Source organism: Ostrinia furnacalis, unplaced genomic scaffold (genome assembly GCF_004193835.3).
Source record: "Ostrinia furnacalis isolate ACB-3 unplaced genomic scaffold, ASM419383v2 OfSCF1042, whole genome shotgun sequence".
Classification (NCBI taxonomy): Eukaryota; Metazoa; Arthropoda; class Insecta; order Lepidoptera; family Crambidae; genus Ostrinia; species Ostrinia furnacalis.
In genome coordinates this window covers 533,621-605,709 of record NW_021131281.1, presented here as the reverse complement: position 1 = coordinate 605,709, position 72,089 = coordinate 533,621, and the positions used below count along the sequence as shown (strand labels likewise).

Below are 72,089 nucleotides of genomic sequence, written 5' to 3'. Positions count from 1 at the left end.
AGTTATTGGTTGTCTAGGTCATTTTGATTTACATTAGATAGTGACAACATTACTTAACGTCATACGTGACGTCACAATCAAGACTTCGAATATAAAAACTTCAATTTTTAGCCGACTTCAACAATAGGAGGAGGTTCTCAATTCGGTTATTTTTTATGTATGCAATATACAGTCACACCGATTACACCGAGGTTTTGTTGTTACATATTACAATATCTACCTTAGTAGGTATAGGTATCCTTTTTTTTTCGTCAGGATACCCACTGGTCTATGGGGACGGCCAGTGGGTTATTGAGCCTCTCTGGCTTCGAAGGAACCCCCAATCCCCTCCTCCAGTAGTTTTTTATAGAGTTTTTCTCCTCGCGGCCCTGGTATAACAGGACCCCCGGCCCGCCGTAGCGGCTTACGGTCTGCTCTATGCCGCTGCTCGGTCAGCTCTGCTGATCAGAGAAGTACCGAGAGCGGCCCTCCAAAGAATGGGCCCGTGGGGGTGTGTGTTTTTAAAGATGTTCCCTGCATCGTGGCCCGGGCAAATGCCATACCTTATACAAAAATCCTACCATACCTTATTACCTACCTTGGTGAGGAACTTTAGATCATTTTTCACTATGTTTTATACCTTCTAGTATTTAAAAAGTTACCTTATTTAGTACCAATCCAATGGTTTATTATTGTGGTCTAGATAATCTAAATAAAGGGTAAATTAAGTTAGAAGCGTGACTTTTATGATTATAATTGCAATTGGCTGCCCGCTAAAGGGATTAGTGTGGTATGATATTATCTTTTAATATAATTATTTAGTACTGTGTGACATTAAGCTTGACCTTTTTAATGTTAAAGGTCAATTATTTCAACTACCAACTATTGTATTAGATTAAAATCATCAGAATCGAAAAAATATTAAATGTTAAAGGTATTTTGAACCCTCAACTATTATGGTTAATATGTACTTATTTATTAAAAAAAAAGTCACGAAAGTTCACGAAGCGGCTTCAAATTTATTACCAAAAATTCAAAAATATCAAAATTATCAGCAGATTTCAAGATGTACAACCTACCTACTGAACAAGTTTGTTCTCTTAGCTGTCGCTAAGTAACGTAACGTAAACAATCACGTTACGAAAATTTTACATACTTTGAGATAATGCATAATATCGAAGTCGACTACGGTTTTCTATATCTGTAGACGAAACGCCGTAGCATCGTAGCAATGGTAGTTCCGTAGCACAATAATCGGCCGCTGGCTGGTAGTCAGCGATAACGCTTAGCGAAATAGAGCGTAAAAGAGCTGTTGAAAAATCAACTTTATGAATAACTGGAGTTTTCAAAATACTTGTCATCGGTTAATGAAACGTGTATGATCTGAAAGTAGCTTAAGAGTATTCGGCTTAGTACATTACTCAGTGACCGAATGTTTTTGTATACGCTGCCGTTAATGGTAGCAAAACGCTTCATTAACTCCCTTCTTGTATTGTATTTTTTGTTGATATAGAAAATGTGTGCGCTCCTGCTCACGTCTTATCAGTCAAAAATTTCTTTCACAGTAAGAAATACTCGTATAAGGTCTTTAAGGTGTCATAAATAGACTTGAAATATGCCTCTGCTAGTCAAATAAAGGTAGATTTTCTGACAGCAATATGGCTGCCGTACGTAAGAAATAGACCTAAAAGAAACGTATGGCTTTAACAAGGCATAATATGCCATAGTTTCTAATGCTAGTGATAAAAATAGGAAAGTATGCTCGCATGCCAACAATAAATTCACAAGGACTTTACTCATGGGGGCGATAATGCATGGTTCTGTTTGAGTTTATTATCTTTTGACTGTGAAATATGTTATCGTATTCTTATAGAGTATTTACGTCTTTATAATACCCTTTTTTCTACATTTTAGTTGATATTCGTTATAGAGATCCGTTTGACAACTTATAAAATTGTAATGTAGGTATCTTATAAATTTTTCTTCGATAACCTCGAAATTACCTATACAACAAAAGACTGTAAAATATGTACCTACTCGTATTTAGCAAGTAATATGATTGACTCCCTAGATTGGACTTCAAGTAAAATAGTGTAAGATGATTTATGCAAGTAAATTTACAATCGATCTTTAATATTATTGCCATAAAGCAGATTCTCGCTCGAGTAACATCCTTTTCAACATTCCCTTTGATCTTTTACGGTATCATTTATTAACGAAACTCACATTCGCCTAGTAATTGGCTTTACCAGCGAAATCTTCTAAGAAATTGCTCCTTTTATTACGTTGTACTTTCCTTTTTGCCCATTCTGCAGCTAATAATACAGCTTCGAGTAGCTCTATTATGTTATCGAGTTACAAAAGTGTCACTAGATACGGATCTTCGACTAATAAGGCTTGAGTACGCTTAGCTGGTATTACAACTGCTTACTCGCTCGGCCGACGAAGTTTCTTGTAGGACTGACATAATTTATGTGTGAACACACTAACATTGAATGAAATAATGTGGCCCGTAAACCAGAATGTCTATTGGAAATACAATAAACGAGCTCGGTGTCCGAACGGTTGTTGTAGTTTCGTGGTGAAATAAAACATGATGAGTGTTGTAGCGAATTTATGTTGATGTTCCGAAAAACGTCGTACATTCGTACATGTTAGTAAGAATGATTTTTATTATTCTGTTAGAAACAGCTGTCGGAATGGTAATAAAAAAGATGACGTAATTTTTTTTGACAGTCATCGAAAATTAATAAATTAGTAGGTAGGCATTATTACCTACCTATGCCAGTGAATCCGCACCTGAGTGAGTAATAAAACCAGGCGAGCTAGCGGAGTCCGGTCGGACTCTGTCAGCTTATTAGTAATGGATGCATTGTGGTAAGACTTCAACTGGAAGTTGAGCAGTTAATATTAACTGTATTGTTATTTTATAACTAAGTTTTAACTTAATGATATTAGCTTGGAGAAATAATTGTACCTGTAGGATATATTGAAGTGACATGAAAATAAACTAGATTGCTTTTTGCTTAAATAGTGTGGCGCGCAGAACTGTTGCTGCCTATTGGACCGTTTCTTCCAATACCCGAAGCGGAGCGCTAGAGACTGCGGCTGTCAGTTCGCACTCATGCACGCCGCGCCAGTGGAATAAAACCAGGCGAGCTAGCTGAGTCCGATCGGACTCTGGTAGCTTATTAGTAAAGGGAAATACTGTGGCAGGAGTTAAATTATTTATTTACTTAATTATGATCTTTTATCACTAAGGTTTCAAGTATAGTTGGCCAGAAACAATCATATTTCTAGATTTATGTATCTTGGATGCCACACCAGTAGAATAAAACCAGGCGAGTTAGCGGAGTCCGATCGGACTCTGGTAGCTTATCAGTACAGGAGAACATTTCAGTGCAACTTGAGTTTAATAATATTGGCTAAATTATGTTATTTTATTACCAAACCCTAATGATATTGGTGAGGAACAATAATCGTGCTAGATTTATATACCTCTATCTGTAGGATTAGGATACCGACGTGCTTTAAAAAGAAACTCTAGATCACTCTTCTGCTTGAATAGTGTGGAGCGCAGGACGTGTGCTGCCTATTGGATCGTTGCTTCCAATACCCGAGGCGGAGCGCGAGAGACTGCGGCTGTCAATTCGCGCTCCTGCACGCCGCGCCAGAGGAGCAAACCCAGGCGAGCTAGCGGAGTCCGGCCCGCGGAATACCGCGGGCTTGCCCCCACTGCCAGTGCCGATGTGCCGGTTGCGACCACCAAGTAAGCTGCACGCTTACTAGTGTGTAGGCTGGAGCAGGTTTGTACTTTGTGTGGATATTTCAGTGGTTGCCAAATTGACAGTAGAAGCTAAAGTAGTTTGATGTTTTGTCTCGTGAAAGGGGCGGCCCTTTGAGGCAGTGTGACGTCTCCGAAGATTTTTAGCAGGACAAAAAAAAGACCTTATAAAGTCTGAGACACAAAAATAGTACCTACTAAGCTGTTTTAGACAAACTTACAAAAAGCTAATTAAAACGAAAATAATGTTATGAAGACTACAGACATTTTAGTAAAGTCATGCAAAAAACAAAGCTCCTTTCTTAGCTTTGTCATTATCGGACGAATAATTTCTACCTTTTATTAAAAGACTTGGCTTTGTCAAAGTTTCAAAACTAGGTCATCTTGGCTCTTATGGTATGTAAAATATTTTTATCATGTTCTTTCATTCGGACATAATTATGCGAAATATCCACACAAAATATCAGTGTACAAAGCCAGCTCCGGCCTTTGGTTACAGTCGCGTCACGTCACATATCGGTTTTGCTAAACAGCACGCTATCACGATTTGCGTTCCGCACCAGTTTTCTATTATCACACGTATCTCGTTTGAAGTAAAGTCGAATGTTGATTGTAAATTTGCACGCACACCACAATTTTGATGAAACAAATGAAAGGTATCCAAACTTATGGCTCTATTTCGCTAGATGTGAGTATTTTTGGCTAGATCTATTATAATTCACTCACTTTGAGATGTTATCGTAATAGAGGTAACATTCATATTGCAATCACGGTGTAGACCTATCGAAAATGATTGTAAGGATGCAAATAAATATATTATAGATTAGCAGATAGGTCCATTTTCATCAAACCGTCTCTAAGTCTTATAAACTTTCGCACTAAATTTATTTTAGTGTATTGAAAATCTGGAAGATTGGAAGTAGGGATTCACTTTTTATCGACTCCATATTTTCTTATTTTCCATTGTTATTTTTAAATTTTTATGAAGCGATATAGTCAAATTATGTTGTGTCGTGCATATTTAGAATCAGTCGCGACTAACTTCATTTGGGACAAACCAATCTGAACGCTTGCGAAAATGGTGTCGAGTTACATTATTGTCGACTCTACACCGAAATTGCACGCTCGGGTTCTGTAAAAAGGATTTAAATTTGAAATTCGAACACGCGTTTTGTTTTTTTCACATTCACCTTTGCACAGGTACCCAGATATCAAAATTGCCAGTACCCAAAGCACTATCAGTCAGAATTCAACGTATTATTTGTTTGCAAAATTCGTATCCCCAGAGAGAACGTTCGCTATTGCCCGAACAATTTGGAGGTCTTTAGCGTAAACAAATAAAGTAAGCTTACTTTGAGAAAAGATCTTATTTTCTTTACGTATTCAATCGGCTTATAAATAGATTGAATTCGGTCCTTTGTAGACAATATATTAATAATTTAAAAATTTAATCTTTTTCTATTTTTTGACAAATAATTTGCTTGTAATAGGTGCCAGTACGAGTATATTTAGATTAGGCTAGTTGATAGTTCAGTATCATGATTTATAATTATTTGATCATAAAACCAATGTCAGATCTGAGATTTTAATTATAACGACGTGATATAAATTAAAACCAGAATAATAAAATTAAACTCTTCATTTCATGCTAAAGTAAAGTAAAAAAAAAAGTAAAAAAGTATTTATTACTAAAAGATGTCACATTGTACAAATTATTCTGGCGGTCTCTGCACTAAGCAGGAAAGCTTGTATCGCAGCGGCCAATACGAACAATTACCTTAAAAATAATGACATCGGTCTTAATAGGACGGACATGTTTAAACTGGTTTAAACTAGTTAACAAGTTAGGCTTAACATTTATAAAGTCTTAAAATATAGTTTATATATAAAACTGTTCTAAACAAATATTAATGGCATGACATATTAATGCTATTATGAAATAATTATGTTCACGGGTAACGATCATTACAAATTTAATGATGCTTTCAAACGCATTCAAGCACAATCCGATTTGATTTGATAAATACTTCAATTTCAATTAGGATTACGTTCTGTGAATTTCAGAATGATATTTTGTATGAAACAACATTAATTTGTACATTAAATAATAACAACGTTCCATTTTATACATTATCTAATGATTCCATATCGTATTTGAGTAGCTTATATGTAAAGTACATAAATGTAGGTTGAATTGAAAATTTCTTTAAAACCTATTTTGATTTCTCCATTTGATTATCCTTCATCTTTCATACATTTAATGTATTAAGATCAGTCTTATAAAATATGTTTTAATTACAGTCAAAAAGTCAATTTTAATTATCTTCTGGGTCAGAATATCCAACAGCAAGGGCACGGGACTGTAATACTGTTTAAGCAAACGGATATAACAATTTGAGTTCTCTGTGCCAGCTTGATAAGAGCCTTTACTCAGTTATTTCGTAACTAGCTTTTGCCCACGGCTTTATTTGCGTGAATGCTACAGATAAACTATAACACGCGCGTTCCTGTTTCCAAACCTGGAATAAAAGTTATCCTTCAAGCTTACTAAGCTACGAACTAAAAATAAAAAAAAACTTAGCTTTACCAAACATCATAATCGGTTCTGCGGTCTATGCGTGAGGAGGTACTCAACCCGACGTGAGGAGGAACACCGAATCCGACTCGACTTATGTCAAGTTATGAAAAGTCATCTGGTGAAGGTCGCGGGAGGTGCCTGGATTCGAGCGGCACAGGACCGGTCTTTGTGGAAATCCTTGGAGGAGGCCTTTGTCTAGCAGTGGACGTCTGTCGACTGAAAGGAATGAACGATGAAAAGTCATAGTTAAGTATAAGTCGACCGCCTAATTCACTTAAAATAAAGCCACCGAGAGTAAGTCACCGGACTTGGTGTGTGTTCTTAACAGACACACTTTCGCATTTATAATATTAAGTAAGTATGGATATTAACCCGTCTAGTAATCATACTGTACTCGTGATCAAGCATAATGCACGAGAAATTTTGCGATATGTTCGAAATATGTAAAGCGATGACGAGGACACTTCGAAAATTGCGATGTCATGTTATCAGACATGTTCCCTTCACTTCGATCTTAGCTAAAAGGCCGTGAAGACACGCTAAGCGGGATTGAGCGTCACTTTTTACCTGTCATCCATAAAATGTAAAGAGGAGATAGCGCTACACTTTTATACGAGCAATAATTTTTACTTCGCTAAAACATATTATGAGGAGATAAGTCCATACGACAGGTACACTTAAGAGTAGGCGCACACCGTTGATTTTTCGTCGGCCGATAGTTTAGTCGGGCAGTTGATCAGTATGGGCATGTAATACGCCGATTCTTCATACAAATTTAAATCGGGCACAACTATCGGCCAACTAAAAATCAACGGTGTGCGCCTACTCTAAAACGTACCTATTCCTTCATCCTTTGCCTTTTTATGTCAGCCAGTTCGTTTTCCTGATTAAAAACCACAATAAAAACCTAAAAAGTCTTTAAAATATGTTTTTGATTTTCTACACGACAATGCCGACTATGGCATAGCGATGGCCATCTATTTCTTTCGAAGTATCATTGTGAACCTTTTTACTTGCGCAATAAAGTTTAATAATATACCTGTTGAAGCTGCAGCGTATGACTAGGTACCACTAGGTACTGTCTGCTGTCCACTAACACCCGTATTCAAAAACGATGCTTGCCTATGTGGAGCAGCAACGCTATGCGACGTCAAACGCACAGCGTTGAATAGAGCTCTGCGATTGGTTCGTGTGTGTCACTCCACCACTAAGGCCGAGTTGCACCAGCTAACTTTAACGGTAACTATGACAATAACCGGTGTTTTTTGTATGAAGTTTGACAGATTTCTGACGTTTGTCAAGGTTAAAGTAAGATGGTGCAACCCAGGCTAAGTATTGTCTATGAATTGGTTTTTGGAACATTGTGCGTCCAAGCGCACTGTGAAACCTCATCGTAATGTTTGTGAATACGTGTGTAACTTTCTAAACCGGTAGCGCGTCAGCAAAAAACGCCCACACTAGGACATCCTTTACGCCACACCGCCTTGTAAACATGAAACGGTAGGCTTCGTTTAATAATGTACAGCGAGCCTTGCTCCACATTGTACTAATACACGCGACGGTAAAACTTTTAAACACCATGTTTCAAGGGAAACGGTATGTAGTTCAAAGTTGAAAGCATTTTTGTGTCTGGACAACTTCTAAAAAGGCAACTCGAAGCTTTCTTGTTGGTTTAGCTATAAGTGCCTTTTTCCTGTGATGCGGATTTAGGCACTCGTGCGGATCTTGTCTCTTTAATAATCAGCGTGGGATGTCTACCTACAAGGTGGACCGACGACATCGTAAAGGTAGCAAGGAAGCGCTGGACGCAGGCCGCTACCAATCGATCAACGTGGAAAGCAATAGGGGAGGCCTATGTTCAGCAGTGGACGTCCTATGGCTGAAATGATGATGGTGATGATGAATAATCACGCTGCTGGTTGCGTGCGTGTACAAGTATCACTGACCTGTGGGCTGAGTGTGAGTTTACATAAAAGAAAATGTATGAACATTTTAGTTTTTGAACGTTTCCCGCCAGGGGCGCTGTAAAATCTGTCATACATTTAATGCAATTTTTTGACGTACTCACTATTGAGCGCGTTTGATGTAAACTCACACTAGGCCCTCTATATTATTACATACTGGACTGGCTGCTGTCATAATATTTTAGTGCCTATTAGAGTTTCGCCATTTTGGCGCTGTAGGCCATACTGTAGGCAGATACGATTGACCAAAATTAGTGATGTTCTTTCTCGCTTACTTCTATGGTTACTCCATACAATGTACGTCAAAATTAGTTCTCGGGATAATCGCAGTGGCGCTTCACATTGGTACACAAAATTAGCCGTCATTTAAGGACATAGCCTGTCTAGTGTTGTAATACGAGTCAGTGACAAGTATGAAATAATGAAATGCGGGCAGCTCGCATGCGGATCAGATCCGCGCGCGTGCTGAAATCAGCATCACGAGAAAAAAGCACTAAATGTCACAGAGTTGAGTAAGCCTGATTCGATATTGAATTTCAGGCAATAACAAATAAGGTTGTTTTTTTATTAACTGATCATATCGATGATCATGACTCGGCGGCTTTAGCCACCGTGACTTGCACTTTATTTGGCCTAGGCTAGTACTTAACACTAGGTTAGGCTGAATGGTCGAATAGAATTATGGAATTCTAGGCTTTGGAGTTCACTGAATGAGGCAAACATAATTAATGAGCTATGATCTATATTATTTTTAGAGTTTGCTTAAAATAACTTTTCCATAGCTTTTGATACTCGCGAAACAACAAAAAAATGTACAATTAATGACAATTATACTGTAAGTTTCAACCGTTGCCCCATCTAACGTCTTAATTTGATATTAAATCATCAATAATAGATTTCAGCTATGTACAGTAGGTCTTACTGATGTTTATATTGTTTTTATGTATCAGAAACAAAACGTAGTACTTAATAATGTATAATTTTACTAAACATATTTTAATGACATGAAATACTTCTCGATATTTTTATTTACTGTAGATATCCATGTAACAATAATACTATTACAAAGATAATTACGGCATCCCATTCAATCACTGTCATATTATTATAAATTATAGTGTCACTGTATGGGACAGTTATTATTTTCACCCGAAACCTTCAGGGAAGTCTCCCTTCCCGTACTTAAGTAGAGGATCGCGTGCCACTATGACAGTGCTCACATAGTGGGACCATCTTCAAATATTTATCTCGACGTGCGATTGTGAACCTTGGGTGGATGTGATAAGGTTAATTAGACAGTGAATTGGGAAAAGTAAATGTCACAAACATTGCATGACTGTACTAATGACAACAACGTAACACGCGAATATTACCAAAACAAAACTTTGGGCAGCACTTATAATAGTTTGATAAGATGTGGCCTACTCCAGAAAGTAATACAATTTTACGCCCGTATTCACAAACATTAACTATGAGGTCTCACAGTGCGCGTGGACGCACAAGGTGACACGAACCAATCACAGAGCTGCTATTCAAGGCTGTGCGTTCGATTTGTAAATAATAATTATGTTTTAAATTAAAAAAAAAAATTTCAAACATAATGTATGTTACTTTGCTTCATAATTTATTCTAAATATATTTTTAGTTCAGGATTGTGGGACCTAAATAAAGCTGTCCGTTTTAGCATTCAAATAGGGTAAACCTCTGTCCTCGTGAAATACTATACCATTAAGCTTATCAAATAATTAATTAATCAATATCAATTCAAATCCTTTCTCCTTTCCAATAAGTATGAGCAGATGAAAATTCTCACAATGTCAAAGACACCTCGAAATAAAACAAAAATATTGCAAATAATATCATTTCAGAGCTTCAAAAACAAAGTGTTGGATAACAATATGAAATCTAAAAGGACATCGAAGTTTTTAAACCATGCGGGCTGGAGTCTCCCTTGTCTTTTCCCTTGTGCAAAAGTTAATCTAAGTGGGAAGTGGGTAATTTTATTTCGAAGTTGACTTGTAGACAGTACAAAGAGAACAGTTTGTTATTTCCCAAATTATGTGTACCTATGGACTATAACGATTCCTTAGTAGAAGTTTTTATATCCATAGGGTGAATTTCTAATGCTGGAGCAAGACCCTCTTTAATTGACCAGATTAGACGCAGTTTTAGAAGTTTTAGGCCTACACTTCACTCGCTAATCAGTTGGGTTAGGAAAGCCATTTCTTTGTGCATGACAAGGCAGGTATTTGACCACAATCGCACCTGGTGTTAAGTGTGATACAGTCTAGGATGATTGATTGAATTTGACTCTTAGTTCCTTTTTACAACATCCACGGTATTGGTTCAATTACCTAATTGTTGTATTATATTTTTAGAACAGTAAAAATATGAAAACGAATATATGAGAGGACAGTAATTTAGGTCTAAGTTTAGCCATGTAATAAAGCTAAGCTTATGTCAAAGCAACCATTACTCTCAAAACACGCGTGAATGCTCTTGATCAGTGTTCCGCAAACGGTGTACTGCGACACTACCTACTACAACCTACTACACTACGGAAAATAAGATTATCTTATAAATAAGTATATTTTTAGTAAGAAAGGGTAATTTCTCAAAAAAATATTGACCTTTTAATAAATTTCGTTTTCCTAGTACTAGTTTTTCGTGTACCTTGAACACTGCTCTTGATGACTACCTTAAAATGGTTGGTTTACGCCCAAATGTACGAAAACATTGTTGTCGTGAACGTTTGGAGATTATTTAGGGCACAGTATGGCTTACAACTGGATTAGCTGTTCAGGCTCACTTCACAACGGGCTTTGTAATTTCATTATACCTCAGTGAAACTGCCTTTTAGGTTTCGGTGCGTTGGTTATACTTTATGAAATGTTTTATAAATCATTTTGAGATTGGTTATTTAACTTTGAACATGATTATAATCTTATTTGAATATTTTTTGGCTTTGAATAAAATAAAATAAAAGTAATTTTATAGTTAATGTTCAAATTAGATTCATTCGTGTAATTTTTCTTTTAATCCATTAACCTTACAGCTAAGAATGCTAGAGAAAGCTAGATTTTAAAATGTTTATTTATTTTTCAGTGCACAAACGCTACTATCTAACTAGAGGTCAAACACATAACTCAGTTGGAACGAACAAAATGTTTTAACTCAAGTGTTGCGCGATAACAAATTATTATCTCAGCTTAAGTTAGTTCTAAGAAGAATATAAGTTTAAAGATAGCAATATACTTTATCATGTAAGCAAGGAATATAAAGATTAGAGTTTAATTTAGAAAACCTGAATTTATGTCAAAAGTATAGCGCAAGAATTTTTCCAACCTAACTAAGACAATAAGCACAACCATTAGCTTGTGGAATGAAAGTAGGATTAATAAAATAACAATTTCCACAAGTTTTTGCAATGTCATCTCCGCATATTACTGGCCCTATCATTGTATAATTATATATATACGATTTATGTATACTTATTATTGTTTAAACATTTTCAGAATTATGATGGATTTAAACACTTTTATAGCACAGTTCCTTATCATGGAGAACACTTTGCGATTTTACAAAGCCACAATACATGGCACTCGAATCCATGCATCAGCACTGGTTGGGAAAAATTGCTTTGAATACTTGGTGAAACGAAAATGACGGACGTCGAACGTATTTATTCAGTGAAAAATGTCTAATGACTTCTTTTTTCTCTTCCTACAGCACATGCGCTGGTCACACACACATACACAGAGCTTGGAGTGCGAGGAGCGCCTCTTGGCCCGGTGCAACAGGCCTAGGGTCAACTCGGCCATATTCGTGTCAGCAGAACCCACTGGGTTCGCAGCGTTTGATGCTGGGGAGTTCCTGAGGAGGCACGGCTCACAGTCTAAACTGTGTCGTAAGGCCAGGTAAAATAGAATAGAAAAACTTTATTGACACAGTAAGTTCCTACATGTAAAACAAACAATTACTGAGCCTCTGTATCAATAGGCTCCCGCTCAGCAGTTATAACCTTATGATTATATCAAGAAACTGGTCTTCCGCAAACGCCCTTGCTTTTGGCACTGCGCATGCCAGTTCATGTCTATAAGATAGTTCTGCTTATGACGTTTGAGCTTTGCTATTTGTTTTACAGGTCAGCAGACAACATACCTCTTACATCTTTGTGCGATTCATCTGAACGCCTTTGCAAAGCCAAACCTCGAGAGGAGACCATCAATGAAGAAGCCACTAGCAAGTCAGACGACAGCAGTAGCGTAGAGACCGTCAAGCACTTCGGTCTACCCATCCTCTCAGTGTCAGGCCCCTCCCCCCCAGACGAGGACTATGATCAGATAGACGAGTATCTGTAGCATTTCCATACCAGTTTCCAGCTCAAATATGTGCTGGAAAAAATGCGGCCGCCTTGGCCCAGCCCCGCACAAAGTCCGAAATCTGATGACTTTTGAACTTGAACTATTGATCTAGGTTTACTTCTTGTGATACGTATGTCTAAAGTGTGGTTTGTGTGAATTCTGGAGTTACAACGAATTTCGAGACTTTCAACTGAAATTCTTGCTATGTATCCTTGATGCGGGACCATAGTTGTAATTAGCAGTGTGTTTCTTTATCGACCTCTAGTATTAGTGATTTTGTATCTCCTGTGTCTTTTATGAGTGTCTAAATTAATCTTACATTATCAGCGATTAGATTTTTAATACTCACAATTCTAGCATGTAAGGATTGCACAATAACTTTATCGATATTGTTAATAATATTAACAGTGCCACTCTTTATAATGGTTAAGTAAGCGTGAGGAGCGTATTCATAAAACAATCTAATTAATTAAACTGTAAAGTTATAGCTTTGTACAGAATTTGCTAATTTGCAGTGTGTTACTTAGTTTCATATTATGTGCGTGTACTAAACATAATAAATTTATGTACTTTTATATTGCCTAGCCTAATGTAATCACATTTTGACTCATCAGTAAGTGTATTTAGTGTCCTGTCAATAACACGACTTATTTCACGATTAATCTTTTGAACTACATTAAAATCATAAGATTGTGAACTATCTTGTTAATCTTTTGTCTTATCTTATTTTTCTAATAATTTGTAAAAAATATCTTCATTGAAACAAAAGTTAATCAAAATTATCTTAAATATTATCATTTTTAGTTTGTCTTCTTTTCTAGGATTTGAATATAACTTTTCTTGACAGTACCATTATTATTTCGTTTGATGTGAGATAAGTTTAAAACGTGAAATAAATTGTGTTATCCATTAAGGATTGTAGTAATAGATCTATGAACGATTTGAAGGTTGAATTTTGGTCCAATGATAAATGTATGTATGCACATGGCGTATTAGACTGTAAGTAACAGTAAAATGAATTGTTTTAAAACGGCGGAGTTTGTGGGATTTTTTTGAATTTATTAATTGTGGAATATTTTTGTGTAGTTTATAGGTTTTTAATTTTAACACGAGTAGGAGCTTCGTTCTTTTGTTTATATCTTGTGTGATGTATTTTGACTGTCCCATATAACGATGGTTGAATGGAATGTAATAATATCGAATCAATGAATGAATTTGTATTTGGGAAGATTAAACAACATAATGTCAGACTAATTATAAACGATTTTGAAATATCTTTGATATGAGTAAGGACTTAAAATTAATAAGTCTACTTTTATCTTTCATGGAAATATTTCCGTGGCTTGACTACAAGTAGAAACTTTAATGTTATTTTGAGAATTTTTGCGTTGTCTTATTCATTAGCTGTTTAAAATGTCAATTATCCAAAAGCTTGTAGATACTGTATTATCGAGTATTTTTGTAATGACACTAAAATTTAGTATTAGGAAAGTCTAGTAGTATCAAATTTTCTTTCAACTTCATCTTAACTGGTGCTTGGGGACCAGAAGGACAGGACATGTCAATGTAGGCCTTAAATCCAAGTAAAGAAGTATTTCCAAACTAATATGTGTATATTTATATATTGGAATATACAATACTTATTTCAAAGCTAAGACTATTAATTCCCTCCACTATTTATAGATGTATCCTTCAACGGTTTAGATGAATGTGGCACATAGATTAGAACGATTCCCACATCCACTTGCGGTACTAAAGATTAAATTGTATTAAACTCTGGCATACAATTGAAAAGTTCAAAAAACCTCAACACCAAAGATATAAAAATAAAGTTTAATAATTTCAGACATTTACTTACAGCACTCGATCCGCGTCATTAGTACGTTCTGACGACCTGTGTGCCTACCATGAGTTTACGTTAGGAGTGCTTGCTAGCGACTGCGTAAAAAAATGACATTTAAATGTATGACATATTGTGCAGCGCCCCTAGCGGCTACTTTGAAGAAATAAAATCTTCATATAATTTTTAGACGTATTCGCTAGCGAGCTCACATAACGTAAACTCATGGTAGGCACACAGAACTGTGACAGTGACAGAAGAGAACAAAGACAGAAGTAGAGAACTCTTTCTTTCAAATTTCTTCGTCAGAACATCATTCTGCATAGGCGAAAGGTCCTAGTTAATGTCTTTACTTGTATTTTCAAAGTTGTAAGAAGTGGTTTAGTACAATTTAATCACTGGTGACTGAAAATGTAACATAATAAGTGTCACAATCTTTTTAGAAATTATGATTTGGTGTGTGTGTGTATTGTGTTATATTAAAAGACACGTAAAAGCCTAAAAAATAANAAAATTATAAATAACATAATTTTTCTGCTGATAATTAATATAATCAGCCATTGTAAATATTATCGAATTATTACACTGTGTAAGGTTTATTATTAATTAATGAAAATTCTAAATAATGTATCTTATAAATTACACTTGTTGTAACATAATGGTGATGATCGAAGTTATGTTGTACAGTACCTACTTAAATTCAAAGACATTTAGTGGCAAAAAACCTTAGAAAATGTTCTACTTGATGGTGCATCAAAACTAACAATTGCACTGCGTAAGTCACTCTTATGTTTCTTTTGATAAGGACCACTTTTGAGGTCGACATGCTAGGTTTGATGTGCAGATGAGTTTATTGTACAATCAAGTACATAATACTATAAATTTTTTGTTGCAATTAGTTTCATATAATATCTTTAAGACAGATCACTAGGAAATTAATTAACGCAATGAAAAATAAATTGAAAATTAATTGCTTCCTCGAACAAAATTTCGCTAGCTGGGCAACTGCTGTCACAATTAAGCTAGAAGCTACTGAGCCATTGCTTACTCAAATGCAAGCTGTTTTTTTTTAATATTTCAAAAAAAACTGTTTGAACAAAGCAATGACAATTTACAGTCCTATATGTAGATTGTAAATGCATTATTATTTATATTTATAGTAGTACCTAATATAAAATTAAAGATTCAAGCTATATAGAATTATATTAAATAAGTAGTTCAGTCTGTTTCCTCATACTTGAAGCTGTCTTGTGCCAATGTTTTATTGTTGCATAATTTCTTTCTTTCAAAGTTTAAAACAGCTAGTGGTGTGAAAATTTTCATCAGAAAAAATCGACTATCAAGCTTTGTTTTAAAAGTATAGACGAAATAATTTAGCATTTCCAAATATTACACTAACACAAGTTTTGTATTTTAAATAATAATAAAATAGCTTTTACATGATACTATTACGTGTAGAAATTTTAATAATTAGAGGTGTACATATCTAATGAGAAGAACACGATAATTATTATAAATGCTCATAATATTAAATGTAAATTATATAAATCTATTAAGTATATTGTACAATTATTTACATCCTTACGTCTATTTACTATCACGATGAAATAAAAATTAAAGTAAAATGTTTCGTTTCATTCATACTTATGTTTTTATCTATTGGAAAATGGTTATTATTCATTAGTTTTTATGATTGAAAAATCTTTAAAACAGTAGGTAATATCTAGTGAGATATAGCACATAATTGGTCTACCTAAAATGTATTTCAAAACAAGTCTCAAGTCGATTCAATCTCTGGCCCAATAACTATTTCGTCTGACATATTGATTATTCAACTAATCAAAAGCCAACCAATTGAATCAAGTTTAAGCTTCGTTTGTTCATTGAAAACTGTACGTTACGTGTAACCTATAACCACAGCAGGGCTATTCCGAAACGCCGTTTTCGTAGTTTCGGGTCTATCTCTCACTGTCCCTAATATTGGCATGCCACTTTGCGTAAGAGAGATGGCAACATTTGAAACTTCGGAAAACGTTTTTCGGAGTAACCCCGGAGGTAACTATTTTCAGGATCCTTGATACACGTGACGTTTACTGTGTGTTTTACCAAAGGTTCGTTATTGAAACAGGAAGTGTTATTAGGCTAGTGTTATGAAGTATTCAAAGGTCAGTGATAATGTTTTAAGGGCCACCGCACACTGGTAGAGTTTGTAAGAGCTCTAATATTGACTTATTGAGGTTACCGGTGACTTTGTGACAAAAGCGTCCTTAGAGATAACAGTAGGTAGAGTATATTTTAACAAATTATTCTTTTCTGCAATAAGACGGTGTGTTCAGAATGATAATTTTGTATTTCTGCCTAAGTGATATTTACACGTATAAATAACCTACTTCCTTAAATTAAGCTTTGCAAAACAGAAATAACAAAAACACTTTCAACGACATAAGATGACAATAAAATCCCCGTTTCATAAAAGGCCGTGCGATAGCTTTTTTCGGCTCAACTTCTTTGGCTTGGCGCGAAAGAAAAGTTAGGTATTTGGGAGTTGTACTTTTCTTTTCAAATGTGTGTTTACCATAATATTGATGGGGGAAAATGGCATAATAAGTAGAAGTGTTTATGAACATGCATATTGCATTATTTGCATTAGATACAACAGTACAAAATCCATATTTTTTTTCCAGAATTTCACGTAGCTTTGAAAATTAAAATTACATTTTGAAGAATTTATTCAAATATTTGAAATTTAAAAGAAATGAAAAACTTTTTTATAGAACGTTTATAATAAAAGCATAGCTCTCTCAAAGTAAATACACGGACTTACTTCGGTCAGCTATTTACTCGAGTAATTTAGTGCGAGGCTTCGGAGTTTTTTCCGAGCATTATTGGGCGTACCTATGTTTTATTAGTTCGTTAATAGTTGATAGGTATCGATTGTTCCGTTACGAGTGGTTGTCGACAATCGATACAACGTGACTCAGACGAGTAGAAGACAAAAATAAAAAACAAAATAATTAATACGTGGTAGGGTTGTTTGAAGTAGGAATTATTTCTATGTGCTCTATGATAGAGATATGGAAACGTGGAATGGTGAAAAAGGGGGAAAAGAAAATTCAAAATGGAAGTGGCTATTGTTTTAGTTGTTTTAGTTGTTAATTAATAATGTCAAAGTTCTCACGAGGTTTTCGTCATGTGCCTATTTAATTTTAAGCGTGCCAGACACTAACATTAGTAATAATGATAGTGTGATGGTTGGAATGAAAGAACGACGGTTATATAGTGCAAAAAGGCTATTTGTATTTATACATTACTGATGGTAGGATGTGAGGATCTGATAAAGGTAGAAGGAAGGCGTTGGATGCAGGCCGCTATCAACCGTGCGATGTAAAACTCGTTGGGGGAGCCCTACGTTCAGCAGTGACGTGGCTGAAATGATGATGATGATGGTAGGAGTCACAGTAACATTGACAACATTATTACAGAGTATAGTTTCTGGATATCTTTATCCTATAATACTGGACAGTTCATTGCAAAATGTTCAGAAGATACAGCTTTATCTCGATGAGCCGTCGTCATTCCTTAAAGCAAACAAAATAACTAATCGTTTTCTTTTAAATCCTTAAGTATAGGGTACAAAAAACAATTAATCGGTTCTGTCACGAATGCGGTAATCTATCTTTTGTAAGAGTTCTAAATCGCGCTGCATTGCGGTAATTTATAACCGTTTATTATTGAGCTTGGTGCTAGAGACTTCACAGGTTTTTTTAAATAGTAGAGAATCAAACCCAGGAACTCCTATGTGAAAGAAGCTAACTTATTTTCAAGACTACTTTCAAGAAACTAATTTTAGTGTTACATTTACATCAAAGCTGAGTGTTATAGTGGAAATAAGTCACGCCCGTACTCACAAACATTACTAAGTATGAGGTCTCACAGTGCGCGTGGACGCACAGGGTGACACACGAACCAATCACAGAGCTCTATTCAACGATGTGCGTTCGATTTGCTGCTTCATTGAAGCAAGCATCGTTTGTGAATACGGGCGTTAATCTGATTGGTTATTCAAACACATATACTGTTCTCTCCGCTTTGATGGAAACACTTAGTTTCTAAAACGGCTACTAATTGGATACGATAATTTGTCCAAAATAGTGTTTAATCGATCTAATTGAGATTAGCAATTACCTGCTGGTTCATCTGAGACCACAGCCGAAACTAACTGTGTAATTAATTTGTCAAGATTGTAATCTTGGGTACAACTAAAACGATCCCTTGATCTTTGCACGTGGAGGGATCAAACGTAATTTATGGAATTAGTTATTAAGGAACTATGGCTTGGTGATTAACATTTCCTTATTTAATATTTTGCTTTCCTTTTAACGTACTTATTCATGTGACAATAATAACTGATAATAACACAAAGATATAGAAAATACTTCATCATCATCATCATCATCATCATCATCATCATCATCATCATCATCATCATCATCATCATCATCATCATCATTTCAGCTACAAGACGTCCACCGCTGAACACAGGCCTCCTCCAATGATTTTCAGATTGGCCGGTTGGTAGAGTTCTGCACCAAGCGCCTTTCTGCAACTTTTATGAACTCATAATCAGTCCATCTTGTGGGCGGACGTCCCATGATTCTCAGTATTCTTCCGTACAACGCAAAACTAACTTGCCTGAATTTCTAGTAACTTTCGTAATATTTTTATTAGAAACTATTGCCTAAGAAACCCTAAATGATTTTTATGCGCGATGGAAATTCGTCACGCATGTCTGAAGCGTTCCAGGTATTTAAAAATTAAATACAATGCCATCAAGTTAAATCAAACTCTGTAATTACTGGGTCTCAATACACTTACTTATTTACACGAACTTCCCGTCCATTAGCAAATCTTCTTACATCGGAGACACATTAATGCCTAACGAAGATCAGTAAAGTTCTTAAAAACTTATGTCTTAAGACACTCTTCAAGAGTCGATGCGGCTAAGAGGCATTAGGTGACGTGATTCGGGATTTATACTCTTACAAGAGATCACAAACTTACCTAATTAGAGACAGAAATTGGTATTCGAATCACATGGGCACGGACGTGATACTATTAGTTTTATAATCAATGTTAATAAGAACTTTTCCTTCGTTTAGATGTTTCTTAGCAAAGTACGGAAAAAGGATTGTATCTGTTGTTAAAACACAGATTACTAATGAGTGTCAGTTAAAATAGTTTTCCTATGTTGTCACAATTTAAAATGTCAAAAAAATAAAAAAGTTTCTGACTTCATTTTCGAACTTATCTTTGTTTAAATGGATACCTACATGAGTTTTGACAGTATTTAAGGCATTCGCTACTTTATTCGAACTTTAATATTAATTAAATCTTATATTTGCTTAGCCATATAAACTTCTGGCTATAAACCTGTGCCTCTAAATTATTGAATATAAAATAACGTAGCCTCTTCATAAAATAATAAAACCTGTATTCTCCATCTTGCAGCTTCAGTTTACGAGCTATTCGGTTTATGCGTAGACAATTAACTGGTTTGTTTAGTGCTTACATAGCACAAGTAGGTAGAGAAGGCCCAGTTTTCAACCGACTTCAAAAAAGGAGGAGGTTCTCAATTCGACCCGTATATTTTTTTTCTATGTTTGTTACGCGATAACTCCGCCAATTATGAACCGATTTGAACAAATCTTTTTTCGGCGTATAGGTAATACCTCAAGGGTGGTCCCATTTAAATTTAATAATAGAAAAAACAACCCCCAAGGGTGGAAAATTGGGGATGAACTTTTTTATACGCAATATCTCCGCCGATTAATTTTTTTGTGGAATAGGTATTATCAAAATGGTTTCATGCGCATTTGAAGAAAATATTTCATCCCCAAGGGTGGAAAATTGGGGATGAACTTTTTTATTTTTAATTTTTAGTGTTTTTTTGTGTTCACGCATTTGAAGTCGGTTTTATTTTTTTTTAAAGTTAATTATTAATTCAAGTGTGACGTGTCCGTAGGCAATTATGACTTATCGAATTGAAGCGACACACCTTCAAATATAGGTGTAGCTGACGAGACGAAGAAAATCGGCAAGACTTGGAGCGAGATCAAACGCTAAGACCGAACGCGATGGATGACTGTTGTGGACACCCTCAAATATTGTCAAAAATTGGTTATATCGTTCATGCCAACTTTGATACATGGTGTTATTACACTATGTATCATTGCAATGTGGTTGTATACTTCTGCAAACTAGCTCAAGTATGTAGAAGTCGTTCCTAAGCAGACATACTGTAAGTCCTACATAGCAAGAACTTAAAATTACCTGTACGTATTGTTGTAGAAATTTGCACTTTATGATACCGCTCGATTTGAGGTTTATTATGTTTCTCGGTTTATGGTTGCTAAGCAAAACCAAATAATAGAACTGCTACAGTCGGCATGTAATAAAGCAGGTACATCTTTACAGCGACAGTGGTAAGTATAATTTATCTATACTAATATTATAAATGCGAAAGTAACTCTGTCTGTCTGTTTTGCTTTCACGCCTAAACCATTGAACCGATTTTGATGAAATTTGGCATAGAGATAGTTTGAGTCCCGGGAAAGGACATAGGATACTTTTTATCCCGGTTTTTGAAACAGGAACGCGCGCGATAAAGTTTTTCTGTGACAGACAAAATTCCACGCGGGCGAAGCCGCGGTCGGAAAGCTAGTAGGTATATAAAATAATAAAGAAGTGCCAATATATCTTCCAATTATGTAAACAAAGCTACATTATGATTCAATGTTGAGAATTGAATTCTCCAAGACAATCAATGTGTTACATTACTTTGTGTATGTTTCTTGTTTGGTCAATACAATGCGCATGTTCCTTCCTTGAATCAACCAAACCGCATGTACACAAATATTATTCCTGCCTTCAGAGAGTATTACGTAAAAGCGGTCGGTCTGACTGAGCCGTCAAATGTGATTAAAGGTCTATTAGGTACGAGATTAACAAAACAACGTTCAAAACTCGACGCAATCTCAGTTAAATTTAGATGCAATAAATGTTTAAAGCCTCACTCCAAGCTTGAGGTTGAAACGAAACTTGAGCTTCTTCCTGTAGTGATTAAGTACAACCAACACGATGGGAGGAATTAATCATTACTACCATCACCACTGTCACTAGTATCTACTGCAGAAGTAGGTACAACCCTCTCCAATTTACAACAATTCGGAATATTTTTGCTAGCTTATTTCCTTGATTTCTACCAAAATCCATTCAATATGGGTAATCGAGCGGCAATTGCGAGTCTGTAGACGTAGTGCAGGTAGGCCTCCCACTAGGTGGACCAACGTTCTGGTGAAGGTCGCGGGAAGTACCTGGATACCGGCAGCATATGATCGGTTGTTGTGGAAATTTTTGGGGGAGGCCTTTGTCAATCAATAGATGTTATTTGGCTGAAACGAATGAACGAACGATGGGCACAATAATGGAAATGACACACTAAACTACACTCGACAGCAAATAAATCGCACCACCCGCGACGCGAACTTTAAAGATTTTCTTTTGACACAATAATGGTGCCCCAACAATATTGGTGTTATTTGAAAGCCCAATAAATATCCTTAAAGAAAAACACATTTAATTTCTTAGTAAATGATTAACATATACCATAAATGTGACTTGAAAAAAGACCTCACTTTGGGCTCACCTCTGGGATCAATTAGACCAAATTTTATGGTTATAAAACCAAATAATGATCACACGTGACCTCTTTAACAGATGGATAGCGATTAATCCCAACTTAACAGTTTTATAGTCATAAAAAATGGCTATAGCGTAACTACCTATTTTTTGAAGAAGTGACTCTGGATCCTTGTAAAGACACATTTTTGAGGTAAAAACCTTTCATTTAATAAAATGAAGTTTAGAACTAGGCTTTTAAATGGTTCCAATATTGGTGGGAAGTAGGGATGCATACGTTTGAAAATGCTTGTCGCGGGTGGTGCGATTTATTTGCTGTCAAGTGTATGTAGAGTTCAGTTTTACACGATCAATATTTCTTGTTTTTCCCAAGCCAAGCTAAATAAAACCGTACGTCGTTCCATGAACGGATAATTAAATTACAAGCCGATATGCTAGTAATAGATTTATAGAGATTCTAGGAAACCTAATTAGGTCGCCGCCATGGTGTGGCGAAGTGATACACTTATATTAGAATCGAATTAACTTTTGTTTTGTTTTGTAGAATGAAGAAAAAAGGAAAGCTGAAGCTTTTTAATAATTTCAAAATTTTCAACTTGAGTTCGGATCCAAAATTGACATGATTTTGTAAAGTCTGATATGGAAATACTATTAGAGTGAGGCTAATTATATCTCTGCTAACAATTTTAAGCTCATGTTGTAAACTTACTGTTTTGTATAGGCAATTAGTAATAAGCAACAGCTAAAATTAGATATTTTTTTATTGTGTTAACAAAGGTTATTTCATCAAGTGATATTAAATGAAGTGAAATCAAAGTATCTTAATATGAACCCTAAATTCGAAATAATAAGTCCTACATTCATTACGGAAAATTCACATTTTATCTATACTGGCACCTGTACCTATAATGCACACCCGCAGTCCCTTGACCCTTCGAATGGCTTTCAGACATGATATAGGAATTCAATAAGAAAGGATATGGAAATCCTTTCCTTAAGAATGTAAAGCACGGATCGGCAATATTGACTTCGTCATATTTTTATGAAGTTAAAAACCTGAAATCAATATGAAAGATCTGCTTCAGAGAAGTCTAATGTTCGCTAAGGTATTCAATAAAGTGAAAATATGAAACGTAAAATATAAAAGAAAAAAAAACGAATTACTTTCTTTTATGTATGCATGACGTTTAGTTATAAATTTTTAATCGAAATCTTATTTGACTTCAAAAAAAACCTCCTTTTCAGTATGATTGTAAGTAAAAAGACTAGAAAAATAGAATTCTGTTTTATTTTTAGCGTGTCCTTTATCACACCTAGGTGTTTGACCAAAACGGATTCTTGTAAATAATTTATGAGGGACACACGCTGTTGTTTTATTGTCCTGTAAATCCTCGCTGTCAATACACTGCCGAAATGCTGGTATTGAATAAGCTAGATAAAGTTTGTAGTTAAGAAGTTTAGTTGGGTTCGATGAGCTGATATTTAAATCGATAGCTTGTTGCATGTAAAGTTAACTTGGTAATAAGGTAATAAATGTATACTGTAGTAATCATCATCATCATCATCATCATTTCAATCATCACCGTCATCATTTCAGCCACAGGACGTCCACTGCTGAACATAGGCCTCCCCCAATGACTTCCGCATCGCATGGTTGTTCTGTAGTAAAATTTGATATAATAGAGATAAAATGGGGTGTTACCTCAGAAGTGATGATAATAATTATGAAAATGACCTTATTACTTAGTAATTAGCAGAATTGAATTGCTATTAGACAGATGACCTCATAAAGGTAGCAGGAAGGTTCTGGATGCAGGCTGCTACCTACCAATCGGTCAATATGAAAATCACTGCATGACGCCACAGGGGACGCTTATTTTCACTCGTGGAAATCTTATGGCTGAAATGATAATAATGAATCATCATTAATCATCAGGTGATGATGATTAAACGCATTCCAATGTACCTAGATGAAAGGTCATGACTGATTAAATATACTTAAAATACAATTTCCGGTCCGTAATTAATATATCCTGGTACATACAAAGGTTAGGAAAAACTTAATAAAATCCCTTTAAATATACCAATTACAATTCCGCTGATGTCGCCGCCCGTTTGGGTCCTGCTTACGACTCAATTATAAGGTCACATTGTTCCAGGTTCGTTCCTTTTGGGTACACTATATTTGCTTAGGCTGACGATATAAGAGTTTGCTTTTAATCATATTGGGGAGAGTCATAGAGCCACTGTGACAATGTTTTCACGAACCCATTTAAATTTAAATGTAAAGATACTCAATTTACGAAATCTATACATAATTCTCAGAATTTTTTGGTCTGTTTGTATCACATTAAGGCCATGAGTCATCTGTTTTTTTTTAATACTTCTAGTATGTTGTACTTTTAATCGAAAATAAAACACGATCGTAAATTGCCTCAAAAAATTTGTCAATTTAAACTATCTAGGAACCACTGATTCCCAAATTGCATGATCAAAACGCCACAAAATATTCCAATCAACCTAAAATCGAATGACAAATCGAACAATTACGACATTCGATGTTTACATTCGACGCCAGCTCGATAAGAATCGAGTCGATACAATATTAATTAAGCTTTATATTGGAGAGCTCGCTGCAGCCGATAAGGTAGCCTTGGATTATTTACTGTGTGCACGTGTCGTTACTGTCATTACTAAGGACATTAATAAATTTGTTATTTTCAGAAACAAATACCTATCATCAAATATTCTGGGTTATCGTTTTAGAGACGTAACTAAAGTTTCAAAAGTTAGATGCAATCAAATTGTGGGGTTACTTTGGAAACTTATCAATAGGGAATATTATGATTTTATTATTTCTCACATTTCAGTGGCCTTGGCATTGTTATATCAATCAGATAAGATTTATAATAGACGTTAGAGATCTCATGACGTCATTGGTCATGTAAGAACGTCACGCAGAGTCCCATACAAGTGACTATGGGCGGGTCACATTTGACGTCACGCACAGCTTTTTTCATACAAAGTTTAAACACTTGTAACGTTTTGTTGGTTGATTTTGTTTGCTCGATTGCATTTTGCGGTCAATTTCTACAAAGGCGTAAGAATCACTATCATAAAGGTAGATATTATACTATAGTCCCGAGCAAGCCAACAAGTGGCGCAAACGTTCGCTGAGAGCATGAATAAGGGTGTAATTACACTAGTGATTAGTCGCTGTAGTCGAGCTGGTCTAATTAACGTACTTGTACACCTCGTATACGTCTTCGTTTATAGAATTACGGGAGCTGCCTTGGTTGTATTATGAATATTATACAGTGATTTACGTGCTCAGTTTTATAAAGACAGTTTATTTCCTTCAGTTTAGTACTTTTACGTTTAGTTCTCTTCAATACTTTAACACTAGAAGTGCCGAAGATTACGACCCCCCTAAAAGCGCCGCTGGGTCAATTTTGTCCCAGCATGTATTTTGTAACATTTTTAAGTTTCAGGCATGAATATTATGGTTAAAACTATTTTTAGTATCCTTAAAAAAAGGTTTATCTATGTAGTTAAATCAATATGTACTTATTTTTTTTTAAATATAAATGTATTCAATTTTAATTTTGAATTATTAAAAGTCAGATATTTTTGGTTTCATTTAAAAATAGTCACATATTACGTGGTGTTATACTGTATTAAAATAATCAAATTACTACTTTAACTAGTCATTATTATTTTTGAAGAAAAAATAAATGTCTTACAAATAATAGTGCACATTTTGCACAAAGTTTTTTTTGTATGGCTTTTTGTCTCTCTGGTGTACTATGTGTTTAGGAATTTCTATAGGTATGGTTATTTTTCTGTTATCTGTACACAAACAATGAAGTTTTTTACCAATTACAATGAAAAGTATGTACGTTTAATCTTCAAAATTTTATAAGTCACACATTTTAAAAATGTATCAAATCATACAATGTATGAACTGGCTTATGTCTAGAAGCCACCTATCTACTAATATTATAAATGTAAAAGTTAATAAATATTGATGAATTGAAGGCTGGATGGACTGATGAATGGAAAGGAAGGATGAATGGGTGGATATATGCCTGGAACTTGAACTAAGTGAGTATGGATTCATGGTTAGATCGATAGATGTTTTTTCACTCTTTTACGCAAAAAATACTAAGCCGATCTTAATAAAACTTTGCAGTTTTATTTTTAATACTTCATAATAACATAATATAGGCTATAATTTAGAATAATATTCAGTTATTTGGTCAAAAAGCAACGATAAGTGTCAAGAAATTAGGTCTTTCTATGATAAATTTAATTTCTCACGGGTGAAGTCACAGGCAAAAACTAGTACAATATATTTACATTATTTCTGCATTGTCACGAGTCACCTAAACTCTCCTCACCTCTCCACTTTCGTATCTCCTCGAAAAAAGGACTCTTCATCGAATTATTGTGGCGAATACCAGAGTGGGACAAAATTGACCCAGCGGCGCTTTTAGGTAAAACCGATTTAAAAAAAAATTCTATTAATGTTATATTATCAAAAACATTAAAAAATTATAAAATTCAATAAATCAGAAAAAGTCAAAAAGTTTCATGGACTTTCGTTGAAAAATAAAAAAGTTAGAGACGATCAAACTCGCGAGTGGGACAAAAATGGGACGGCGGCCTTTCTAGTGTTAACAGTATTAATTTGTGCTTTTACCGAAAATAGTAGAATAAGTTGTTCAATTGTCTATAACTTACAAGCAATAACTAAGTAGGTACAAAAAATGGGAAAAAAGGAAAGTATTTTGATTGAAACTTAAATGGCAAGTAACTGCGTAAAATTGTGGGATTTGAGTCCGGTTTCGGAATTGAGGATTCAGGAGAATTCGTGTGTATGTGTGAATTTTTTGCGTGTAGAATAAATTATACAAAAAATTAAGATCCGAAAAAAAAACCGGCCAATTGCGAGTCGGACTCGCGCGATGAAAAAAACCATGCATTACTTGAGCGAACACTTTCTCCCACGTATTCATATTTGCCTACCAATGTGTACTCTCATTTTACTTGCAAGACCTTTTTTGTTCGATTCGTTAAGCATTGCCACATCCGCTGTTTTCGGAGAGGAAAGTGAAATGTTTTCCGAAGGTATTTCGCCTTTGATGTAACCGTACCAACCGAAATTGCAAGCCATTTCAACTAACGGAATTTCCGAATGTAATTTATGGACTGAAAATTTCCGGAAAAGTGGTGGAAGTGGGTGTTTTAGTGCCGATTAAGATTGTTTGATTGATTTTGGAAAAGATTTATTCATATTGTCTAGACCACAGATCACATAAACTAAAGGGAGATGTGACAAGGGGGCGGGGCAATATGCCCAAAAACAGAAACACTTTGCTCGTGAAATCAATGATGCCAGCAGCGACGTCATGATGTAAACAGCTTTTAATATTATTCGAACGTTGAGTACCTACTGATACCGCAGTGGCTAGTGAGCACATGTTTTGATTTCTTTGTGTGTGTGAATTTCTAATGCGACACTGAGTTTCAAACTCTGCGCATTAGTTGGCATTTCTCTATATCTTTATGGTTTAGACTCATTGTGAACTTTTTCACTCATAAATTTCACCCAGCGAAGGTGCTTCACTCTTGGAATAAAAGACACTTTAGATTGCGTGCATGCTGTAAGTACTTTGCTAAGTTGGAGGAGCAAAAAGAGCTGACAACAAGGAAGAAAGGTTCTCGAGTAGGCTTCCCATCATAGTCGGATAATGACCTAGTTTGAAGGTGAATGACCCTTTCTAAACCAGAGGCAAATGGAGGATTTTTCCTACACTCCCCAAGCTGGATAGACGGGTTGAAGATATTTCTACTAGATATTCTCTTAGTTACTCGTACCAAGCTGAGTTGCGCCACCTCACTTCAACCGTAACTATTGCGATAACCAGTGTTTTTTGCATGGAGTTTGACAGATTTTTGACGTTTGTTAAAGTTAAAGTAAGATGGTGCAACCCAGCCATAGATATCCACGGGAGAAGTGAATAAAGGCTGACATTGACAAAGAGACAACTAGACCACAAAGAGTGAATCTAGGAAAAAACTATCTTCATGTAGGTAAAAGTGACAATTTCAGTCGTAACAAAGACCGCGCTTCGCCAACTTTTCCTTCAGCCAGCGAAGAAAAAATTCAATTGTTCTAAATCTGCATAAATTATACCTTTTCACCGGGCTACCCTCAGTCAGGGAAGGTTAAAGGTGTCATTTCCATAACACTTGACACAGAAATGCGGGGCGATGTTCCGCTCGAGGGATATTACGGTATCACTCGATATTATTGGAGTTTCTAGCACTGCACTTTAACATACAAGTAGCCAATAAAAATGTTTATACTGACTTATTTTGTAAGTCACGTGATATGAAATGGAGCTGAAATTTTTGTTGTTCAGCTACAGTTGTTACTTCCAGATTTTTTAAGATTTGTTTTAAAGTTTGCGTTGGTGAAATTTATTGTTTCCATTAGGTATNTTTGTTAAATATGGTAATACATTTCCCCAAGAATGAATTACCTATCTTATGCAATCTAAATGATGGAACAGCAAGTTTATTCTTATGTCTCGTGTTAAATGAGTGGACGTCACTTTTCTTAGTAAATAAATGTATATGTTTACGGACATACATAATGTTATCAAATATGTATTGCGAAGCCACAGTCAATATATTGATTAACTGCCCGACCCAACTTTCGGCCAATTAAAGTCCTAGGCTTAGACATCCATAGAAGGAGTGGAATTAAGGCTGACATTGACAGAAAGACAACTAGACCAAAAAGAGTGCATCTAGGAAAAAACTTCTTCATAATGTAGGTGAAAGTGACAATTTCAGTTGTAACAAAGACTGTGCTTCGCCAACTTTTCCTTCAGCCAGTGACGAAAAACTGAATTGTTCTAAATCTGCACAAATTATACCTTTTCACCGGGCTACCCTCGGTCAGGGAAGGTTAAAGGTGTCATTTCCATAACACTTGACACAGAAATGCGGGGCGATGTTCCGCTCGAGAGATATTACGGTATCACTCGATATTATTGGAGTTTCTAGCACTGCACTTTAACATACAAGTAGCCAATAAAAAATGTTCTTAATAACTTACTTTGTAGGTAAGTGGCGTGAAATAAAACTGAAACTACTCGTATGTATGGTTCAGCAACAGTTGTTTCTTTCTTCCATAAATTTCTTTTCCTAAGGCGTATGTTTTGTTTTTTCTTTACACTTGTATAACTTTTTATCATAAGCCTTTGACTCCTAAAGTAACTTATTAACTGATTCCGTATTTGTTGCATTAACGTTAAGATATAAAAAAACTCATAAAACTCATTCATTTTTGCAAACAAGCTTTTAGAAAGCACTTTTACACCGCGTCTCGTTAAACTGTTATTTAACGTTACTCTAAGGTTAGGTACTCTAACACATTACATCTAAAAATATCTTCACACTGATATCGATTAAGAATCATTCAAATCAAATTACAATCATAACGAACGATGCCACAATAACCCTTATGTAAGACACGGCCCTTAACAATTTGTTTGGCGACCGGCCAACAGAAATGTAGGCCGAAAAGATTCCGTAATGCTACCATCTGCATCGCATCAAGGCTACTCGAGGCGACAGATGCTACAAGAACCATCTGCCTGCCAAGTGGGATTGTTTTTTTTAATTTTGCACCCCGGAAAGTAGGTTGGTTTTGTTAATTAAAAAAATTGGGCACAAGACAAGAAAAAACGGTATTCATTTAGGAAAAGCAAGATTAAAAATGTATTATTATTGAATTTTTATTATAAAATGTATTATAATAAAAAGATTTATTAGTCTAGGCCCTTTCCATGGCACTTAAACATAAATGTGTCAAATATCTTGCTCTACCAGCGCTTCGGGACATCATTTATGGGCTGGTACTGAGAAGAAGTGGCGTAAGAAACTCAGCTTCAGGTTAATTTTCTGTGGAGAATAAGTACATAAAATATTTAATGTGTATTAAAATTATGTTATTAAAAAAACCTCACTAATCCAATAATGCTACTATACCACTGAGTATTTTATTCCCCTTTTTACAAAAGTTGCAACAATAAAGCATAATTTTATGTACAAAATCCTCACTTAGACGATATATTTTTCTGCTGCATATAAACTAAACTACCCTCATTGTGTGGGTTTGCTATCGTTTTATCTTAATCTTAACTTGTCAACCTTCGTTCTACTTAGTTCTGCGTCCTTCGCCGTTTCTTTGATAACTAATGCACCAAGCTTTTGTAAACTACGAGCGCATTGTCCTTCCCTTGTGGATTTAATTTAGTTTTACCACAGTACAACTGCATGTAGAAGGGCGCTTTCAATTTAGAAGCGTGAGGAAGCGCGGGCTTGCCACACCACTATTTATTAGGAATTTTGAATTTCTAGAACCGTACTAGCAGCACCACCACCGCGGCACCGTGACAAACGCAAACGATGGTATCGCCCTAAGTCTCTATTTTCTTGTAAGTTCATTTGTTTTTAATTATGATATTTTGATTGCTAACTGCACATCAAACTTAACACTGGCTTCCTATGTAATTGTACTAGGTGGTATTTTGCAACAAAAAAGTATAGTTTTATGTGCCGTCGACTTTACTTAGCTATTTACATTTTCACATGTCATAATTTCCTTTTAATTGCAAACATAGCGTTTATTTTGTAGCGTTTTCTCTTCTTCTTATTTCTTAATATCCTACTGTCCACACCTACATTATGTCTTTATTTAGCCTCGCAATGCAATCCTGGCTAAGGCTAGAAAAGGAGATGAGTTTTTCTAGTTTTTATTATTATTAAAACAGGTTTAAGTAAACCACGTTAGTCCTTTGTAGTTTTTGTAATTTGCATATTTATTTATTTTATTAGAATTTTCAACAGACTTAAAACACTTCACTGAACTAAATTAAAATCGTAACTTAAATAAAATGCTTGTAAACAAGTATGTGAATAATGCATTAGAGTATGAGTATTAATTTAATACGCAAAATACTCAATTTATCCTTGATTTATTAAGAGAGTCGTACTTCTGCAGTAGAGACCAACGCCCGTATTTACAAACATTACCTTCTGTGAGGTCTCACAGTGCGCGTGAATGCATAGGGTGACACACGAACCAATCACAGAGCTCTATTCAACGCTGTGCGTTTAGCAAGTATCATTTGTGAATACAGGCGTAAATAACCTAGCGATGACGATTATGTTGTAGCTCACAATAGGCAAATACCTTTTAACCCTCAAAGGTCTTCAAGCTCTAGAATTAGCATTCATACTGATACGTTCCATCATCGAAAATTCGATTCAAATACGATAATGACGTTGCTTGAATCCAGGTTAATGCAAAAGTCCGTTTGTCATGCCAAATTAGGGCGAATATACACTAAAGAATTTGGTGGATAATTTGCTTCGTTCATAGAAAAATACGTACACACAGTTAATTGAAAATCTTAATAGACATAATAATACGCAAAAATAAGCTTAAAAAGTAAAGATAAATGAGCACCCGCGAATTAGATTTTTTAATTTTTTTTTCGCGAAATACACCACGATTAAAAATAATTAAGATAAAGTTGTACTGTTAAATTGTCCTATAGAGCTTAATAAAAAATATGGATACTGATTACAAAATCGACCTGTATATTTTAGTGAATATTTATTTTATTTCATGATTATAGTCACTCTTTCACCTAAGCTTTTCCTAAAAAAATACTCTGTAAAAATTCATTCATATTATCATGAAAGTAATAAAATTTCAGTATGAAATTCGCCTTACAAATTCACATGCATCCACGTTTCCGGTGCTTGAATACATTGAGCTAAGCGGTTCGGTCGTAACTCGAAAACATCTGGCTTTCATTCGTGTATACTTGAAACAAAATGGCGTTTATGCTTTTAGAATTACTCCTCGTTTGTCACAAAGGTTTTACAAGGTACTTATTTTATTTCATGTTGGAGGACAAATTTTACCTTTTACGTCGTTATTGAGACTGTGCACTGGGCAAAAGGTTAGGGTTCTGATCATATATTTAAAAGGTCCTAGAATTGTGATTCTGTTACTTCTGAACTGTATAGAAAATATAATTAAAAAGGTAATTTACAAAATAAAAATAACTGGACGAAAGAATCATCAAATCGGCTCAGGCAATAGGCATCTCCCTATATAAAATAATAAGCAAGAAGTTTCATTGATTATTCTTAAAAAATATATATGAATGTCTTCATACATACACATACCTATTACACCTAGATATACAATAAATACCAACCACACTTTCCCCATCAAGTTTAATGCTGTGATTTAACGGTTGGGAGTCCATAAAAATATAATTAAACTATAACAAACACTGCTTTTATGGTACACATAATATGGTCAATAAATCCTTTCTCTTCTCGTAAACGCAAGGACTGAGCTATTGAAGTACATAATAGAACGAGCACACCAAAGGGAGCTTTTTACTTAGGGTTACCATTCGTCCGGGTTTAACCGGATTTGTCCGAGAGGGCGTCCGGGCAGCGTCCGGACAGGGTCTAGTTTATTTTCCGGGTATAAAAAAAAGTCCCGGAAATCGCAAGGTGGACCGACGACATCATAAAGGCGCTGGATGCAGGCCGCCACCAACGGGCCATTGTGAAAATCATTGGGGGAGGGCTATGTTCAGCAGTGGACGTCCTATGGCTGAAATGATGATGATAAAAATGTCATACGCCAATGCCGGGCGATGCGACTAAAATTATATTGACAAATTCGGTTTCTGGGCTCCAAAATCCGGGGCTTTTACACGTCTTGTCCTGTTTGGCAAATTTTATAGATGGCAACCCTACTTTTACGTAGCTTTGACAGCTCAGTGGCTCAGGTAATTCTCGATTGGAATAGGCCTAGAGATATTTCAGGCCAATACCCTTTACAAATGCCAGATAGCCTGAATGTTTCCAGTATTTTGTGTATACCCTCCTTTGATACTTAATACTCCTGTGATACTTAGCGAGTTCACAAAGAAGAAATACGTGCCCTTTTTTCAATATAAAAACTTGTTACAATTAAGATAAGGTTATTGTACAGGCGTATAGCTTAGGCAAATATACCCTTCAATGCATGAAAATACATTTATTTTTGCAAAGCCGGGATGAATAAAATTGTGTAGAAGCCACTTCTACTAATAAATCTTTTTAAAGGAAATCGGTTCCGAACCCTCTTTACACGGCACGGGTATATTGAGATAATGTACTACTACAGTAATATAACTTCAATGGGTATACATAACTTTTTAACCGTTCCTTTTTTAACATGGCGGCTCTACTAAATGATCTTCTGGCAGCTATTTGAACTACTGATTATCCCTAAGGACTCTTTACTATAAGATGATTCAGTTGTGGATATAGTCCTTTTATTTCTTAGTCAATATTTGCACAAAAAGATTGACTGGGGTGCGTTAAGTTTTATTACCAGTATTTTATTAGATGAAGACCTCAGTAAATATTAGTGTAATAATATAAATCTAATATTTATCGGCCTATTTGTATCGCTATAAACACCGATTCAAAAAGTAGGTAGATAGGTACTTATTAAATTTAAATGGGTTTTTACCCTTAGAGTGGTAGAGAAAAATATTTTTCATTGCTTTTTAAAACCAAATGTTATATCACTATTAATTGATAGTTAAAAATAAACGGTGGCATCAATTCTCCCACCAGTTATTCTTTAAGCTATTATTTATTATGGAATCAATTTTTTTTGTCTCATTTTTAATTTTTTTAAGTGATTTTACGGGTTTACGCTACACCACTAACGTCTGAAAATAATGTTTCCGGCATCTCAGAACTATCATTCAACTACAGTCTGCAAATCAGACATATTGCTATGATGTAGTTCGGTAAAATTCTTTGACAATTTTGAAAATTCGGTCAGATCAAACGCTACGCGGAAAATGTCTGATATTGGTATTTTCGAGTTCAGGATAATCGTATCTATCGATTTGATGCGGTTTTGGCCGTATTGCTATGAGACAAAAATTTTGGTCGTGGGCTCTCGTACTATTAGAAGTACCCTTACTTTCAAAGATGTTTTTAATTACAAACACTTAGCTAGCTAGCTAGATCGTCTTGAGAGATTTGAATTTTAGAGACTGGATTTACAAAACATACGCCCAGTATTGTAGTAATTCTTAGGATTGAATTTACTCATAATTTTTAACATAAGATAAATAAATTCAGCAGCTCAAGTACAACATTGTTACTGCAAAGAATAACCGCAACAGTTGAATTGTCATTGGAGTAGGCACTTTAAATGTACTCCTTTGAATTTTTTTCTACAAAATTAATTCTATGCAAAACAAGCCTTTGTCGCTGAAATTTAAAATGGAAACAAGTCGCACAAGTGGGCTTTCATTTGTTCAGAAGCTCGTTAGCACCTCGAGTGCGCCCAAGTTACTGACCTAAAAACAATTATAGTGCGAATGATGCGCTATTGTCGTAATAAATATTTAACTGTTGTTTACATGCCAAAGAGAAATTATACAATGTAAATTAAATTAAATTAAATTAAAAAGCAGTTTTACAAAGGTCTGCATAAAATTATAAAACAAATGAATGACTGATTTTCAATGCATGTAAATGCCAACTAAAAAACAAGAGAAAAACGAGAATCACTTTAAAACTTTTCAATCCTCGTTCGTTCTTTTTGATTCATTGAAGTCTTTTTATTCATGCCAGCTGAATGAAATATTGAATTCATTTTGTGAATTACAATCCCTTCTTCAATGCGGATTCTCAATTGGTTTTTTCACAAACAGCATGACAGAAGACAGATACTATTTAGGATTTATGTATTGTAATTATTTTGGAGTTATTAAAATGCAACAACAATATTTTTCTTTACAGAGTTGGATTTCGAATTTGAAGAAAATTCTGAGTGAGCAATTTGATAACATAATCTATTGTCAGTTGATTTTTAAAAGATTTTCATTGGAATAAAAGATAATATTTTCTAGAAGTCACTCCGAAGAGTTTAAACGTGTATTTAAAAAATATAAAAAGATATTTGAGTTTCAATCATAATCTAATTTGAATTTAAAAAGTTCGAACTTCATTCATTTCAATACAGTTGATGGCTAAAAACAATAGAGCCGTAATTTGGAATACAATTTGGAACAGCTCATAATTACAGTTTACTTGTTCCATGATTAAAATAACAAGCGTGTTGTCCAGAACGTTCTGAAAATGGCGAGTTTCAGCTCCAATTAATTGTTATTACGCACCTGCAAAGTAATTGTTTGGAAATGCAAATATTGGGCATCAGGCCCCGATAGCAGCTTTGATATTCAAATTAAGTTTGTTGAGCTATTTTTGGGTTGAATTGATTTATTTTAAAACTTTTGAAACTTTAAAACACGCTCACGTAGTTAAAAAACTACGCTTTGAATTTAACTTTTCTAAAGTGGTTTTATTATGTACCTAACAAACTAAAAGTCGAATAGAATCCAAATATCTGACGTCTCATAACTCAATGTTATGGTAAAACTAACATTAAGCTTTAAAAGAAATTCAGTAATTTAGCTAGAAGACCAGAAAATGTAACTTTACCATGTAAATTAATAAATCTAAACTTATACTGAAGTACTTTGAAGATCCTGTTTGGTTAAGAAGTTTAAACCCATGACTAAGTTAGAGCTTTAAAGTTCTGATGGTATTAAGTTAACATTATGTTACCTTAATAATTTTTTAAATAACCTACATGTAAACTTACCTAAAGTTGAATACTTTAAGGCGGTTATCACACTGCGCCGCGCTCCGTCGCGGAGCGCGGGGCGACAGATTTAATAATTGTATGCAAGTACCTCAGTTTGTATGGAAAACACGCGCGGAACTTCACACTGACAACGCGTCCGCGCGCGTGATTTTTTATATGAAATCACGCGCTCCGCGGCGGAGCGCGGCGCAGTGTGATTTAAACCGCCTAACATCGTCGCTTGCCTCTCTAACTGACGTAACTGACATTTAGCAAAATTTTCAGGCGATTAGACAGATCGATTCGTCTTGAAAAATTGATTAAGATTGTGTAGATAACTCAGTTTCGAAAAAAATGTCATAGCTATAGTTTAAGGGTTGATTTAAAATATTTTTTTGAATTTAAAATACATATTTAATACAATAATCTTCTAACCACCTAAATATTATTTATCTACTGTATATCTAGAAAAATATTTACTACTTAAACTAAGTTATTTTTAAAACACGTTTTTAATTTATTCTTCAACTTCACAAGCCCTTTAGAAAATGAATATTCAATTTCTTCCCTACATGTAAACGAAGATTTTTCCTTACAATTTTACTTTTCCTTTTCTTTGAATAAAAAGGAAACCTTTGAAAATATTTATTCACATACAGTGAGGAATACTGTAGTACTAGTGTTGTTGAAAATCGACTACTACATATCGATAAAACCGAAAGCAACAATAGGATAATGGATAATTCGAATAATATGCTAAAAAGTTTAGGAGCGTTTTTTTGATACATGAAGCGAGTCTCTCGATATTGCTACTTAAAAGTATTGATTAAATATATTAAATTTATTAAACTGCTATACTTTTTATTCGTACTAATAGTTTGACTAATAGGTTATGCAAAGTACTGTCAGTACAGTACAGTATGCAGTCGATATAGAGATAATATTGTTCTTAGCTGTTTACGGCTTAATTCTTTCACCATGTCTTGTACAGAGCGCTCATAAAGTTTACGCTTTTCCATCTATCTGTCATAGTCAAAGGTCGATATGCAGTCTCTTTGCGGAATGACTGGTTTATCCTAGCTTTGACCGAGGCCTTCAGGCAAACCCCGAAGTGAATTCTAATTTCGGCCTTTGACTAAGTCAAACCTAGAAGTGCCTAAACTGTTCAGTCAAACGTCGAAACTAAAATAATCTGTATTGGGCTTTGCCTAGTCAATCCTAGAAACGACTGGCAGACTCTGTCAGAAGTAGACAGCAAATAGAAAACCGACCAAGTGCGAGTCGGATTCGTTCACGAAGGGTTCCGTGCGACTCTGTTCTTGTATGGGAGCCCCCCTTTAATATTAATTTTATTTTAATTTTATGATTTATTTTTAAAGTAGATATGCAACTAAATATTATGTGAATATTTCAAGGATTTACCTGTTTACGTTTTAGTTTTAAGTGAATAGAATTTTTGTTAAGTGAATAAAAAACTAAATCTTTTCAGAATGATTCATGAGATACGAGTCTAGTGAGTGACAGACAACATTTAGCGAAGTCATAGTAATAGGGTCCCGTTATAACTCTTTATCCTTTAAGGTACAACAGAACCCTAAAAATCAGTAATTTCAAGATCGGTCTAGAAACACTGACAACAACCGCAGTAAATAATTTTAGTTACTCGTACCTTCACCTAAAGAACCGACCGTAACGCCTATGCAATAAATTCGAGATCAGAATGAAGTATAGTTTAGTTTAAAGTCTTAATTGAGGTTTGACTAGTCAAACCCCGATTTCATTAAATTGAGTTTCGACCTTTGCCTGACCTAATTAGTTACTCCTAGGTTTGACTAACATTCTTTAGTCAAAGGCCGAAATGTTTGGGCTTTGACTAAGACTTCTAGTCAGACCTGAGGTTTGACTAGTCAAACCTAGGTAGGAGTGCCGGAACTTCGAGGTTTGACTATAACATATCGATAAATCCTAAAGTATTTTTTGACGATAAAAATTATCTATCGTGAAACTATCGACAGCTTTCCAACACTAGTGGTGACTCTCAAATTGGATATCTCCGTCGCTTAGGCGCTTGCGGTGAAAAGGTGCTAAGTGACATTTTTGGGAAAGATCCAACTCTTTGGTTTGCTTTAAATAGTGACTTGTATTCGCGTAACAAGCGTTGCTGAAATTATAAAAAAAACTTATTCAAGTGTCGATAAAAACCGTGTTTTTAATAATAAATTATTCATAAGGTGTCGACAAATAACTAGTGACGAAGTTCTATTTAAACAACCCCGATAACGATTTTGATATACCTTAAATTGAAAAGAAAGAGGTACTCTTAAAACTGTTTTTTGTTCATTTTAATATGAACTATTTTAGGTATTAGGTATCAAAATATAACCTTGTTATCAAGGCAGATACTCCATTGAATTCATTTGATATGAGTAGAGATTTTCAATTGAAAAAAAAAAAGTAGAAAATTACGAGGTTGCGTTCAGTTCGAAGTGGCTATCACGTAGATAGCGAATAAAAATGTCTAGATTTCGCTGGTCTCTTGCGGTTTTAATAGTTTCGTAGCATCTCGTAGTAGTGCTACGGTACTGTAGTATGACTACGAAACAGTGACATCGTAGTTCTACGAATCAAAGTATGTAGAGTTACAAACTGGTCAGTTATGTTTATTGCAAAGTCGCCCGTAAGATGTGAACATAAGACAGAGTTTTGGTTTTTGTGCAGTCGTCTGTAGGTACCTACTTAGTATTGATTAACATAATAAACCTTTGAATCTTTATTTCATAATAAAAGCCTTTAAGCACCAATAACGTATACACGCGTTATTTGATAGCTCTTACAGATGTCGGTACTTACTGCGACCGGCGGATGTAATAAAAACCTTATTATAGCGAACGTGGAAGTATTATTAAAGTTTTAAGGTCCTCGCTTTATGAACAGGGATGAAAGTTTAACACGCTTTATTGAAAGGAACGTAATTGTGGAAATCTAAGTTACTAGTTCCTTCGTGCGAATAAAAATATGACGATTCACTTTATTAGCAGCTGTAAATAAGTTCTTTAGGAAGATAGAAGGGTCTATAGTTGAAATTAATTAAATAGACGGGCGCCATCTAGTCCCAAACTAAGTTTAGCTTATACTATAGGTATCCGATAAAGGAAATCCACTTCATTCGTTGTGTAAATGTGTATGCTATACCTAAAAATATTACTTGGAAAAACTAAATTTTTTTTTCATGCATAATACAAATCAATATTTATTTGTATTGTGCGGGGAACGAACCCGCAACTTCCCCAGTGAAAGAAAAATATTCTCTAAAGATCTTTGGAGTTACATTTGAGTGAGTTAGTTAATTTTGATGTTTTGAAAATAATTTAAAATGAAAATCTCTAGATAGAATATTTTAAACACATTCCTTTATTTACATAATACATAGAAAACACAATATATTTCATAGGTACAACATATATTAATACAGACCAGTCAAAAATATTGATACATTATTAATATTAAATCAATCGCATTAAGTTATTCATGTAAATAGTTTATAATATAAAGTTTTTACGACAAATTCAAAAACGAGATATTTTAGTACTATTGTATACAAATATAAATTTGTGCGTAATCGAAGCAAATGGAAACGGAAACATTTAATTTTCAGAATAATTATGTTATAAGCAAAAAAAATTATAAAGAATCTTTTTAATACTTCACAAGCAGACGTAGGTATCTAATAAAAACATTTATAACTCAATCAAATTGAGTGTTGATTTTTTTACAAATTTCAGAAACTTTGGAAGAAAAGGTTGATCCTATATGGGAAGCTATGTAATTGAAAACAACACGAACTTCGAAGAGGATCGCCTTGTTTAATAATAAATCAGTGCTTAAAACAAAGTTAAAGCCGACGTACGACGTGAGCGTGACGTCTTAAGAAAACACTGTGAAACTTTTATCTTCTACTAGTCCTTTAGAGTAGGCGCACACCGTTGATTTTTCGTCGGCCGATAGTTTAGTCGGGCAGTTGATCAGTATGGGCATGTATGGGAGTGCGCACACTACGCCGATTCGATTTGGCCGATTCTTCATACAAATTAAAATCGGGCACAACTATCGGCCAACTAAAAATCAACGGTGTGCGCCTACTCTTAAACAGCACATTTGTAGATTACGAGCAAATGTGATTGAGCTTTATGCCCTGCAAAGGTTTTACAAGCGATGCTTGCTTAAGCGAAGCAGCAAATCGAACGCACAGCCTTGAATAGAGCTCTGTGATTGGTTCGTGTGTCACTCTGTGCGTCCACGCGCACTGTGAGACCTCATAGTAATGTTTGTGAATACGGGCGTTAGTGTACAAACCAAGTTACTAGTATTTGGTGACCGTTAAAACGTAGTATGCATAGGTATTTTTTAAATTTTATTTTTTGAAGTTTAAAGACGCTAACGTCATGTTGCAGACACGCCGGCTCTATATCGAGACCATAATAATTAATTGATTATAATAAATAAGTATTAAAACACTGTTTTGTATAATAGGTAACACATAATCACACTCATTTGTCACTCCACGAAACAACAGTTATTGTGGGCGGGTAGGTTAATTAAAATTCACACAACTTGGACAGCAGTTACGGAAATATAAGGTGCATTAGGCCTTAAGCCCTTGCATTTACAACATCAACAACAATACCAGTATACGCAAGTCTGCTACCCTTTAAGAGGCAATTAGAATTGAATGAGAGCACGACATATTTCTATCAGAAATTACTTCATGGATTTTTTTTTCAGAAACTAAGATCCAAGAACTAAAAGATGCACATGTTGCTTATAAGATGTAACAAGTGCTTATAGAAATTATCCTGCTTTCGCCTCCGAGATTTATTTTACCATGTAGTACCCCTGTACGACAACCCAATCCGCACACAATATTCAGCGTAGTAGTATTAAAAAACAAAAGAGCGGGCAACCCCACCCCTACCACGCTGTGGGCTCGGTGTCCGAGCGGTCTCATTCCTTTGTGCGCACGCGCAACGACCGNATATTTCATACAACATATATTAATACAGACCAGTCAAAAATATTGATACATTATTAATATTAAATCAATCGCATTAAGTTATTCATGTAAATAGTTTATAATATAAAGTTTTTACGACAAATTCAAAAACGAGATACTTTAGTACTATTGTATACAAATATAAATTTGTGCGTAATCGAACCAATATGGAAACGGAAACATTTAATTTTCAGAATAAGTTAGAAGCAAAAATATTTATAAAGAATCTTTTTAATACTTCACAAGAAGTAGGTATCTAATACAAACATTTAAAACTCAATCAAATTGAGTTTTGATTTATTTATGAATTCAAGAAACTTTGGAAGAAAAGGGTGATCCTATATGGGAAGCTATGTAATTAAAAATAACACGAAACTCGAAGAGAATCGCCTTGTATAATAATAAATCAGTACGGCTAGCACGAAAAACTTTCGAGTTCAAATCGTTTGCGTACTCGAATTGTCATCAAAAGATTTAGTAAGAAAACTACAACAGCGTCCTTGTGAACGTGTCGTAAAGTGAACTTAGTATGAGATGTGGTTGCACGAAACTTATTTTAAGAATCAAAATTGTCACTTTATTGTTTAATTCGAAGATTGAGTATCGAATTTTATCGAATACGCAAACGATTCGAAGACGAAAGTTGTTTATGCTAGAGTTACAGTGCGACGTGAGCGTGACGTCTTAAGAAAACACTGTTAAACATTTGTCTTCTACCAGTCCTTTATACTGCATATTTGTAGATTACGAGCAAATGTGATTGAGCTGTATGGCCTGCAAAGGTTTTGCGTCCGTATTCACAAACGATTCTTGCTCAAATGCAGAAAATCAAATGCACAGCCTTGAATAGAGCTCTGTGATTGGTTCGTGTGTCACTCTGTGCGTCCACGCGCACTGTGAGACCTCATAGTAATGTTTGTGAATACTGGCGTTAGTGTACAAACCAAGTTACTAGAATTTGGTGACCGTTAAAACGTAGTATGCATAGATATTTTTTAAATTTTATTTTTTGAAGTTTAAAGACGCTCACGTCATGTTGCAGACACGCCGGCTCTATATCGAGACTATAATAATAAATTAATTATAATGAATAAGTATTAAAACACTGTATAGTATAATAGGTAACACATAACCACACTCATTTGTCACTCCACGAAACAACAGTTATTGTGGGCGGGTAGGTTAAAATTCACACAACTTGGACAGCAGTTACGGAAATATAAGGTGCATTTAGGCTTTAAACCCTTGAATTTATAACATAAATAACCCTTCTTCTGGCGCAGTCGGATAACAAAACCAGTATACGTAAGTCTGCTACCCTTTTAGAGGTAATTAGAATATAATAAGAGCACGACATTTGCATAGGTTCTATCAGAAATTACTTCAAGGTTGTGTTTTTCTTTTAGAAACTAAGATTCAAGAACTAAAAGATGCACATGCTGCTTATAACAAGTATTTATAGAAAATGTAGTCGGGACTTTTACAGTCTGAGTGGACCTTCAAATCTTAATTTTCAAGCCCATACTCAAATAATAAAACATGGATTCGAACAAAACACACAATAGCTTAATGACATTGCATTTAAGTCAGGTAAGGTTTACCCAAGTGATAGAAAAGTTGTTATAGCAACGAGGAAATTAATTAGAAGAAAATAAATTATTGAAAACGTTTTAGAATTACAAATTACTTATTATTTATCAATAAGACATCAAATTTACAAAATTTATAAGAACTGCTGTCTAAGTTTGATTACACAAATTTTCAATATTATACACCAATACAAAAATATTTTTTACATCAGACAATTTTGTATAACATCGAAAATACGTTCATTAACCATCAGTTTGGATAGTGATCATAAAATAGTACACAGAAGTGTATGTACATCGAATTGTGGTACTGAGGTAGACGCAACAACATCAGTTTTGGAATAAACATTCATATTTTACAGGCACGTTACAGTTGGGACCTATCTAAGAAAGAGTACTATGTAAAGATTACAGATAAGAATATTGAAATCGCATATTAAACCCTATTACATTCCACTTTATGTTCACATTGAAACAACATCACAAAATATAAATTCACATTATCAATATTTGAAAAGGGCGAACATTTTATGAACATTTACTTGTCATAGCATAGTTGTCATGTAACAAACTCTCGAATATACACAATTTTCATCTTAGCTAAAATACTTTATCCTTATACCAATCTGAGTGTCGACACACCAAGCAGAGGACCAGCCCCTGTTTCATAAGAATACGAAGAATCAAAGCGTTTTAGAACGACTCTCCCCAGCAGACCATCATTTGTTAATAGCTAACTAATCTATGCTAGCTTTTTCTAAACGGAGAAAAGCGCGTTTAAACTCGAGTACCCCACCGTGTGACAACGGCCGCGCTTAGAGTAGGTACTCTCATTGGTCGGGGCGGTCGAACGAGGTGTTAGGCGTGCTCTCCACCTTCTTCAACACTATCTTGAAAGCGAAAGTGTGCTTCGGAGAAACAGACGCTGGACGAGGGGCCTGGGGAGACCGCGGCGGAGCTTCTGGAGGCATCTCCGATCGAGTTCGCGATCGCCTCGGAGGATTGCCGCGAATGATTGGAGCTGATAAGGGCTCCTTCGGCTGCGGCGATAGACGATTAGGCGACAGTCGGCTCGGCGAATGCTCAGGAGTCCGCAGGTCTGCAGGCGGCAGCATCAATGGCGGCAAATTGGCACAAGGAGACCCGCGAGAACCACGGCGCTCTTTCAGTCCCATCGGGGGCGGCGGTGACACCGGCGTGTCATCTTCCGCAGCGGCAACGACCACCAGCGGCTCGGTCCTCACCGGCGGCGGCTTCGGCGGCTCGGTCGCGTCAGACGTTATCGATCTTCTAAAATAATTCAGTCCGTTCTCTATCTCTGCTAAAGCGCGTTTCACAAACGGGAAACTCTCTGAAATTTCCGACGTGGATTTGCGCACGGGAAACTCAGTCTCGCTGTCCCGCTTTCTAGGTCTGCACCGCTCGAAGGTGGCGTCTCCCGAAGCTGCCACTGTTTCGGAGACCTGCCTGGTCAGAGCCGCGTGCTTTATAGAGTCCGATTTGGATCGGGGCTCTCTCGTTTTCGGCGTGGGGGAGCGCCGTTCGCCGAACTTTTTGCTGGCGGCACGTTTTATGGAGGAGAAGAGCCCGAGTTTCTCGGGGGGTTTGTCGGAGGTGGGAAGGGGGGCGACGGGGGCGGTGGAGGGTCCAGGGACGGGTTCGGGTGCGGGACGGGAAGGGGGGTTCCCCTCGCGTTAGTTGTGCCGAGAGTCTGACGACGGAACATCGCTCGAGCCGGTGGAGGAGAGAGTAGTGTTGGACCCGTAGGGGTCGAGCGAAGACTGAACGGACATGGAGCGACCGGCGCGGCGCACCCGAGCTGGAGAGAGCTTGCCAGGGTCTACGCTGGCCGGGTCTGCCTGCAACAACAGCGTTTTCAGCACTCCGTTCAGTGTCCTCCTACTCAACAGATTGCATCAATACTCGTTTATGCAATTTGTTTAGTCATCGGTTCGTCTTGTGATGCCTACAATAGAATACGCTTTTGGAATAAAAACAGTAATTTATCAGTTCTAATGAATTATAAATAAAAGAAAAGTAAAGATTGATACGTATACGAAGAGGTCTACAAAAGGCTATCTATGCAGCAATTTCAAAACTTGAAGCATTTTTTCTATCGCGTAGGTTGAAGCTATTGAAGTCATAACCATGTTAGACTTTATGACCAATAAGCATCATANGCATCATACAACATGACAAAATGTTCCTTATCATCTCAACATTTTCAAATTAGTAACTAACTCACTAAAGAAGAAACAATAGTTTCCAAACTACATGATGAACGCACCTGGTAAGCCAAAGCGTTCATGATGATGGAGTACGGCACCAAGCCCAGTGGGTGGACCTCCCTCATCAGGACATTGGCTGGAATCTTGTGGAACTGGATGTATTCCAAGAAGTTCCCAATGACGTCCTTGAGCGACATGTTTTGGTTGGTGTCGCAATACTTCTTGCTCCACATCAGGGCGGCCTGGAATTTAAAGATTTGTTAGTTAAATATTTGGTGAGAGTGTATATTGATGATACATCTATTGTCTATCTATTCATACTAATTTGTAGACATCAAGGGATCTACTCATTTTTTTTCATATCACAACTCATGACATAGTTTTTATCATCTTTAGCACATTGCCTGCTATTCATTAGATAAATTACTTTCTTGAGAAACTTTCAGAAATTGTAAGTTAGTTTCAGGCTTACTGAACCAATTGAAATTAACTTTCATAAAATACTGAAATTACATTAGTAAGAAGAATCTAGGCTTCATTTTGTCACTTTTGTGTTATTTTTAAAGTTTTAAACTTGAAGTATGTATTTATAGTCACCATAGTACAGACATACACATTGAACACTGGTGGACAATGGACATTAGATAAATTTTGCAGTGAAATAGTTTATAAATTGGCCTTTGTTCCTACATAAATCCATGCTTAGTTTAAGAGTAAGTAATTAGTCGTATAAGATATATTAAATAGCCACATACCTGGAATTTAGTGAACTCGTCAGCTCGCAGCTCATCCCGAGCTAGTATTAGCCTCACGACGTGCTGCGGCAGCAACGTGAACGATCCGAGGTTCAGGACCTCATTGCCATGCTCATCGACGAACTCTAGTACCTGTAAGATAAAATAAATTACATCATGAGATTTCGTGAATGTTTGTTAAATAAATGTGTAGCCAGTAATTTATTTTATGCTTTGACTTAAGGTAATAGATTTCATGAGCCATTTTTAATTCTGGAAGCAGACCAAGAGCTTTCTTTGCTTACACAGCTGACGCAGTTTTCCTTAGTGTTTGTATAGCTTGCACTTTTGCAGTCTGCACAAAACCATGGAAATTTTCAGCGTCAGCTGTGCGACCTCTTGGTGTGCAACCAGATAAGACTTCTGGCATTGCTCAACTGAGCTGACAGTTTACTCTTTGTGACACGATCCAGCGCAGTCCTAAGGAAAACGTCAAATATCCACTACAACTGCATCTTTGGGATTTAACAGTTCAAGCGAAAAAAAAATTCACAGTCACGAAATGAAATAATTTATTTCCATAAACATGGTACAGTCAGTTTCAAATATGTAGTTGATGATACCCAAAGTGGACAAAAAATTGATAATTCCAATTGTAACAAAGACGTGTTGCGAACTTATTGGCTACTTCAGGTGTCACGAAATATTTGATGCTGACTGTATAAAAATAGATAATTTACCTTCTGCACCAGAGACTTGGTGCACTTGTACTGTATGTACCGCTCGGCTGAAGCCAGCTGCGCGCAGACGGTGTCCTCGGTGATGCAGCACTGCACGAAGCCTGCGCACTTCTTTTTTCTTACCTTCTGCACCAGAGACTTGGTGCACTTGTACTGTATATACCGCTCGGCTGAAGCCAGCAGCGCGCAGACGGTATCCACGGTGATGCAGCACTGCACGAAGCCTGCGCACTACTTCTTTTCTTACCTTCTGCACCAGAGACTTGGTGCACTTGTACTGTATGTACCGCTCGGCTGAGGCCAGCAGCGCGCAGACGGTATCCACTGTGATGCAGCACTGCACGAAGCCAGCGCACGCGCGCCGCAGCTCGTCCAGCCCGTAGTAGTCTGCCGCGTTCATTACTCCTGGAATTTCAATGGGCGAGTTTAGGAAAATTTTAGGTTTTAAAAAAAATTGGACTATGAGGTAGGAATGACGCAGAGTATAATTTATAGATTTTATACAGACACAATCAGCATCAGCTAAACAGTGTGGTAGTAGTTGTGACAAGTGCGATTTGACACCACATCGACTGTACCGAGATACGAGTAGGTACAAGATTCTCCCTCGGCTTCGTCTGGTCTTCGGTTTTTCACGGAAAGTTTTTATCGATTTTTTATCGCCCAAATAAAAACTATTTTATTACTACGTAAATGCTTTTTTATGCACTTTTCTCTCATTAACAGACGTTACTTATTAGTAATCTGTGTTCACACAAACAACACTGTTAGCAAATATTTCCAGAGAATGTAGCTTTAGTGAAGAAAACCATTAATCGATATTGCTAAACCATCGACTCGCCTCGAGTGTTAACGATTCTAATTATTCCTTTACTTTTTTGCAGCATCCTGAAGTAATTAGAACCGTAAAAAGATTCGCTCATTACTCAGCACCTTATAACCATACCATTTGCATATTTTTTTAAATGATCGCGAAAATTAAAATAAACGAAATTATCTTCAAAATAATTTAATATCAAACCTCAGAATATCGTTCCCCGAGCAATGAAACGTTATTTCATAGTATATTTTGGTAAAACCAGTGTTAAGAGTTAGTTTAAAGTTCGTTCATTGTTCTATTACTAGATGGCACCACCTGTAATGTTTGTGTTTGTTTACATAGTTTTACCAATAGATGACACTTGTATTTTATGTGCAAAATATTAGCCCGCGGTGTCCAGATTTTTGGCCCGGCCTTTATATATAACCGGGACGCAATAAAGCATTGAATTCAGTTGACCTCAAGACAGTGTTTCATTCACTAGTAGTTAGTAGTACCCAGTCAGTGGTAGGTAGGAGTGAGTGATAGCGCCTAGGAAGTGCGCAGGGTGAGGGAATTCCACCCTCCTCTATGGGAGGGTTAAACAACCAGTGTAACTGAGATTTTTCATTGGAAAATGTTTTTGTAACGAACACCATCTTTGTTTATATTTTCATGGAAAACAGAGAGCTTTTAACAATCCGTACCTAGATTTGATTTCAATTTCGCCGAAGAAAATTTTATCTTTTTCGAACAATTTTCGAACAATGTAAACTATAATAAAAGGTAATCGAATATTTTGTGTGTTATTAATTCTGAATCCATTACTTTCATTAAAATTAATGCTTCAAAAACAATATTCAGAAATATAGAAACGATTCGCTCGGAGTATTAATAATAATTTTTATTTCGTTCATCGGTGCAACGCAACTGCAACGAAACTGCAACTTTGTGATAATTCTGATGAATGACACTGAAACTGAAAGTTTCAAACTGGTCACGTCATGTGTGGTCTCTTAACGGACGCTATGGCAGAAACTTAGATGACGCAACCAGTTTGAAACTTTCAGTTTCAGTTTCATTCATAAGAATCATCAGAAAGTTGCAGTTTCGTCGCAGTTGCGTTTCACCGTCTGTTCAGGGCCATACTGATCTGAAATTGAGATAATGAGCAACCGTGATAAATCTAAAGCTCGTCAGCTCAATAGGTAAACATTTAGGTATAATGCTTAGAAGTATGTTTGCATGTTTTTTTTAATTGTCGTCAATATTAATTTCTTGCCATCACTTTTACGATAGGCAAGAATCAGTATAATAGGTATAAAAGTGTTAATATTGACATATTTCTTTGAGGGCGCTTGCTATTTGGCACCANGCATCATAGAACATGGCAAAATGTTCTTCATCATCTCAACATTTTCAAATTAGTAAATTGCTTACTAAAGAAGAAACAATAGTTTCCAAACTACATGATGAACGCACCTGGTAAGCCAAAGCGTTCATGATGATGGAGTACGGCACCAGGCCCAGTGGGTGGACCTCCCTCATCAGGACATTGGCTGGAATCTTGTGGAACTGGATGTATTCCAAGAAGTTCCCAATGACGTCCTTGAGCGACATATTTTGGTTGGTGTCGCAATACTTCTTGCTCCACATCAGGGCGGCCTGGAATTTAAAGATTTGTTAGTTAATTAAATATTCGTGAGAGTGTATATTGATGATTCTCGTATCTATTGTCTATATTATGTGTATTCATACCAATTTTTAGACATTAAGGTATCCACTCTTTTTTATCATATCACGACTCATGACATAGTTTTTATCCTCTTTAGCACATTGTCTACTTTATTCATTAGATACATTTCTTGCTTGAGAAACTTTAATAAAATTGTAAGTTAGCTTCAGGTTTACTGAACCAATTAAAATTAACTTTCATAAAATACTGAAATTACATTAGTTAGAAGAACTTAGGCTTCATTTAGTCACTTTTGTGTTATTTTTAAAGTTTTTAACTTGAAGTATGTTTTCTAGTCACCATAGTACAGACACATTGAACACTGGTGGACATTTATTAGATAAATTTTGCAACGAAATAGTTTATAAATGCTGGCCTCTGTTCCTACATAAATCCATGCTTAGTTTAAGAGTGAGTAATTAGTCGTATAAGATTTATATTAAATAGCCACATACCTGGAATTTAGTGAACTCGTCAGCTCGCAGCTCATCCCGAGCTAGTATTAGCCTCACGACGTGCTGCGGCAGCAACGTGAACGATCCGAGGTTCAGGACCTCATTGCCATGCTCATCGACGAACTCTAGTACCTGTAAGGCAATAAAATGGTAAATTAGTTTCATCATCATTTCAGTCACAGGACGTCCACTGCTGAACGTAAGCTTTCCCCAATGATTAAAATTTCTAGATGTGTCGGTTGGTAGCGACATGCATCGCTGGAAGGTGCTCGCCTTTCTGCTATCTTTATGACTGGACTGACGGCCGATAAGGTAGCAAGATTTTGTGGTGGAGTCCACGTACCGAAAAGCGCAGCGTAAGTAGTCCATTCGTAAGTGGACAGACGACGTCATAAAGGTAGCAGGAAAAATTTGATTACTATCAGTAAAAGCAACCAACCATTTCTACATCATATAAATATACTCGTAAATGACTATCTATCTATCTACCACAACTTTTTTTTCACCGATTTTTTTTTGTAGGGTATGCCTGGACATTTTGCGATTGGAGTATTGGGCTCTGCGACCCAGATATCTAAGGTTATACTATCATGACCACATGGTAGTCACACACCATCTACTTGTACTTCGTAAGTCACCTTTATGATAAGCTCAAGTGGAAAATTCACAGTCACGCAATAAAACATGGCATAGTAAGGGTACTTCTTTTCTTACCTTCTGCACCAGAGACTTGGTGCACTTGTACTGTATGTACCGCTCGGCTGAGGCCAGCAGCGCGCAGACGGTGTCCACGGTACTGCAGCACTGTACGGAGCCCGCGCACTACTTCTTTTCTTACCTTCTGCACCAGAGATTTGGTGCACTTGTACTGTATGTACCGCTCGGCTGAAGCCAGCAGCGCGCATACGGTGTCCACGGTAATGCAGCACTGCACGAAGCCAGCGCACGCGCGCCTCAGCTCGTCCAGCCCGTAGTAGTCTGCCGCGTTCATTACTCCTGGAATTTCAATGAGTGAGTTTAGGAAAATTTTAGGTTTTTAAAAACATTTTGGACTATGAGGTAGGAATGACGCAGAGTATAATTCATAGAGTTTATACAGACACAATCAGCATCAGCTAAACACTGTGGTAATAGTTGTGATAAGTGCGATTTGACACCACATCGACTGTACCGAGATACGAGTAGGTACTAGATTCTCCCTCGGCTTCGTCTGGTCTTCGGTTTTTCACAGAAAGTTTTTATCGATTTTTTATCGCCCAAATAAAAACTATTTTATTACTACGTATATGCTTTTTTATGCACTTTTCTCTCATTAACAGACGTTCACACGTTACTTATTAGTAATCTTTGTTCACACAAACAACACTGTTAGCAAATATTTCCAGAGAATGTAGCTTTATTTAGTCTGTATCAGCCATTATACTGCATTTTAAATCAATCTGCTGAGTAAAGAACACCATTAATCGATATTGCTGAACCATAACCTCGAGTCGAGGGTTAACGATTCTAATTATTCCTTTACTTTTTTGCAGAATCCTTAAGTAATTAGAGCTGTAACAAGGTTCGTTCATTACTCAGCACCTTATAAACATACCATTTGCATATTTTTTTCAATGATGGTGAAATGAAAATGAACTAAATTATCTTCAAAATAATTTAATATCAAATCGTTCCCCGAGTAATGAAACGTTATTTCCTAGTAGGTATATTTTGGTAAAACCAGTGTAACTGAGATTTTTCATTGGAAAATGTTTTTGTAACGAACACCATCTTTGTTTATATTTTCATGGAAAACAGAGAGCTTTTAACAATCCGTACCTAGATTTGATTTCAATTTCGCCGAAGAAAATTTTATCTTTTTCGAACAATTATGTAAAGTAATAAAAGATAATCGAATATTTTGTGTGTTATTAATTCTGAATCCATTACTTTCATTAAAATTAATGCTTCAAAAACAATATTCAGGAATGTATAAAAATAACATTTATTTCGTTCATTTACTGATCCGAAATTGAGATAATGAGCAACCGTGATTTATGTAAAGCTCATCATGATCAATATAAATAGGTATACATTTATAATGCTTAGAAGAATGTTTATAGATTTTTTGAAAAATGGTCAACAATAATTTCTTTCCTTTCGCTTTTGCAATGGGCAAGAATCAGTACCTATAATAGGTATAAAAGTGTTAATTGACTTATCTCTTTGAGGGCGCATGCTATTTGGCACAATTTCCTTGTGAAAGGACCCTTATAAGCACCAAAGGCGCCAACCAGATAAGTGCAAAGTGCACAAAATAATCTTCTCGTGTTACAAAGTTCTCCGAGAAGAAAAACAAAACTGCGTGTAACCTTGTATTTCCCTATCAATCGAAATCAGTTTGCTTTTATTGGGTACTTGTGCGAATTTTATCAGCGCTTATTCGTTGATAAAAGCGTTTATCTATTTAATAACTTTATTATGTCAACAGTGAAATTGATTGAGAATAATCTCCGTTTTAGTGCAAGCTTTATAATAAGCGACGCCATGTTATTTATTTCACGTAAGTTAAGCAATAAAAACAAAAACCATGAATGTGTTTCATGATCTTTGATGTCAGATGTCATGAGCCATCACACTGGTATCTAATTGCTTTCTAAGATTTACATATTTGCTTTCTGAATATCAGAGGGCTTAATGTGAGTTTACATCAAACGTTGTCACTAGTGACCGCGTAAAAATTCCAATAAAAATGTATGACGGATTTTACAGCGCCCCTAGCAGAAACTTTTAAGAACTAAAATATTAATATTAGGGTGGTCCTTATTCCTACGAAAAAAATTTTTTTTCTTATATTTTGCGGGGCACCACGTAATTTGAATATATACCATATGAAAGTCTTTCATTATTATTTTTTTAATTTTTAAAAGACATTTAGGGGTCGCTACCAAGGTTTGAATTTTAAGTAAAAACACAAAATCTGTATTTGTTAGATTCATTTATTTTTAAAGCCAAAGCCAAATAAAAATATTACAAAATTATTGTTGTTGCTATGAACTAAAATATTATGTACAATGTAGGTACATATTTGAAACAATTATTTTTAAGATATAAGAGTTTACTTGTTAGTATCTCGACGCGTCGGTACCATGGTCGGTACAGAAGACGGGTTGAGGGGAGAAGGGACAAGAAGAGATTGTCTATTCTATCTATGCGATGTTCATTTGCACGTAAAATGTGATATAAACACTTAAATAAAACATTTATGAAACCATGATTTAAGATCTTCAAAGCTTTTGTAAATATTTTGACAGCTGGTAGCGACCTCTAAATCTTAACCAAAAAAAAAAAAAACAAAAAAAGCTAATTTCATATTTAGAGGTATATAATCGAATGAGAAAGTGCCCCGGGGATAATTCAAAAGTCGAAAAATAAGGACCACCCTAATTAATATGTTTTTTTAACGCGCTCACTAGTGAGGACGTTTGATGCAAACTCACAATAAGCCCTCAGATCTATTCATATCTTTCTATATTTTTTTTAACTTCAACGCATTTGGACTGCACCTCACCTGAGAAAAACATGATCGGGCCTAAAAGTGAGCTTCACCTGGAATCCTCAACCACAGATAAACTGTCTATTTTCTCTGTATGTATTATGTTATCTAAATAATATCTTGTAAAATATTAATGCTATGTTTGACTTTACCAATATTTTATTAAACCGTATCCCAATTTAATGTATACCAGGTTCAAAGTAATTTGTTCACAAATTAATATCTGTTCATAACTGAAGACAACTGCAAAGCTTCTATAGAAAAGCTCGCTTGCTGATTTTCCTTTAAAGCTGAATACCGAATGAATACAAAGGAATTCTTGGCCAAACTTCCTCGTTCCCCTTATTAAGAAAATCGAGAACATTCCTTTTCCAATACTTTGTAAGCAGTATGTTATGAATTTTTCTCCATAACTCACAAATTAACTAGATTGTTCGTTAATTAGTGAAGTTTCGAACTCTCAGAACTTTAGAATGTTCGAGATACAGTAATCGCTTGTTTCAGAGTGAAGTGAGTTTGAATAAAAGCTAAAGCTACAGTTGTTTGACTTAATATTCTAAAAGCAAATGTTTTACTTTTATTTGAAGCATTTGATCCTTCGCTTTGAGATGTCAAAGGCTTGTTTGATAACGTAGAGTCGAAAGCTCTTTGACCTACGAGTACGTACGTTAGCGGTACATAAGAGTATTTTGTATTTACTCTGTATAAAGACATGCTATTAATCTCGGAATTGACACATACAATCCGACACTCAACATTATCGGATTATCACGGAAAATAGACGCAAGGAAATTAAAGCTAAGCGTCCACTTGTCGGTATCGTACGCAACGGACGCATCGTACGAAACACATCGTATCGGATGTGCGATGCGTACGATGCGGACAGGTGGACGCACTTATATGAGTTTCCATATAAATAATACTACGATCCGTTGCGTGCGATACGTCCGATGCGTACGATACCGACATGTGGACGCTTAGCTTAAACCAGCACTGAGGTATGAAGAAAAAGGTATTTGTGGGTATCGCACGAGGCCTTGAGGAAAATCATTTTAGGAGAAACTATGTACACACGAGTACAGGGACAGTACCCAGATTACGAAGTATCGTAGCAAAATAGCATCTAATACCTATAAATACATAAGATGCAGTATTAAAAAGACCGCGTATTAAAAAGAACGAGCTCTTTTGTCTGAAGGTTTTGTTTTGAAGTAAGTAATTTTTTTTGGAAAGTAATAACTAGAATGCACACAAAAAGCTTATTTAATAATTATTGCAAAGCCTCTTTAATATTAATTTAGAATGATAAACATTATATTGCTCTGCCAGTTTTATCAAATACGGTGTACCTAATAAAATATTTATCTTCCCGAATTTTTTTTGTGACTCCAAGTTATTTATTGATTCTGGACCACGTCTAGTTCTCAACCCACTCAAGAAACTACTCAAGTATCATTTCTATCCTACGCAGCATTTACTCTAAGGTCAAGTAAAAGGTTGTCAGCCCACGTTTCTCGTTCAGGCATTCGTAAGCTGAAAGTATTTTTAGCCTAAGTCAACAATAATAGCAAATAGAGGTCTCTACGTGAAATAGTTTTGAGGAAGTCTCTACCGCTCGTATAGCGAATAAACACGTGTAAATTCTTCTCATAAAACTCATAAAACTCATTTATTTCTGTAAATAGGCTTAAAAAAAGCACTTTTACCACAGAATAATAATAAGTACTACGTACAGAAGTTTTACTTCGCGAAGGTATTTAAAAAAATGTATGTTCAATGTCATTAACAATATGGTGTAATTTAGCTTGTCTCAAGAGTCAAGCAAGTTTGTCAAAAGTTTAGTTGACAAACGTCAGTGATCGGTACTGCGCCGAAGCTATAGGGCTGACTTCGGTAAAATGATGTGACGTGAGGTGCCAAACTGCAGAAAATGGCGGAGGAAATACATGATTTAGCATGAATTATCATGAATAATATTAACTACTTATTTACCTCTCAGTGTCTTCAGGCAACTTAAAAAAGTACATTCTGTGTTTTTATTATTATTTAGGCAGTTAAATACTGCACAGTATTTAGTACACCATTTTCTTTATTTTTTCCATCATACACAAGAATACGCGTGCGTGAGTCAAAGTTCGCTCGTATGTGAGGCCTTGTCGAATAGTACTCCTGTAGGGGGCAATCGTGCGTGTTTTGTTTTCGATGTAAACTCGCGGAGATGAACAGGCCTGCTTTTACACTCATTAAGAATGTAAGGAAAATATTCCAGACTTGAGAAATAGAATGAATGAATAATGCCCATTTTCACCATCAATTCCTAACATTTAAATTACCCCTAGGTCACACATAACAGGAATTTTGTTTTCAAAGGGCTCACTTAAAATAGGCTTAGATGGTGAAAACGGGCATAATACAAACGTCCTGGGCAGATTTTTCTGTTCAGTTTGGTAGGACTAGTTGTAAGTGCGCCTGATAGCTACCACCATCTTACCTAAGTCTGCTGCTTTATTAACAATGTTAACAGCATTGCTGTGTTTCAGCAGTTGCAGGTAAGATCTCATGCCAGCTGTTCCTCTGTGGTTGAGAATTCCGAGTGAAAATCGCTTCTTTCTTTGGCCACTTTTGTACCTTCTATCGGGTGAGATGCAGGCCAAGAACTTCCTCGATATGGATAAAAAAATATTTTTGGGAGAAAAGGTACATAATAATGTCTATGAAGATGAAAATAAATCACAATATTTTTCAATGGTTTAACGTGGGTGAACGTAACGAAAAACAAATACCTACTCAGAAATTGAGAAGGCGCATTTACAAATTAAATGTACTGAATTAATGGAATCTCTTAGCGGTGGAAAATTTCTGCGAAAACTCTTGAAGGTGGAAAAGCAAATCATATGAATTACAGATACGTTACACATCTAAACGACTCGTTAACACATTAAGGGACAGCCATGTGGAAAATTATATACCCTTTAGGCATTAAAATATTATGTCATCTTTTACAGGTACCTACAGCTCTCGCTATTTATATTGGTATAAACGCGAAAGTAGCTCAGTAATGTCTGTCCTTCTGTTACCTTCTACCGCTTAAACCAATGAACGGATTAATTTGAAATTTTGGAGCTAGTTTGGTGCCTAGGGGAAAACATAGAATAGTTTCTATCCCGGATTTGAAAAGGAGGATACGCGGGCAATTAAGTAAGTATTTATGTGACCGAAATCCACAGAAGTGAGACCACGGGTAAAAGTTAGTATTATTATATTTGACGTCGATTTTTAGTCGATACGGAACTTTTCTCATTCCAGAAGATCCAAAGATTATTAGGAAGTAATCTTTGAAATCCTTAACTAGTATCATATTTGACTTTAGCGCGTGGGATCAGTAAATTACGGTAACTACAGCGAACTTCAAAATAATAAATGAAGAATATTATTTATATTTAGACGCCCACAGCTCCTCAAGACAGGATCAGAACGTCAGTTGTTACAAACGGGACTATTCCCACCTCTCGTTCCCACCACTGCAACTCCTGTGTAGCCAGGATCTACAGCTTGACCGCCACAAAAACCCAACCAATGAAGGTCAAGTTTGTCCCGGGGGAAAGTTAAACTGTCATTGGACCCGCAACGAAATTAATCAGAAGAACATAGGAGGAGTTCGAAATTAAGGTTCGACTTCCCTCCATTGCAAAGCGGATGACAGGTGACAAACAAAGGTTTAAAACCTTTAAGAAAAAGATTAGTCAGTTGTTACAGCCCACACGAAAGAAGATAATTAATACGAAGAAAGTTCCTAAATAATTGATCTACCTATTTTATAAAGTTACTAGACAAGCTGTTCCCGCGACTTCGTACGCATGAAATTATTATGTAGTTTGAGAAAAAAATCCGTTTTTGTAACATTTTTCTTTACCGCTCCGCCTCTATTGGCTGTAGGGTAATATAAAGCATTCCTCGATGAATGGGCTATCCAACACAAAAATATTTTTTCAAATCGGACCAGTAGTTCCTGAGATTAGCCAAACAAACAAACTCTCCAGCTTTATAATACCTATTAGTAAGTAGTAAGATAATAACGACAAAATAACAAATGACAAAGGGACTGAATTCATATCAAATCAAAAGAAAGTTATATTCAGAACTGGTTGTATGGCACCAGAATAGTTAACAATGCGTTGCCTCTCTTCAAAAGAGTTCTTTTATAATAAACGCAATATTATGTTCAGTATGATATAACAATTTAGTTGCATTTTATTTCGCAAAGATATTAGCTTACTTTTTAAAATGTGTTAGTGGGACTAAGTAGTGGGAGGACTGGGAGTTTTTAAAATGAAAGTAGAATCAGGAAAGAATTTGCATTTCTAAGGCTGAGTTGCATCACCTAACTTTGACCGTAACTATGACGATAACCGGTGTATTTTGTACGGAGTTTGACAGATTTCTGACGTTTGTCAAAGTTAAAGTAAGATGGTGCAACCCAGCCTAAGTAAATACCGTCCCATTTTTTATTTCATTCAGTGAACACGAGCAGGAAAAGTAGAGTTGACACAAAAATTTTGCTCAGTCACACTATGGTAAATACAAATACTCACTTAAGACGCTAGCACACCAAAACGCTTCCTTTATTGTACCTACTCTTATAGGAACTGTCTAGACGATCCATTATGTTATGATGCTATTCCATTAAGGATGCATTTGCCCACGGCGGTAAACTGATTACGTAGTTAGATGTTTATTTATATATTGAGAGACGCGGAACGCGCTGAAACTAAGTTATCGGCGAGCGAACCCTCCGCTTTGTTTCTATTGATTTTCATGTACACAAAATTACATTTGAGTTCAAATATCGTACACTTTTGACTGTATACAAATGTTCTTTACTACGCCCTTATAAATATTTATTACGTTTTTTTTAAAGTGATAATTACAGTTCTTAGGCTGAGTTGCACCATCTAACTTTGACCGTAACTCTAACCGGTGCTTTTTGTATGAAGTTTGACATATTTTTGACGTTTGTCAAAGTTCAAGTAAGATGGTGCATCCCAGCCATGTTGGTCGGAGTAAAGGATATAAAGAAAGGTCACTGGCAGGTAAGACAATTAAAAACGTGTTTTTTTTATTTATTTTAGGTAGCGGCCAGTAATTTTGTATTTTGATACCTTAACAGCGTGAAAATAAAATCTAAAAATACCGTGACAAAGGTTGATTGAAAAGGAGAACCCTTTTTTATCTACGATCAAAGGTTCCGACGAATGTGAAGGGCTGACCTTCGTTAGTCACAATTGTGTTTTTTGAAAACGCAGATATAATTTCGCTGCTGTCCATTACTTTTTTACTCGACTACAGCAAAGCAAAAGGAGGGTTATGATTTTCGCTTAATATATTTTTTTGGTTACAAAGCTTAGAAGTATCACTCCTGTATTCACAAACATTACTATAAGGTCTCACAGTGCGCGTAGACGCACAGGGCGACACACGAACTAATCACAGAGCTCTATTCAACACTACTCGTACGTTCGATTTGCGCATCGTTTGTGAATTCGGGCGTCATCTACCATGAAGACCTCACTTGTCAAGGGTGCCTAATCTCATGAAATGTAGTTAATAACTTTGATACAGTACAAGTTATTTACGAGTATTATGTATTTATGAAAACAAGAGTATTCTGTTAATCCTTACCTAATAATGTACGCGGTTGAAGAGTGACGCAGCCAGTATGGATGTACTCGATGAGCTGCCTAAAAACATCGGGCTCAAACTCCTCGATAATCAGGGTCTGGTGCTGCTGAGACGATGGCTACGAGGAGAGAATACATTTATCAAAAAACAATTCTTAATAAAATGATAAAAAAGCAAAATGTAAAAATGTTAAGAAATCAAAGTGTAAAAATGTTGGTCACTGATAAAATTTCAAAGTGTAAATGAATTTTAAAATAATGTGCATAGTTGTTGACTTTAAAAGTGTAATAGTCATTAATATTATTTTGTATAAGCATGCCGTTCTCAAAATGTCAAACAAAATTGTCTTTTTTCGTCCATAACATTAAAGAAGCTTTTAAAATAATCAGATTAACCCAACAAGTATAACAATAAAGTCGTCGACACTAATTTATGCTTATAAAAACACAATCTATCCTCTAAGACCTTGTGGAAAACGTTCTAAAAATAGAACACATGTCAACGGCACCGAGCAGCGCGGTAATGAAACTGCTCGTTTTTGCATGGAAATGACGTTTGAGGCAATCGGAAAGGGAAACTACTGCGACCTCAAACTCGAATGAGGCTACCAGGGGTGCTTCTGAACAGACTATTAATCTTCTAACTGACGATAGTAATGTTCGGACTTCAACAATTCGGATAATATAAATATAGCACGATTAGAGATTGAGTTAAATTAATATTGAAATACTAATAGGTGGATCAAAGCGAAAAAAACTTCAAATTGCACAAAAAGTAGGTCATGATAAAATTATTTTATAAGATATAAGAAGAATTTGATTTTAACGGCTTCTTGATCAAGCAATTTGTTCCATAAATATAAATCAAATATTCGTCAAATTCATTACGAAAGGAACCCGTAAACAACGAAAACAAAAATAAAATCTTATACACTTCCTTAACAAAAATCTTTATCACTGAAATGCAGCTTCTGTGATGTTAACATAAAACATGATAATACGGCTATTGACCTATCTACAAGCGTAATGGTGCTTTCTTTACATATTGCCACCAATAACACAAATAAAGTGCTAATGCAAATATTTAAATTGCACAACATCAAAATGACTTACCATCTGCTTGTACACATACATACAGACAAAACTTCTCAACTCTTTACTGTGATAAAAGTGTAACACAAGCAAGAACACAGTAAAACGTTGCTAATACCACATGCAATATCAATTATACACATAATAAACCTATACAAATGTAAAATGAATTTCAAAAACGAATTGAATACCTATCTACAAAACAGTGTGTCGAAAGTGTAAAATATACAATATGAACATTGAAATATTGAAAACCGATAAAATGAGTGTTCCCTAAAACATCGTCAATTTTGTTTTTACCTCTTGAATTGGGGCCAATTGCTGCGCGAAAGTTGATCTCTGTATTGAAAATAGTAAAACAATTTCTTGTTAACATTTGAATCAATTTAGATTCGTGTTCTGTAAGCTGGTAGTTTTCTACAATAGCGATTCTATCGTTTCCTGAAATTTCTCGAATAGAAATAAGGAGCAAAAACTCTACTTCCAAAGAAATCACCGTCTGTATTACAAAGTAGGCGTTCAATAGCTCTTCGAAAAGGAATAAGGTATAAACTTTCTTGAATTGTCGCTGGATATTGGAAATACTTGCTATGCTGCAGTCGTCGAGAGAACTCTTGACTCAATAAAAAAGAGGCAATTTCCTCCGCTGTTTTATCCCTATCTTTTTTGCAACTCGTAAACTAAGAACGAGATCGCTTGATCCTTTTTCAAAGGTACTGGGGAATTGATTCACTCGAGCCAACTGGATTTATAAATTCACAGATTGATAAAGAAATTTAAGTTCAGAACAAATTTGGAATGGCACAAATTAGGCAGACTTTTAATGCATCGAAAAAAAGTTGTTGAATTTCTTGAAAATACCTTTTTACAAGAAAGTTCACAATAAAACCCTAAGTGATTTCTTTCGAATCAAAATGTGTAGGAACCGCTTCTAAATTAGACTTTTAAATATGCTTGCGCGTGCGGTCGACTCAAAGTCAAAGTCAACATTGTGGTATGGGGTTTTAATTATGAGTCTGTGGTCTTCAAGACAAAGGAGGATCAACATTGAGCATTCCCTCACAAACTTGCACGGTTCAAATGATCGGATTAATTAACATTTAACTGACCTGTTGGGCGGCGTTTTGCAGGTTCAGGAGGGGTTCGGAGGAGCGTTTGAGGAACAACCTCAGTTTGTTCTCTCGGGGTGCCGGTTCCTTCTTCCTTTGGGGGCTGGGGGCCTGGTAAAGCATCTTTTGGAATACCCTGTAAAATGTCATAAACTGTTATCACATGTTTACCACTGGCAAATCCTACTCTTTTTCTAAATAACCTGATAATGATCATGAAAACTTCTTCAAATTATTATTAAGTTTATTTTCACCGTCACTAATCCTCTATTCTCTCGATTTTGTAACAAAATATTAACATCCTCTTATTTAATAAAGTACCTCAAAATTGCTTTCACTTTTCTCGAATATTTAATAAACGATAAAATGTGTTGTCTAAGCATTTTCTCAGATACCATCTAATAATGTTCATCATTATTGAGCGTCCCTAGACACTTAATAAAGGAATTCTTGCTTGGGCTATCTCCCGAAGGCATAAAATGTCGACCATAATTGCGGCAGCTACAAAGGGATACTGGAGGATACTACGTGTGTCGTTGAAAGGCTTGCTATGAAAGGACTGTCCATCCTTCATTATAAGGGAATTCTTGAAATAATTCCCTGGAGAGCAATTTTTGTTTTACGGTTCAAGGTTTTTGTAATCGTCGGATTGAAAAGGCTTCTCTAAATATTTTCAACTTTATTTTCTTATCTTCTGGACCAAAAAAATACTTGCTTTGTCCATTTTAGGATTAATTTATTGTGAAGGGTTAAGTTCAGATTTTAACAGCTTAATTGAAACGAAGTGAGGGTGTTTTCAATTGAGACGTTTCGCGTCGGGAGTTTGTCGTGCGTTTACAGGTACGCACACGGTAAAATTGTATGACAACTGCATCGGAATTTTTACGATTACCAATAGTCAGTGTGCGGTCTTGCAAACGCACGGCAGACGTGCAGCAGGCTTCCAGCATGAAGCGTCTCAATTGAAAACACCCTAAAGTAACCATAATATACAAAAAATATATTCCTTTTATCATTTTTGTCAAGGCCTCAAGATGAAATCTTAAAAATTGATTTCAGATCGCTTAAATCTCAATCGTCAAAAATCCACGGCTTAAGGTGTGGTACAGAAAATCCAATTTATAAAGAGCCAAATATCTTATTCTGATTTCACCTCCACTCCGTCGATATCGAAATCCAATCGGGTGAAGTGAATCCTGAAATATTATTAGAACTTTGACGGAAATAAAGACGATTTTTGCCTTATCTTCGATTCATCAGGCAGGATCTTGATGAAAATAAATATCTCATTTGTATGCAAAACGGTTTCATCGATATTCATGTCTTCATCCATGCGAAATCACTAGGTATCTTGTGAATGTTTTTTAAGTTTCACTAAGAGGTTTTGTTCCTTGACAAGTAAGCATTCTGTTGTTACGGAATGTTGTTTCTGCTAACAAGACGAAGTTCCCACAGTAATTGGATAATAACTAGTGGAATTTGTTTGCAACTAACAATATAAAATAATACATCATTAAGTAAATATAAAAATGTTTGTGCTAAAAATTATTATTTTGATGAAAAAAGGTCTTTAACCTACATCAAAGAAGAAGAAAATAACCTCCGTTCCTTTAAACACACTAATTTGATCGGTTCTGGCATTTTGGGAGCAGCGAAGTTAATAAAACTTTACCTGCCTATAACATTCTACTTCCTACGGTATGCTCCAATTACTTCTTACTGCTTCAGTCACTTCTTTTAGAACTTCTGACAAGTTTTAATTGATAAAACTACCTACTAATAAAATCCCGATAACTCGTTTTGAGGTCAGTTTCGCATTTCAAAAAGAATTAGGTACTCCAATTGTGTGTGAAAGTGACAGCCCTTTTTCTGCTTCTTCTAACCTCAGGGTTTGATTGTCATCTCCACAATAATAATTACCTACTCTTAAAATTTAAATAACGAAGCAAAATCATTTTATCAGCCAGTATAAATCCAAAAAGTCCAAATTCAAATTACGAACCTGCTCCGGGCAGCCAGTACGGCCTTGACAGCGCACACTGGCTCCCTGGTGTCCCCCACCAGGAAGGTGACGTCACAGAGCTCGGGCATGGACGCGAGGAACTTCATATCCTCGGCCAAGCCCGACTTGTTCTCGAAGGTGCTGAGGTCAGGCTCCGCCTCCATCGCCGCTATCGCCCCACTGCGCATTGACGACTGGGCAGAACAAAAAGAAATATTGTTAATATGGAGTAAAATTGTGTCTCCCTGATTCTCTGAGATTATAATATGGGTTCCGTATACCATCACTGGCAACACACACTGCTCAAAGACTTTTGTCTTGAAATACTGTGGTATTTCGGACGTGAGAATATCGCGAAGCTTCCCGAACGCTGCCCAGCCAAGTTGGATTCGACGATTCAGGCAAGTTCTTGAGTGCGACCACGAGCCGGAAGACGTTGCGTGGGCAGGCCACTAGGTGCACCGACGATCTGATGAAGGTCGCGGGAGGTGCCTGAATGCGAGCGGCACAGGACCGGTCTTTGTGGAAATCCTTGAGGGAGGCCTTTGTCCAGCAGTGGACGTCTTTCGGCTGAAACGAACGAACGAACGATAATATGGGAGAAATATGAGAACAGGTTTCTTCAAGTCGCCTGGTCAGCGTGGTATGCCAAATCTTCCAAGTGCCTCTGATAAAATACAGAAGATCGTTCTTCTGCAGGGGAGAATAATGACCGGATGATGAAGATGATTCGCTGGGAGAATTTGGCTATAGTATTTTTTTGTATAAAGTTGTTGGATGAAAAGATAAACTATTTCAGTTGGTGTTTGGATACCCATCGTTACATAAAAAACTCATCGCACTCAATATGTCTGCAATATTTTACTAGTCACTGTATGTATGAATTATGGTATCTACTTTTTGTTATGAGGTCTAGTATTTACTCGTATGTGAGGTATTTGTAATCAAGTTTATAAAAACCTGCTTGTCTCTTTTTCTTTCTGAAAACGTGTTTGTACTCTTTTTCCCCAATACAATTTAACTTAACATTTTGTTTCGCAAATTACAGGATAATCCCCGTAAGTTGTAGCAGTCTTAAGACATCAGAGGATCAGTGATTAGCGAATACTTCCAGAGAAGGCCATCGGCTTACATCAAAGGCGACGTTTGTAGCAGAAATGTCCACAATAAACGCCGGAACGTTCGGATTAATCGCTCTTTAAGATCGTACGAATTTAGATGAAGATGAAACAAGATGGAGATTTTGAGTTTGAAATTTTGGTGCAGAAATTTTTCTTTTCTTTTGTATATTTCTTCCTTTTCTTGTTTATGTGGTCTACGTACATACAATAAAGTGTGTTCTATCTACTTAGCTACCTACAATATTAATGATTTCATTAGCACACAATTGTGTAATTTAGATGTGAAATTTAATCGTATACAAAATTAATTTCTTTGTCCAAACAAAACGTTAATTAAGGCAACATTCGTTTGTAATTTGTAAATTAACTCGCATTTTATTATGGGTTGGTTTCAAAGAACATTAACCAATTATAATAATCCCGCACGCGTGTACGATTTCAGGTAGCTAATAAAATTCAATTACACACTACAAAGGCGATACTGATTCCTCCCGTGACGTCATAAGCCCCTATCATCCTAGCTAGAGGATCCAAATCAACCCCTCAGTCGTAAATCTCGATTTTAGGCCAGCGAACATATGTACAGCCGTCACATCAGACCATACATTTCTGTAGTAAAATGGACCATATTACAAATACATAAGATGCTACAAATTATAAGCCTTATGTGCCGTCACAGCGACAGCGTCGTCTGCAGTACCTACACGTGTATAAAATTTACTGCCGATATCACATGAAATGTAAGTAATACGGGCGGCTATTACCGTTTATGTATTACAGTAATGTATTAGATGGCATTTAAAATCCCCCAGTGGGTTTGAAAATCATTGAGCAAGAAATTATTCCTTCCATTACTGACTTATTACGAGTAGGTATTACAAAAGGTCGTATTTAGATTTTACGAATCAAACACGCGCATAGAATTACAGTGAAAGCAGTGATAGTATCTATATTAATTGTAAAAGTTAATTTTAATTTTGTTTGTTTCTGGTTGGATACACTGATATTTTAAAAAATACCTTTTTTTTTCTTGGATAAACTACTTCTTTCAGGAAAGCTTTAGGCAATATTCAATCACGCTACAACCAATAAGAGCAGAGTATCATGGAAAAATGTTGCAAAAGCGGGAAAAAATATTTAAACTATCTTTACGCGTACAAAGTCTCGGGAACAGGCAGTAGTAAATATAGGTTAATAGTATATACGAAAGGACGGTATATTAAATGCTAGTAGGATTTGATTTTTTATAGGGGATAATGAAAATCGGCAGTATCAGCGTTCTTGTAAGTTCTTTGACAAAAAGAAGGGCTGTTAAAACGGACTATGTCATCATGAATCGGAAGTGACAGAAGTATGCTTGTGTTCGAGCACTTTGAAACTTTCTCAAAAGCTAACGAGCAAGAGCGAGAAAAGTGAAGCATAGAAGTTTTATTAATACTTTAAAACTCTTGATAGAGTGCAATAACTAAACGAAACAAATGTATAATTATGTAAATGTATAATGATGAAAATGTAGAGAGGGAACTACAACATTATAAATCTTTTAACTTAATAATGCTACAAAAACGATAGTACCCAGGTGATGAAAATCTATCTATTTTTCTATGAACTTACAGTAGTCAACAAAACCTCAGGCCATACAATTTAGTCACAAAATCCTGCCACAAATACAGTGTTTACATTGATGAGCTACTCGTCAGTTGTCTATTACGTTGGCTTTATTCTCAATCTGGTAAAACTTTATTTATGGAACACGTAAGCCATCGATAAAGTATGAACTACGGAATAAGAAACAAAAGAAATTGGAAATATAACGGGGTTAGTATGATTGAAGGATAAACCGCGAAGCAGAAAATGTATCTTCCGACAGCGTGAAATTGAGAATTGAAGAAACAAGAAACTTATTTTTGTATGAAACTGTTATCGATGACATTCATGTGGTAGTAAAGGTTAAGTAGCAGTTCTAACACTCATTAAACTGAATTTTGTTTTATTTCATTACCACCACCCTTTTTTCACTAACGATAAAAATAAATGATAAGAAAATATCATTATATTGTGTCTCTCCTATTGACAAACTAAGTATTCCACTGAGAACATAATATTCTCAATGAAAAAAAAACGATATACCTACATAGGTACTAAATACGGTCTACGGCTACGGACCAGCTTTTAAAAAAAGTAATTTAAAAAGCATTATTTATCGGTTCCGTTCATAAAATGCTATGTTATTTGATAAGGGTTAGATGTTTTAGGGCCAACTATAATTGAAAGGATCAATTTCAGTATCATCAAAACATTGTCTGTCTTTACTTTGAACGTTATCTTTTAGTTTTGATCAAAGAAAAGTCAACAAAGATAGTTCTATTCCGAAATAATTAACAATTAATCAATTTATCTTTAAAATACTAGTAGTGGAATGTAAATATTAAATTGTATAAGAATACTGAAACCTGTTAATGGGTAGTTTGAATCGACTTAAAAAATATACATTACATTTTCTGAATAAATCTGAGACCGAATTATTATAATTATACAGCCTCAGTCTACTTAAGAAGCTTAAAAATTCAACAGCAAATATTCGTATTTTTATTTTTAATTATTTTTACGCTATAAAAAACAAAGAAGCTATTAAAAATATAAAGGCTGCAAAAATTTAATTGCATCACTTACTTCGTCCAGACTAAAATGCCTTGTAATAGTGATGTCCATGTTGAATTGTTATTTAGTTACTGTTACTAAAAAGCACCGAATTAGAGCAGTTCCAATTCACGACCGCTCAGCGCGACGCACGGTGAGAAACTGGCGGAGTAGAGGAAATGGAAATGACGGGAAACTACGCAAAACGAAGTGGTGTGGGCCAAGTTGCAAGCGGGATACATTTTTGGACAGATTTGTGTGAGTGTTATATTATTAGTGCTAGTTTCTTACAAAAATGAGTGCCTGTTGCGCTATTAACATAAACAGGAATCCATTTAATAGTCCGTGACTACCAAAGTGACCAAAAAGTTGACAAAACACCGCCATCGTGTGTGACGTGTTGCGAATTTTTTGGATACTTTGGGTGTCACGAACTATTTAACGTTGACTGCACCAGCAAGATACTGTTTAACATAAAATTCGATACTGTCGTCTAGAATTCGTGATCATTTTTCCGTTCCTGTCATTATAACAACTATTATACAACAATGATGTAGATCAATTTAGCAGGTCGTTCTTTCGCGTGACAGGTCACTTATGCGCTAGATTGACTAAGGCTGAGTTGCACCACCTAACTTTGACCGTGACTATAACGATAACCAGTGTATTTTGTATGGAGTTTGACATATTTTTGACGTTTGTCAAAGTTAAAGTAAGGTGGTGCAACCCAGCCTAAGTGAAATCCCCACTGGGTATCTACATTATCTAACTGCAACAGGCAGTCTGCTAACAGGGAGAGATGGCGGGAGATCGTGCGGAGAGCTGTATCCGCCTCTACAACCCGGTAGAGTTAACTGGCACATAGCTTTTGTGACGTCACATCGACGCTTTGGTATGGGCAGCGCAAATGCGAGGAGGTGTGAGAGGAGAGTCGCATTCAAAGAGGTGCGCAGTTAACTCGATCGGACGGTACAATAGACGTGGACGCCTCAAAGTGACCAAATTCGCTCTTTCAAGAGCGAAATGACTGATATTTAAAGTCAAAATCAAAAATTTCTTTATTTGTTTACATTAATCCTTCAAGGCCCGCGAATCTAGACACAATAGATAATCAATTGTTATGGCATTATTGTATGCCGTCTGGGACTTTAAAGGTTAATAAATAGTTCTTACAAATCGTCATTTTGCTCTTAAGGAGCCTCTACATGTCTCGTAATCTTTTTACCCTACCAGCGCTTCGAGACCAACATTTGGCAAGTGCTGAGAAGAAGCACCGCAACAAACTCAGTCACCACTGTCTGCTGGTTAATATAAATAAATAGAAATAGCAGTAGTAGGTACACTCGATTCAGGAGCAGTTCACTAAATTTACCATGCATTCTTGTATGGTGTATCTTATAAGAATGGGTATACAAAATTGCGTGGTATATTAAACAAGGTAGTGACGTGCTAATATCTAGACTTACAGATTAAGATACTTAAATACTAGTAGAAATGACTCGCATACATGAATTTGAATAACTTGGATTGACCAGTCCCCGAAAGCAGCGCTTGTTCACAGACATGACGAGGATGTGAAATCGCTTCCTCTCTTCAATTAACACTTTATAATCGAGATGCACCGCCCGCCCTGCCACGTCAGGTTATTTACTGAAGCTTTGTTGTCACTTTACACGTGAATAGTTTTGCTGAACTATTCCGAAAACCCTTTTGTGTTTCAGCTAAGCCGAAATTGCTTTTAATGTTGTATTCATTTTAAGTCTGAGCTACCTAGAAATTATTTTAGTGCCATATTTTGTGACATTTTACTTTGCAATTTTGCATTAATTTCAAGTCTAAAATATTTTAATGCCATTTTGGGTTTGGTAAGCAATAAAAGGTTCAATTTTCTTTGAAGGTGGCCTGTGTGTGTTAGTAGGTATTTTATAGTACACAAAGCTGATGATTTGGTACCTACTTACATAAATTATAAAATAATGTATTAAAAATTTAACCTTTGTGGCTAAAATTGTATTCACAGACTTTGTACAATTACTTAAAAGAGATCTTACACACAGAGTGTACCTAGTGAACAGGGTAAATATAGAAAACTCATTTATTAAAGTACAGTCAGCCTGATAAATATAGTAACGTACAGTAATTTTGCAATGTTTGTTGTAACGGTAAAAGTGAGAAGACTTTTATTTACATAAATGTTTTATAATTTTTTTTTTTGAGATTAATAAAATTTGGTAGAAAAATGAGAAATGATAATAATAATTATCTTATCAATGAAATTTACCTACTTACATTTATATTAAGTACAGAGATTTAAATACATCGTTAGGCAGTATTTTTTAAATGTATTTCAAGTGTAGAATGTATGGTTAAAGACCACTGTACATAAATGTTTCGTTTGCCAATTCAATGTTTACTCAGCGAAGAGCAAAGACAAAGCGAATATGGTTTCTAAAATTACTATCAAAGGTATGTGATTAAATTAAAAAACATAATTTCAATTTTCTATTCCTACAAATAATGTTTTATACGTACTTATAGCCGGTCTCTATCTGGTATTGACTAAGGCTGAGTTGCACCACCTAACTTTGACCGTAACTATAACGATAACTGGTGCTTTTTGAATAGAGTTTGACAGATTTTCTACATTTGTCAAGGTTAAAGTAAGATGGTGCAACCCAGCCTAAGTTGTGTCTTTTGAAAATGTAAAGTGTATATTTTGTTTTTAATAAATAACTTTTTATCATGGCAAGTAATTAGAATTGCGCGTAGATAATGCTAAATCCTTTAAAGCAACCTACGTGCTAGTTTGCTTCTCGTCAACTGTTGGATTATTGTGTTGAACCTAAACCTTAAGAACTAAACCTTAAACTTAAGAATATAGTAAAATTACTCTAGCAGGTTTAACGAAAATACCTACTTAAAATTTCGGTACTAATACCTACTCTGCCAAAATAGGTGTTGTTAATGTAAGCTTAGTACAATGTGTTGTTCTAACTCAAATGTATATGGCGCTGCCCCTTTTTTAATCGCCATGGCAATGATTGCTATAGATTCAACTTGTGTGGTTAGCAAACTTGATACTAAATAAACCATTTAGTAAGACAACCGAGTGCATTTTCCCCGATCCTATTTATTTTTGGACTGTAAAAAACTGAATCTGTATTTTTAAGGTAGGTGTTTGTTTTACAGAGCCAATTTGAATAACGTGAAATGCACGTCAAAGAGTTTTTTTTTATTAATCTACTCGTAACATACGAGCAAAAAGGTACGTCCTGCCCAGCCTCCCTGTTATTTCCTATGTTAGGATCAGCGCATATTGACGGGAAATAAGTCACAGATTTAAATTTTTACGCGCACGTGTTCTAGGTACAGTCGACAGCACATCAACCTATACATTTTTGTTGCAAAATAGCCTGTATTACAACGAGATAAGACGCCACTGTGTTTAGGTTGATGTTCTGTCGTTCTTACATACACCTTTTCTTTGATTCACATTTGATCGTTATCGTTATTCTCTTCCTACATCCCTCCGGCAATAGAAGCCTGAGGGAAAACACAACGGTTTTAGTGGGTAGACTTGGCATTGGTCCCATAAGTATAGCCTGTTGCATCCCCTATTACAGTATCATGCGAAAATAAATCTTCGCGAGTAAAAGAAGGCTCAAAGATGTTAGTTTTCGATCATAGGCATGAGTCAGAAGTATCTTAACAATAAGTTTGAGTTTTATTAGGTGGGTACCTTAATTTAATAAATNAATTAATTATATTCGAAATGTTTTTTTTTTTAAATTTTGTTAAATTTTTAACTTGGCTTGGTTTTTATGTTATAGTTTAATATTTGCCATTTCAAACTCCCCTGTCTTTCCCTCACCAGTGGGCGCCTGGCTTTACTGACCGGAATATAGGACATGAGCAACCATCCGTGCGGGTGTGTGCATCGCACCCACGCAGTATTGATTTTATGACCACCTCCTCATAATTGACACCCAATTAACAAACTCCCCACCCTCAAAAACAGCAAAGTTAACCAATTATTTTACCATCAAAAGCATCCCACGCTTAATAACTTCAGTTAATCAAAGTATTCCTCAAAACTGCTGCAAAAGAACACTTCGCGAAAGGAATTAATACTTGTACACAGACGCTCAGTCTACGAGTCAGATGTTCCACCCACGCAGTTTGTCTGGAGTAACGCCCACATCAAAATATACATACATACACATCTACTTCTATAACATATAAAGCTCGATTTGCTATATACAATTCGGCATAGGCAAAAAGTGCTTACCTGTTGATAGTATCTCCTTTTACACCACAATAAAACGGCACTAAAACCTAATAAGTAGTCTGGATCCACTCAATGGATTGAAATCTATAATTCAAGCCTCACTCAAAACACTATGACGTCATCTACACAGAAGAAGATAAACTAGCCGCTAAAACAAAAGACACTACTGCTACGGTAATACTGGCTGGTTATAAGACCATGGCAGAGTAATTCTAGCTTATTGAAGCTTGACAGTTTTAGTTAGTCGAAAACACAACGTACACAACATTCCTAGGGCGTGCTATACGCATGCGTCGACATTTTCACGCACATGCGCCAGCTTGACATCAATATGACACCGACGCAATGGAAGGTCAGTGCTCAATGGATGAAGGTGAAACTTTATGAATGAATGACAAGCTCAATTTGAATTGGAATGGCTTAGTACTACTGTTCTCTGAATCATGCTCAATCACTAGATAATGAGTCTAAAAAAGCTTATCACAAAATAAATAAATATAAAAAATCTGCCACCTGTGGCTCTAATAATATCAGTCTACATCAAAGAAAAAGATTTAAAATAATCAAATTACAATTTAACTCTGATAAAAGGAATTACTGTACTTTTAAAAAAATCCATTTTTTTTACGACATAACGACCCACGTAAAAATAGTGTATTTTGTTACAGTATTTGCGTAGGTACCATGATTAGTTATTTATTTATTTATTTGCTAAAGATATTTTTTCAGATTTATACTTACCAATCATAATAACGACGTTTATTCGTATTACATGTAATAATAATAATGTATCGATCGATATGCATTCATTCTTATGCGAATTTTCCTTTTCCTTCTGAAGGTCTCAGGGTGGCCTTCGTAGCTCTGTATACTTTTCCCTGTAGCTCGCCCGGTTTCAGCTCTACTTTCTAAAATGCGACATCTAGCGGATTTGATGAGCAACATGTTACATTCAAAGAGGTTGCTCGTCGCCATCTAAAGCACCCGGTGAAAAGGTTGTGAGAGGGTGGCGGAAAAGCACAGAAAATGGGAATGGAAAATCGACTCAGGAGGTACACTACTTTTACGGTAGATGGCTCTATTAAGTTTTCGCAATTTTATTGTGCACTGTACAATATTATAATGTTGCAAATCTTTAAAATTTTGCAGAAACACTATTTTTTAACAGTAATAATAGTAACTTAAGTGAAAAATAATACAAAGCTGCTGATTAACTAGCACAAATTGACATTTAAATAATGTCTACATAGACGTCGTGTGTATTGAGATGGTATTGAGTATTGAAATTCATGAGTCTTTTACTGAATCTTTTTTTTGAT

General features: G+C 35.7%; 2 protein-coding genes across 4 annotated transcripts in view; one reads left to right on the top strand and one right to left on the bottom strand.

Annotated features, from left to right (window-relative positions):
- Positions 1 to 14,921, top strand: part of LOC114350970 (uncharacterized) — a 62,585-nt gene extending 47,664 nt beyond the window's left edge. The window contains exons 6-7 of the mRNA XM_028301976.1: positions 12,035 to 12,222; positions 12,450 to 14,921. Of these exons, the coding sequence (XP_028157777.1) occupies positions 12,035 to 12,222; positions 12,450 to 12,666 (405 nt within the window). The 3' untranslated portion in view covers positions 12,667 to 14,921. The remainder of the gene's footprint in view (positions 1 to 12,034; positions 12,223 to 12,449) is intronic.
- Positions 14,922 to 44,252: 29,331 nt separating this feature from the next.
- gprs (speckle type BTB/POZ protein) lies at positions 44,253 to 70,991 on the bottom strand. 3 transcript variants are annotated; one of them, XM_028301993.1, is made up of 9 exons: positions 70,771 to 70,991; positions 62,722 to 62,915; positions 60,720 to 60,855; positions 59,911 to 59,949; positions 58,520 to 58,637; positions 46,564 to 46,721; positions 45,598 to 45,729; positions 44,902 to 45,084; positions 44,253 to 44,473 (listed from the first exon to the last, which is right to left on the bottom strand). In XM_028301993.1, the coding sequence occupies exons 2-9, from the start codon at positions 62,907 to 62,909 to the stop codon at positions 44,309 to 44,311; spliced, it is 1,119 nt and encodes a 372-aa protein (XP_028157794.1). In that variant the 5' UTR covers positions 62,910 to 62,915; positions 70,771 to 70,991; the 3' UTR covers positions 44,253 to 44,308. The 3 variants fall into 3 exon arrangements, with proteins under 3 accessions (XP_028157794.1, XP_028157793.1, XP_028157795.1); XM_028301992.1 differs by lacking the exons at positions 59,911 to 59,949; positions 70,771 to 70,991 and adding an exon at positions 66,516 to 66,623; XM_028301994.1 differs by lacking the exons at positions 44,902 to 45,084; positions 45,598 to 45,729; positions 46,564 to 46,721; positions 59,911 to 59,949; positions 70,771 to 70,991 and adding exons at positions 48,598 to 48,780; positions 49,306 to 49,437; positions 50,144 to 50,301; positions 66,516 to 66,623 and having other exon boundaries at positions 44,286 to 44,473.
- Between the last annotated feature and the right edge of the window lie 1,098 nt (positions 70,992 to 72,089).

Coding starts and splice junctions, on each gene's coding strand:
- gprs (XM_028301992.1), bottom strand. CDS start 66,554: ATGGACATCACTATTACAAGGCATTTTAGTCTGGACGAA. Junction 60,856..62,721: donor GTACTGGCTGCCCGGAGCAG/GTTCGTAATTTG, acceptor GACATTTTACAG/GGTATTCCAAAAGATGCTTT. Junction 45,085..45,597: donor ACGAGTTCACTAAATTCCAG/GTATGTGGCTAT, acceptor TTTAAATTCCAG/GCCGCCCTGATGTGGAGCAA.